Source organism: Amia ocellicauda, assembly GCF_036373705.1.
Source record: "Amia ocellicauda isolate fAmiCal2 chromosome 11 unlocalized genomic scaffold, fAmiCal2.hap1 SUPER_11_unloc_1, whole genome shotgun sequence".
NCBI lineage: Eukaryota > Metazoa > Chordata > Actinopteri > Amiiformes > Amiidae > Amia > Amia ocellicauda.
In genome coordinates, this window is record NW_027102659.1 from 897,150 (window position 1) to 969,238 (window position 72,089).

A 72,089-nucleotide genomic window follows, 5' to 3' on the forward strand; every position below is an offset into this window, starting at 1 on the left:
TATGTTTGACACCCTTTCGCCTTCAGAACTGACTTAATTCTACGTGGCATTGATTCAACAAGGTGCTGAAAGCATTCTTTAGAAATGTTGGCCCAAATTGATAGGATAGCATCTTGCAGTTGATGGAGATTTGTGGGATGCACATCCAGGGCACGAAGCTCCCGTTCCACCACATCCCAAAGATGCTCTATTGGGTTGAGATCTGGTGACTGTGGGGGCCAGTTTAGTACAGTGAACTCATTGTCATGTTCAAGAAACCAATTTGAAATGATTCAACCTTTGTGACATGGTGCATTATCCTGCTGGAAGTAGCCATCAGAGGATGGGTACATGGTGGTCATAAAGGGATGGACATGGTCAGAAACAATGCTCAGGTAGGCCGTGGCATTTAAACGATGCCCAATTGGCACTAAGGAGCCTAAAGTGTGCCAAGAAAACATCCCCCACACCATTACACCACCACCACCAGCCTGCACAGTGGTAACAAGGCATGATGGATCCATGTTCTCATTCTGTTTACGTCAAATTCTGTCTCAACAGAAATCGAGACTCATCAGACCAGGCAACAACTGTCCAATTTTGGTGAGTTTGTGCAAATTGTAGCCTCTTTTTCCTATTTGTAGTGGAGATGAGTGGTACCCGGTGGGGTCTTCTGCTGTTGTAGCCCATCCGCCTCAAGGTTGTACGTGTTGTGGCTTCACAAATGCTTTGCTGCATACCTCGGTTGTAACGAGTGGTTATTTCAGTCAAAGTTGCTCTTCTATCAGCTTGAATCAGTCGGCCCATTCTCCTCTGACCTCTAGCATCAACAAGGCATTTTCGCCCACAGGACTGCCGCATACTGGATGTTTTTCCCTTTTCACACCATTCTTTGTAAACCCTAGAAATGGTTGTGCGTGAAAATCCCAGTAACTGAGCAGATTGTGAAATACTCAGACCAGCCCGTCTGGCACCAACAACCATGCCACGCTCAAAATTGCTTAAATCACCTTTCTTTCCCATTCAGACTTTCAGTTTGGAGTTCAGGAGATTGTCTTGACCAGGACCACACCCCTAAATGCATTGAAGCAACTGCCATATGATTGGTTGGTTATTGAACAGGTGTTCCTAATAATCCTTTAGGTGAGTGTAGAAACCTTTATCTCACAGGCTGGCCCACGGGAAACGCCTGTGCGCGTTTTACCAGCCGGCTTCGATGGGAGCCATTCGAAACACCAGGACAGGTCGGTTTCCGTAGTGTAGTGGCTATCACGTTCGCCTCACACGCGAAAGGTCCCTGGTTCGAAACCGGGCGGAAACAACCCGCGGTGCATGCGTGCTAGTGCACACAGTGCTGACCACAAGTGAAGGTCTGAAGACTTTGTACTTGACGACCGCTGTAAATGGTTTCTTGACAGTTGTTGAGCAGAAAGTTATTGATCTTCCGAGGGAAAGGTCTGAAATCCGGGGGGTTTGCATAGGAATCAAAAAATTCACCACGATGGTCCTCCCTTAGATAAATAGCCAGCCAATGTTCTCCGGGCATATTTTTAGGGTGTGTGTTGATTATGTACATTGCAGGTAAATTCTTGATCTTAAATTTAGGCAGCTGATCGCAGGCGTTGACTCCTTGAAACAGTTTCCGTGAGCCGGCCAGGGCATTCATGATGTGGTTGAGCTCTCTGGTGTTCATTTTAATAATAATCATACGGAACGTTTCTCCTCTGATTCACCTCAATAATGTTGTCAAACACAGCATACACGACCATATTTACAGTGTGTGGTAGAGGCTGCTTGAAACGCATCTCCAAACGCATATTGCCCGTCTTCATCAGTGAAATATGTTGTCCACACTCTTCGTCAGGGGTCAGGTTGAAACCGTACAGGGTGTAACCGCTGCAGTATTCCCGGCGATCGATCAGCAGAGTTTGATCCTTGAGATGGCGACCCGTAGCCAGTACTAGACTGTAATATTCACGAACCGCATTGCCGTTTTCAAAGTCAGGTTGAAAAGGTCTGGATGGAACCTGCACACCATCGACGTACAATGCTATAAATTCCGCGTTATAATGTTTAAAGTTAAAGGTGTTCTTGTTGTAAACCCCGGTAAATGCATCATTATCCACGAGACCTATAATAACCTGTTTTGGGAGCTGTCCTAGAAACAGATTTTCCTGGTTCATCACCCGTGTCCCTGCGGGGATACTGTGGACTTTCATATAGACTCTTTCGATCGGGTACTTGGCGTTTGCCGTCACTAACGCCAGCGCGTGTCCTAGTTTAACCGCCGGGGAGACGGACACTTATTTCACAAACAGCGAGGCCGATAATATGGTCAGTTTATATTTTTCCGTATCAGGGGTCATCAGACAAAAAGCACTTTTACTACGGATCATTTTAATTTTAATGTCTACCCCGTTGAGCATGAGTTTTTCTTGGAAAAATATGTCTGCATGGATATGCCCCATTAGCTCAAAGGTCCTCCCTTCTGTTGAAGAGGCCGATCTTTTTTGCAAACCCTTATTGAGTCCCTCTGGATCCTTGTCGTCCATAGCTTCCGGGATGTCTTTGAAGAGAAGGCCGGGGCTGAACTGTTTGCTTAGGGTCTCCTCACTATAATTAAGGATACACTCCATCATGACTCTATAGGGGTAAGTATTGCTGCTTTGACTAATGAGCCGATCTCCCAGGGTCACATCCACCTGTGAAAACATGGTGGCCACCGGGTAATTGATTAATTGATGACCCCAGCGTTGGCCGTCTTCTCGATTGCATCGCCATCCTAATCAGTCACTTTACAGTTCATTAAAATAAATGTGTTATTCAAATCAATATAATCCTCGCCATTGCCAGCTATAAAAAACTCCAGAGGGGCCGTGTCTGAAATTGCAGAAAGAGGGGGAATCTCTACATATATGATCTTATCTATACTCGTTTGAGTGTATGGAACTGTAAACAGATCCAGTTCTGATTTGACGCATTCTTCCGATAGACTGTTGACAAAAGACATGTTTAAAAGATGTATCCTGAGGCTCTATTTTTCTTTCTTTGAGACTTTCTTTTTGCAGGTTTTTTCTTGTGCTGCTTCCTTCTCCGAGTGTTTCCACGATATGTTGGAGAATGAGAGATTCTTCGTTTTTTGTTAGCCACGGATCTTCGTCGCCCTGGTGGACACATGCTGTTTCTTCTTTTACCCCCCCTCCTCGCCATTACCATGAGACCCGAACCCTCCTGATGCTCATGGCTAGCTGCCCGGTTCATAACATTGGTGAACACGTCACTAACAATATTTTTAGCCGCTGATTTCAAGTGGGGTCTGGCTATAGCAAAGCCTCTCTTAAGCAGGGGTACGGCCATTCTAAAGAGACCATGAAAGAGTCCTCCTAGACCGGCGCCATACATTGTGGGGGCTCCTACAAAACCGGGCAAGCCGTTCCCGGCTTGCATCTTGTAACAATCCACATAGGCGCTAGGATCTACATAACCCCTCGAGGTAGCCATTTTAATAATGTACAAACTGTTTCAGGGGTCGAAAATGTAGTTTGACAATAACTTTACTGAAGCGGAAGGGTACGTTGATATTCTGATCCGATTTTACTTCGATCGTGATGTTGTCAAATTGGGTCTTTGAGACTGGTACGTAGTGTGGCTTGTCATAAGTAATTGTGACCATGTCATTGCTTTTACCTTTAATAAGTACATTTCTCAAAAGGGGGACATAACTATCCCCGACCCTCTGGTGGGTTATGATATCCGTATACACATAAAGAGTGTAAAAGCCGCCCCACCACTTCTGAGAACCTGCTCTCTGTGTCAGAATAGATCCCAAATATACGCCCCAGTTGGCCGCTGGTTTGAATGCTAATACCTGGTTTTGACACCTTGTACACTCTGTTTTTAATAGGGTTGTAATATAGCTTGATGTTGGGGGTGCCTTCTGAGAACTGTTTATGCATCTCATCTAATATTTTATCCACATTGTCATAATAACCTCCTTGTATCGTGAATGTCCATTGACTCTTTTTAACATCATCAAAAATGGCGAAGGTGGCATCCTTATCTTGTAAAACAGCCCAAGTGTAAGGATACTGTATTTCCGCCAACCCCACTTCCCACGACCCCCTTAGATCTATAGATTTTCCAAATTGTACCGTGTAACTGGATATTTCATTTTTAGGGTATATATCGAGAGAGGCGTTACTGGGTAGAGTCACGTAGAAGCCTCCTGATTCCATCTTGAGTATCGAAAGTAATGCCCACAACACACCCGCGGGCAAGTTGTTATAAGGATTGAATATCGGAAACCTGTTGTTCCGGGACCCAACTATTGAACTTTTCAGGCCATCCAAGCCATTTCATCAACACATATTTTTTCCGGTTCTGGGTTTTTTCAGCTAATATCTTTTCAACTCTGTATACACTGTCTTTACCCACAATAATTTTTTGTAACTCGGCTTCGTAAAACGTTCCTTCTATATCCTCCCCGTCATAGTCTTTTAACCGGTACACGGGTGGGTCTCTAGCCAACTGTTCGGTAACTGTAAAATATTCGTCAGAAAATGTTTCTTCATAACCTTTGGCAAAAGTACTCCTTAGCTTTGAAACGCGAACCACATCACCGATGTTGAACTTATAAGTAGTTTTTCCCTTCTTAATAAATGGTCCGTATAATTTTTTATAGACCTTAAAAGAATTACTTTGATCAACATCTTTAGGCTTCATTTTAATACTGGTGTGATACCCTTGGTTGTAAGCATCGATAAAATCCTGAACTTTATCAAAATACTTGAACGTGTTGACCGCTGTAAAATATCTCCACATTTTGGTCTTTATGGTGCGGTTAAACCTCTCCACTACCGATGCCCTAAGCTCATTACCGGTGGTGAAATGATGTATTTTGTGTCTCTTCAGTAGATTCTGAAATTCTCTGTTGAGAAACTCTTTTCCTTTATCAGTCTGCAGTTTTTTAGGACATCGACCCTGGGACAATATATCCTCAAAGGCCCTTGTCACCGCCCGACCTGTTTTATTATGTAGAATGCGAGCCCAGGCATATTTTGATAACACATCGATACACATCAACATCAATTTGTGACCATTGTTATGTTTTGATAAATTTGACATATCGACTAGATCCATTTGCCATTGTGAGTCTATGTCAGTTGCATATACGCGGTTTCTTTTAAAGTTAATCCTGAGAGGTTTATGTAAGGTATAGGCGTCTTGTTCCCGTAACCATTCTGAAACAACCACATCATTAACCTTCACTCCGGCCTCAGCGAGTCCTCTTTGAAAACCCTTCTTACCCGCCAAACCCCCAATCTTGGCTGGGTTGTAGTATAGTTCCTGCATTTGGGGAGCTTGCCGAGTCATTCTGTCAAATAACCACACAGACCCACACTATGCGCAAAGTTTTTATACAAGGTTTTTTATTCAACTTCAGGAGAGCAGATACCCCTTTTTAGACATTTGAGAAAAGTATAACATACACAACAATTTTTTCTACGGTCCAGACAAAAAGAAATCAGATGATTGGTTACTTGATCTATATCAACAAATATACCTGTTTCTTTATCTTGTAGGCACACACCTCAGTTACATATGTAAATAAAACAACAATATGACCTATTTTAAAAGTAAACAGAGGTGTATTAAACATGCTCAGTAAAAGGTCATACAGATGTTGATGAAATGGCCTAATATCATTCTTGGCCCCCTTGAGCGCTTCATCCCAGTGTTCGTATCCCCCGGTCTTTGTTACAGCAGCCATTCACTTTTCCAGGTTTGAAAGTTGATCCTCATCGATGGTTAAATCTGTAGAGAAAAGGCTCGCGTTGGCTACTTTTCTGTCAAGCACATGGTGTAATAGCGCTCTCAGGTTAGCTGCAGAGTGTTGATGACAGAACCAGTTGCAGAAGCAGTCCAGGGTCTGAGGTCTTGGAGAGTAACCGCAGTCAAAGGGTTCCAGAGTGTATACAAAATCTGGGGAATAGAACCAGGGGTGATCCCGGGTTTGAAGAGGCCTGTAGAGCCTGTCGACGTCCGCAGCTTTCAGGTAAGACATTCTCTTTAATTTTAAACCATGATTGAATTGTTGCGCCTTTTATCCTATCTCTTCACTACGTCACGACACACCGCCCTCTTAGAAGAGAGTAGCCCCTGAGCCGTCAGACCCCCCTCCAAAACCCCACACGTCGTCTGTTTTATCATCGTCGTCGTCATTCAAGGGGGATATATAATCCATAATCCAGCATATTCTCCTTCTAACCAAATCCAGTTGCGAACATTTGGTCAAGATGTCAAAACCATCATTTATACAGTTTATGACCTCTTTCAAGAACGGCCAGTCCACGGCGTCAAACATAATTTCAGTAACCTGTTTTTCTGGATCCTCCACACCCCCTTCAATAGGGTTTGTAATCAGAGTACTGCTAAACAAAACCTTACGATCTGTAGTTAGAGATAGACTCTTCACCACTCTACCGTAGTTCTGCAAGCTTTCCCATTCACACCTTTCAAAACCCTGAGTCGGAGACTCCATTTCGCATTCTCTTGGACCCTCTTGCAAGCCTTCTAGAGTCTTATCCACAAGCCCCAGATCTCTCCAGGCCATCACCTTCAACCAGTCCTCATAAGAGTATTCAATTACCGTCTCAAAAGGTTCCAACGTACCCTCCTTCTCTCCCAAAGCAAAAAGCTCCACTCCAACATAGCTGGGATCCCTTTTAAAGCGGTAACCCCGTCGAGCCCCCCAGAACAACACCCAGGAGCGTTCAATCTTCAAATTGGTGAGTACAGGAACCCTTGCCCGGGATTGTTTCTTGCGGGGTTTCATGTTGATGTCGCTGGACATGTTGAAGAAGCGGGATGTTTCTGATGCTGAGAATTAAAGAGGTATTGCCTAAAAGCAGCGCGGGTTCTTAAATAGAGAGGAGAGTTTCGGGGCGTTGCCTTCAGAGGGGTGGGGGTATTTATGGGTGGCCTTGATGTTCAGGGTTTTATGGGTGTACACTTTCTGACGGATATGACGTAGGAATAATTAAGGAAATAACTCTACCTAAAATCACGCCCCCCAATTATGACGTAGGAATATTAATAAGCTTAGGGCATACGTCATAACAAAATAGGCCGCGCCCAAAAAACCCTACTATCTACTCTTATGTAGTTGAAGGCGCAGTATAGCTCTGATAGTCTGGTGGTGACGGAAGACCACCAGCCGTTTGAACAAGCCATTCAGCATCACCTTGTTGGGCTAAGTGCAGGCACTGTCAGAGCGCAGGGCGTCCTGCCTTTGAAAGAGTTTCCGAAGTGTCCTGATGTGCCCTTTAGCAATGCCAAACAGGTCTGTGAAAATGGCATCCTTTCGCGGCACTTCAGACGCCATCTCACAGTCTAGCCGACCTGAAATGCCTGAGCCCGTTTTACCAGCAGGCTTCAACGGTAACCGTTTGAAGCAAGACGTGGCGGTGTCAGTTTCCGTAGTGTAGCGGTTATCACGTTCGCCTAACACGCGAAAGGTCCCCGGTTCGAAACCGGGCGGAAACAGCCTGCTGTGGGCCGGCCCTTTTCGTCCTGTTTGCCCTCGTGGTTCCCCGGAGGCGGTGGGTAGCTTTTCTTCATTGGAGTGCCCGAAATCGGTGCTCTCAGAGCGTCCGTCCGTCGACAGGTTGAAATTGTAAACGCTGGTGTAGCCACTTTTAATTAAAATCTGATGATGATGATGATGATGATGATGATGTTGTTGTTGTTGTTCTTGTTGTCATCGTGGTCGCCGTCATTATTATTGTTAAAGTAAAGCAGTAGTTAGATTTGTTGCTACCGTAAGGTGTAGAAGGCACAATAGCTCTGTGATTGTCTGATGGTGGCACAAGACGAGCAGCAGCTGTTTGAACAAGCCATTGAGCATCACCTTGTTGGGGTAAGTGTAAGTCTTGTCATAGCTCAGGGCATTCTTCCTTTAAAAGAGTTTCCAAAGTGTCCTGATGTGCCCTTGAGCAATGCAATATAGGTCAGTGAAAATAGAAACCTTTATCTCACAGGCAGGCCCACGGGAAACGCCTGTGCGCGTTTTACCAGCCTGCTTCGATGGGAGCCAATCGAAACCCCAGGACAGGTTGGTTTCTGTAGTGTAGTGGCTATCATGTTCGCCTCACACGCGAGAAGTCCCTGGTTCGAAACTGGGCGGAAACAACCCACGGTGCACGCGTGCCAGTGCCGTGTTACCCGTCCTCATCTCTCTGCCCCATGGCCGGCCGTCGTTTTCTCTTCCTCGGAGTGGCAAGAAATCCTGACCTTGAGAACAAATGATCGCAGAAGGGTAGCTTTGCGAGGCGCTGGAACTGACACTTTTAAAATCGATACATGTCGTTGCTGTTGCAATACGACCGTAGCAGGATCGGTGACATTGCTGTTACTCTTATGTAGTTGAAGGCGCAAAATAGCTCTGATAGTCTGGTGGTGACGGAAGACCACCAGCCGTTTGAACAAGCCATTCAGCATCACCTTGTTGGGCTAAGTGCAGGCACTGTCTGATCGCAGGGCGTCCTGCCTTTGAAAGAGTTTCCGAAGTATCCCGAAATCGGTGCACTCAGAGCGTCCGTCCGTCGACAGGTTGAAATTGTAAACGCTGGTGTAGCCACTTTTAATTAAAATCTGATGATGATGTTATTGTTCTTGTTGTTGTTGTTGTTGTTCTTGTTTTTCTTTTTGTCGTCGTGGTCGCCGTCATTATTATTGTTAAAGTAAAGCTACCGTAAGGTGTAGAAGGCACAATAGCTCTGTGATTGTCTGATGGTGGCACAAGACGAGCAGCAGCTGTTTGAACAAGCCATTGAGCATCACCTTGTTGGGGTAAGTGTAAGTCTTGTCATAGCTCAGGGCGTTCTTCCTTTGAAAGAGTTTCCAAAGTGTCCTGATGTGTCCTTGAGCAATGCAAAATAGGTCAGTGAAAATACACTCACCTAAAGGATTATTAGGAACACCATACTAATACTATGTTTGACACCCTTTCGCCTTCAGAACTGACTTAATTCTACGTGGCATTGATTCAACAAGGTGCTGAAAGCATTCTTTAGAAATGTTGGCCCAAATTGATAGGATAGCATCTTGCAGTTGATGGAGATTTGTGGGATGCACATCCAGGGCACGAAGCTCCCGTTCCACCACATCCCAAAGATGCTCTATTGGGTTGAGATCTGGTGACTGTGGGGGCCAGTTTAGTACAGTGAACTCATTGTCATGTTCAAGAAACCAATTTGAAATGATTCAACCTTTGTGACATGGTGCATTATCCTGCTGGAAGTAGCCATCAGAGGATGGGTACATGGTGGTCATAAAGGGATGGACATGGTCAGAAACAATGCTCAGGTAGGCCGTGGCATTTAAACGATGCCCAATTGGCACTAAGGAGCCTAAAGTGTGCCAAGAAAACATCCCCCACACCATTACACCACCACCACCAGCCTGCACAGTGGTAACAAGGCATGATGGATCCATGTTCTCATTCTGTTTACGTCAAATTCTGTCTCAACAGAAATCGAGACTCATCAGACCAGGCAACAACTGTCCAATTTTGGTGAGTTTGTGCAAATTGTAGCCTCTTTTTCCTATTTGTAGTGGAGATGAGTGGTACCCGGTGGGGTCTTCTGCTGTTGTAGCCCATCCGCCTCAAGGTTGTACGTGTTGTGGCTTCACAAATGCTTTGCTGCATACCTCGGTTGTAACGAGTGGTTATTTCAGTCAAAGTTGCTCTTCTATCAGCTTGAATCAGTCGGCCCATTCTCCTCTGACCTCTAGCATCAACAAGGCATTTTCGCCCACAGGACTGCCGCATACTGGATGTTTTTCCCTTTTCACACCATTCTTTGTAAACCCTAGAAATGGTTGTGCGTGAAAATCCCAGTAACTGAGCAGATTGTGAAATACTCAGACCAGCCCGTCTGGCACCAACAACCATGCCACGCTCAAAATTGCTTAAATCACCTTTCTTTCCCATTCAGACTTTCAGTTTGGAGTTCAGGAGATTGTCTTGACCAGGACCACACCCCTAAATGCATTGAAGCAACTGCCATATGATTGGTTGGTTATTGAACAGGTGTTCCTAATAATCCTTTAGGTGAGTGTAGAAACCTTTATCTCACAGGCTGGCCCACGGGAAACGCCTGTGCGCGTTTTACCAGCCGGCTTCGATGGGAGCCATTCGAAACACCAGGACAGGTCGGTTTCCGTAGTGTAGTGGCTATCACGTTCGCCTCACACGCGAAAGGTCCCTGGTTCGAAACCGGGCGGAAACAACCCGCGGTGCATGCGTGCTAGTGCACACAGTGCTGACCACAAGTGAAGGTCTGAAGACTTTGTACTTGACGACCGCTGTAAATGGTTTCTTGACAGTTGTTGAGCAGAAAGTTATTGATCTTCCGAGGGAAAGGTCTGAAATCCGGGGGGTTTGCATAGGAATCAAAAAATTCACCACGGTGGTCCTCCCTTAGATAAATAGCCAGCCAATGTTCTCCGGGCATATTTTTAGGGTGTGTGTTGATTATGTACATTGCAGGTAAATTCTTGATCTTAAATTTAGGCAGCTGATCGCAGGCGTAGACTCCTTGAAACAGTTTCCGTGAGCCGGCCAGGGCATTCATGATGTGGTTGAGCTCTCTGGTGTTCATTTTAATAATAATCATACGGAACGTTTCTCCTCTGATTCACCTCAATAATGTTGTCAAACACAGCATACACGACCATATTTACAGTGTGTGGTAGAGGCTGCTTGAAACGCATCTCCAAACGCATATTGCCCGTCTTCATCAGTGAAATATGTTGTCCACACTCTTCGTCAGGGGTCAGGTTGAAACCATACAGGGTGTAACCGCTGCAGTATTCCCGGCGATCGATCAGCAGAGTTTGATCCTTGAGATGGCGACCCGTAGCCAGTACTAGACTGTAATATTCACGAACCGCATTGCCGTTTTCAAAGTCAGGTTGAAAAGGTCTGGATGGAACCTGCACACCATCGACGTACAATGCTATAAATTCCGCGTTATAATGTTTAAAGTTAAAGGTGTTCTTGTTGTAAACCCCGGTAAATGCATCATTATCCACGAGACCTATAATAACCTGTTTTGGGAGCTGTCCTAGAAACAGATTTTCCTGGTTCATCACCCGTGTCCCTGCGGGGATACTGTGGACTTTCATATAGACTCTTTCGATCGGGTACTTGGCGTTTGCCGTCACTAACGCCAGCGCGTGTCCTAGTTTAACCGCCGGGGAGACGGACACTTATTTCACAAACAGCGAGGCCGATAATATGGTCAGTTTATATTTTTCCGTATCAGGGGTCATCAGACAAAAAGCACTTTTACTACGGATCATTTTAATTTTAATGTCTACCCCGTTGAGCATGAGTTTTTCTTGGAAAAATATGTCTGCATGGATATGCCCCATTAGCTCAAAGGTCCTCCCTTCTGTTGAAGAGGCCGATCTTTTTTGCAAACCCTTATTGAGTCCCTCTGGATCCTTGTCGTCCATAGCTTCCGGGATGTCTTTGAAGAGAAGGCCGGGGCTGAACTGTTTGCTTAGGGTCTCCTCACTATAATTAAGGATACACTCCATCATGACTCTATAGGGGTAAGTATTGCTGCTTTGACTAATGAGCCGATCTCCCAGGGTCACATCCACCTGTGAAAACATGGTGGCCACCGGGTAATTGATTAATTGATGACCCCAGCGTTGGCCGTCTTCTCGATTGCATCGCCATCCTAATCAGTCACTTTACAGTTCATTAAAATAAATGTGTTATTCAAATCAATATAATCCTCGCCATTGCCAGCTATAAAAAACTCCAGAGGGGCCGTGTCTGAAATTGCAGAAAGAGGGGGAATCTCTACATATATGATCTTATCTATACTCGTTTGAGTGTATGGAACTGTAAACAGATCCAGTTCTGATTTGACGCATTCTTCCGATAGACTGTTGACAAAAGACATGTTTAAAAGATGTATCCTGAGGCTCTATTTTTCTTTCTTTGAGACTTTCTTTTTGCAGGTTTTTTCTTGTGCTGCTTCCTTCTCCGAGTGTTTCCACGATATGTTGGAGAATGAGAGATTCTTCGTTTTTTGTTAGCCACGGATCTTCGTCGCCCTGGTGGACACATGCTGTTTCTTCTTTTACCCCCCCTCCTCGCCATTACCATGAGACCCGAACCCTCCTGATGCTCATGGCTAGCTGCCCGGTTCATAACATTGGTGAACACGTCACTAACAATATTTTTAGCCGCTGATTTCAAGTGGGGTCTGGCTATAGCAAAGCCTCTCTTAAGCAGGGGTACGGCCATTCTAAAGAGACCATGAAAGAGTCCTCCTAGACCGGCGCCATACATTGTGGGGGCTCCTACAAAACCGGGCAAGCCGTTCCCGGCTTGCATCTTGTAATAATCCACATAGGCGCTAGGATCTACATAACCCCTCGAGGTAGCCATTTTAATAATGTACAAACTGTTTCAGGGGTCGAAAATGTAGTTTGACAATAACTTTACTGAAGCGGAAGGGTACGTTGATATTCTGATCCGATTTTACTTCGATCGTGATGTTGTCAAATTGGGTCTTTGAGACTGGTACGTAGTGTGGCTTGTCATAAGTAATTGTGACCATGTCATTGCTTTTACCTTTAATAAGTACATTTCTCAAAAGGGGGACATAACTATCCCCGACCCTCTGGTGGGTTATGATATCCGTATACACATAAAGAGTGTAAAAGCCGCCCCACCACTTCTGAGAACCTGCTCTCTGTGTCAGAATAGATCCCAAATATACGCCCCAGTTGGCCGCTGGTTTGAATGCTAATACCTGGTTTTGACACCTTGTACACTCTGTTTTTAATAGGGTTGTAATATAGCTTGATGTTGGGGGTGCCTTCTGAGAACTGTTTATGCATCTCATCTAATATTTTATCCACATTGTCATAATAACCTCCTTGTATCGTGAATGTCCATTGACTCTTTTTAACATCATCAAAAATGGCGAAGGTGGCATCCTTATCTTGTAAAACAGCCCAAGTGTAAGGATACTGTATTTCCGCCAACCCCACTTCCCACGACCCCCTTAGATCTATAGATTTTCCAAATTGTACCGTGTAACTGGATATTTCATTTTTAGGGTATATATCGAGAGAGGCGTTACTGGGTAGAGTCACGTAGAAGCCTCCTGATTCCATCTTGAGTATCGAAAGTAATGCCCACAACACACCCGCGGGCAAGTTGTTATAAGGATTGAATATCACAAACCTGTTGTTCCGGGACCCAACTATTGAACTTTTCAGGCCATCCAAGCCATTTCATCAACACATATTTTTTCCGGTTCTGGGTTTTTTCAGCTAATATCTTTTCAACTCTGTATACACTGTCTTTACCCACAATAATTTTTTGTAACTCGGCTTCGTAAAACGTTCCTTCTATATCCTCCCCGTCATAGTCTTTTAACCGGTACACGGGTGGGTCTCTAGCCAACTGTTCGGTAACTGTAAAATATTCGTCAGAAAATGTTTCTTCATAACCTTTGGCAAAAGTACTCCTTAGCTTTGAAACGCGAACCACATCACCGATGTTGAACTTATAAGTAGTTTTTCCCTTCTTAATAAATGGTCCGTATAATTTTTTATAGACCTTAAAAGAATTACTTTGATCAACATCTTTAGGCTTCATTTTAATACTGGTGTGATACCCTTGGTTGTAAGCATCGATAAAATCCTGAACTTTATCAAAATACTTGAACGTGTTGACCGCTGTAAAATATCTCCACATTTTGGTCTTTATGGTGCGGTTAAACCTCTCCACTACCGATGCCCTAAGCTCATTACCGGTGGTGAAATGATGTATTTTGTGTCTCTTCAGTAGATTCTGAAATTCTCTGTTGAGAAACTCTTTTCCTTTATCAGTCTGCAGTTTTTTAGGACATCGACCCTGGGACAATATATCCTCAAAGGCCCTTGTCACCGCCCGACCTGTTTTATTATGTAGAATGCGAGCCCAGGCATATTTTGATAACACATCGATACACATCAACATCAATTTGTGACCATTGTTATGTTTTGATAAATTTGACATATCGACTAGATCCATTTGCCATTGTGAGTCTATGTCAGTTGCATATACGCGGTTTCTTTTAAAGTTAATCCTGAGAGGTTTATGTAAGGTATAGGCGTCTTGTTCCCGTAACCATTCTGAAACAACCACATCATTAACCTTCACTCCGGCCTCAGCGAGTCCTCTTTGAAAACCCTTCTTACCCGCCAAACCCCCAATCTTGGCTGGGTTGTAGTATAGTTCCTGCATTTGGGGAGCTTGCCGAGTCATTCTGTCAAATAACCACACAGACCCACACTATGCGCAAAGTTTTTATACAAGGTTTTTTATTCAACTTCAGGAGAGCAGATACCCCTTTTTAGACATTTGAGAAAAGTATAACATACACAACAATTTTTTCTACGGTCCAGACAAAAAGAAATCAGATGATTGGTTACTTGATCTATATCAACAAATATACCTGTTTCTTTATCTTGTAGGCACACACCTCAGTTACATATGTAAATAAAACAACAATATGACCTATTTTAAAAGTAAACAGAGGTGTATTAAACATGCTCAGTAAAAGGTCATACAGATGTTGATGAAATGGCCTAATATCATTCTTGGCCCCCTTGAGCGCTTCATCCCAGTGTTCGTACCCCCCGGTCTTTGTTACAGCAGCCATTAACTTTTCCAGGTTTGAAAGTTGATCCTCATCGATGGTTAAATCTGTAGAGAAAAGGCTCGCGTTGGCTACTTTTCTGTCAAGCACATGGTGTAATAGCGCTCTCAGGTTAGCTGCAGAGTGTTGATGACAGAACCAGTTGCAGAAGCAGTCCAGGGTCTGAGGTCTTGGAGAGTAACCGCAGTCAAAGGGTTCCAGAGTGTATACAAAATCTGGGGAATAGAACCAGGGGTGATCCCGGGTTTGAAGAGGCCTGTAGAGCCTGTCGACGTCCGCAGCTTTCAGGTAAGACATTCTCTTTAATTTTAAACCATGATTGAATTGTTGCGCCTTTTATCCTATCTCTTCACTACGTCACGACACACCGCCCTCTTAGAAGAGAGTAGCCCCTGAGCCGTCAGACCCCCCTCCAAAACCCCACACGTCGTCTGTTTTATCATCGTCGTCGTCATTCAAGGGGGATATATAATCCATAATCCAGCATATTCTCCTTCTAACCAAATCCAGTTGCGAACATTTGGTCAAGATGTCAAAACCATCATTTATACAGTTTATGACCTCTTTCAAGAACGGCCAGTCCACGGCGTCAAACATAATTTCAGTAACCTGTTTTTCTGGATCCTCCACACCCCCTTCAATAGGGTTTGTAATCAGGGTACTGCTAAACAAAACCTTACGATCTGTAGTTAGAGATAGACTCTTCACCACTCTACCGTAGTTCTGCAAGCTTTCCCATTCACACCTTTCAAAACCCTGAGTCGGAGACTCCATTTCGCATTCTCTTGGACCCTCTTGCAAGCCTTCTAGAGTCTTATCCACAAGCCCCAGATCTCTCCAGGCCATCACCTTCAACCAGTCCTCATAAGAGTATTCAATTACCGTCTCAAAAGGTTCCAACGTACCCTCCTTCTCTCCCAAAGCAAAAAGCTCCACTCCAACATAGCTGGGATCCCTTTTAAAGCGGTAACCCCGTCGAGCCCCCCAGAACAACACCCAGGAGCGTTCAATCTTCAAATTGGTGAGTACAGGAACCCTTGCCCGGGATTGTTTCTTGCGGGGTTTCATGTTGATGTCGCTGGACATGTTGAAGAAGCGGGATGTTTCTGATGCTGAGAATTAAAGAGGTATTGCCTAAAAGCAGCGCGGGTTCTTAAATAGAGAGGAGAGTTTCGGGGCGTTGCCTTCAGAGGGGTGGGGGTATTTATGGGTGGCCTTGATGTTCAGGGTTTTATGGGTGTACACTTTCTGACGGATATGACGTAGGAATAATTAAGGAAATAACTCTACCTAAAATCACGCCCCCCAATTATGACGTAGGAATATTAATAAGCTTAGGGCATACGTCATAACAAAATAGGCCGCGCCCAAAAAACCCTACTATCTACTCTTATGTAGTTGAAGGCGCAGTATAGCTCTGATAGTCTGGTGGTGACGGAAGACCACCAGCCGTTTGAACAAGCCATTCAGCATCACCTTGTTGGGCTAAGTGCAGGCACTGTCAGAGCGCAGGGCGTCCTGCCTTTGAAAGAGTTTCCGAAGTGTCCTGATGTGCCCTTTAGCAATGCCAAACAGGTCTGTGAAAATGGCATCCTTTCGCGGCACTTCAGACGCCATCTCACAGTCTAGCCGACCTGAAATGCCTGAGCCCGTTTTACCAGCAGGCTTCAACGGTAACCGTTTGAAGCAAGACGTGGCGGTGTCAGTTTCCGTAGTGTAGCGGTTATCACGTTCGCCTAACACGCGAAAGGCACAATAGCTCTGTGATTGTCTGATGGTGGCACAAGACGAGCAGCAGCTGTTTGAACAAGCCATTGAGCATCACCTTGTTGGGGTAAGTGTAAGTCTTGTCATAGCTCAGGGCATTCTTCCTTTAAAAGAGTTTCCAAAGTGTCCTGATGTGCCCTTGAGCAATGCAATATAGGTCAGTGAAAATAGAAACCTTTATCTCACAGGCAGGCCCACGGGAAACGCCTGTGCGCGTTTTACCAGCCTGCTTCGATGGGAGCCAATCGAAACCCCAGGACAGGTTGGTTTCTGTAGTGTAGTGGCTATCATGTTCGCCTCACACGCGAGAAGTCCCTGGTTCGAAACTGGGCGGAAACAACCCGCGGTGCACGCGTGCCAGTGCCGTGTTACCCGTCCTCATCTCTCTGCCCCATGGCCGGCCGTCGTTTTCTCTTCCTCGGAGTGGCAAGAAATCCTGACCTTGAGAACAAATGATCGCAGAAGGGTAGCTTTGCGAGGCGCTGGAACTGACACTTTTAAAATCGATACATGTCGTTGCTGTTGCAATACGACCGTAGCAGGATCGGTGACATTGCTGTTACTCTTATGTAGTTGAAGGCGCAAAATAGCTCTGATAGTCTGGTGGTGACGGAAGACCACCAGCCGTTTGAACAAGCCATTCAGCATCACCTTGTTGGGCTAAGTGCAGGCACTGTCTGATCGCAGGGCGTCCTGCCTTTGAAAGAGTTTCCGAAGTATCCCGAAATCGGTGCACTCAGAGCGTCCGTCCGTCGACAGGTTGAAATTGTAAACGCTGGTGTAGCCACTTTTAATTAAAATCTGATGATGATGATGATGATGTTGTTGTTGTTCTTGTTGATGTTGTTGTTGTTGTTGTTGTTCTTGTTGTCGTCGTAGTCGCCGTCATTATTAATGTTAAAGTAAAGCAGTAGTTAGATTTGTTGCTACCGTAAGGTGCAGAAGGCACAATAGCTCTGTGATTGTCTGATGGTGGCACAAGACGAGCAGCAGCTGTTTGAACAAGCCATTGAGCATCACCTTGTTGGGGTAAGTGTAAGTCTTGTCATTGCTCAGGGCGTTCTTCCTTTGAAAGAGTTTCCAAAGTGTCCTGATGTGCCCTTGAGCAATGCAAAATAGGTCAGTGAAAATAGAAACCTTTATCTCACAGGCTGGCCCACGGGAAACGCCTGTGTGCGTTTTACCAGCCGGCTTCGATAGGAGTTATTCGAAACACCAGGACGGGTTGGTTTCCGTAGTGTAGTGGCTATCACGTTCGCCTAACGCACGAAAGGTCCCCGGTTTGAAACCGGGCGGAAAGAGCCTGCTGTGGGCCGGCCCTTTTCGTCCTGCTTGCCCTCGTGGTTCCCCAGAGGCGGTAGGTGGCTTTTCTTCATTGGAGTTCCCGAAATTGTTGGACTCAGAGCGTCCGTCCGTCGACAGGTTGAAATTGTAAACGCTGGTGTAGCCACTTTTAATTAAAATCTGATGATGATGTTATTGTTCTTGTTGTTGTTGTTGTTGTTCTTGTTTTTCTTTTTGTCGTCGTGGTCGCCGTCATTATTATTGTTAAAGTAAAGCTACCGTAAGGTGTAGAAGGCACAATAGCTCTGTGATTGTCTGATGGTGGCACAAGACGAGCAGCAGCTGTTTGAACAAGCCATTGAGCATCACCTTGTTGGGGTAAGTGTAAGTCTTGTCATAGCTCAGGGCGTTCTTCCTTTGAAATAGTTTCCAAAGTGTCCTGATGTGTCCTTGAGCAATGCAAAATAGGTCAGTGAAAATACACTCACCTAAAGGATTATTAGGAACACCATACTAATACTATGTTTGACACCCTTTCGCCTTCAGAACTGACTTAATTCTACGTGGCATTGATTCAACAAGGTGCTGAAAGCATTCTTTAGAAATGTTGGCCCAAATTGATAGGATAGCATCTTGCAGTTGATGGAGATTTGTGGGATGCACATCCAGGGCACGAAGCTCCCGTTCCACCACATCCCAAAGATGCTCTATTGGGTTGAGATCTGGTGACTGTGGGGGCCAGTTTAGTACAGTGAACTCATTGTCATGTTCAAGAAACCAATTTGAAATGATTCAACCTTTGTGACATGGTGCATTATCCTGCTGGAAGTAGCCATCAGAGGATGGGTACATGGTGGTCATAAAGGGATGGACATGGTCAGAAACAATGCTCAGGTAGGCCGTGGCATTTAAACGATGCCCAATTGGCACTAAGGAGCCTAAAGTGTGCCAAGAAAACATCCCCCACACCATTACACCACCACCACCAGCCTGCACAGTGGTAACAAGGCATGATGGATCCATGTTCTCATTCTGTTTACGTCAAATTCTGACTCTACCATCTGAATGTCTCAACAGAAATCGAGACTCATCAGACCAGGCAACAACTGTCCAATTTTGGTGAGTTTGTGCAAATTGTAGCCTCTTTTTCCTATTTGTAGTGGAGATGAGTGGTACCCGGTGGGGTCTTCTGCTGTTGTAGCCCATCCGCCTCAAGGTTGTACGTGTTGTGGCTTCACAAATGCTTTGCTGCATACCTCGGTTGTAACGAGTGGTTATTTCAGTCAAAGTTGCTCTTCTATCAGCTTGAATCAGTCGGCCCATTCTCCTCTGACCTCTAGCATCAACAAGGCATTTTCGCCCACAGGACTGCCGCATACTGGATGTTTTTCCCTTTTCACACCATTCTTTGTAAACCCTAGAAATGGTTGTGCGTGAAAATCCCAGTAACTGAGCAGATTGTGAAATACTCAGACCAGCCCGTCTGGCACCAACAACCATGCCACGCTCAAAATTGCTTAAATCACCTTTCTTTCCCATTCAGACTTTCAGTTTGGAGTTCAGGAGATTGTCTTGACCAGGACCACACCCCTAAATGCATTGAAGCAACTGCCATATGATTGGTTGGTTATTGAACAGGTGTTCCTAATAATCCTTTAGGTGAGTGTAGAAACCTTTATCTCACAGGCTGGCCCACGGGAAACGCCTGTGCGCGTTTTACCAGCCGGCTTCGATGGGAGCCATTCGAAACACCAGGACAGGTCGGTTTCCGTAGTGTAGTGGCTATCACGTTCGCCTCACACGCGAAAGGTCCCTGGTTCGAAACCGGGCGGAAACAACCCGCGGTGCATGCGTGCTAGTACACACAGTGCTGACCACAAGTGAAGGTCTGAAGACTTTGTACTTGACGACCGCTGTAAATGGTTTCTTGACAGTTGTTGAGCAGAAAGTTATTGATCTTCCGAGGGAAAGGTCTGAAATCCGGGGGGTTTGCATAGGAATCAAAAAATTCACCACGGTGGTCCTCCCTTAGATAAATAGCCAGCCAATGTTCTCCGGGCATATTTTTAGGGTGTGTGTTGATTATGTACATTGCAGGTAAATTCTTGATCTTAAATTTAGGCAGCTGATCGCAGGCGTAGACTCCTTGAAACAGTTTCCGTGAGCCGGCCAGGGCATTCATGATGTGGTTGAGCTCTCTGGTGTTCATTTTAATAATAATCATACGGAACGTTTCTCCTCTGACTCACCTCAATAATGTTGTCAAACACAGCATACACGACCATATTTACAGTGTGTGGTAGAGGCTGCTTGAAACGCATCTCCAAACGCATATTGCCCGTCTTCATCAGTGAAATATGTTGTCCACACTCTTCGTCAGGGGTCAGGTTGAAACCATACAGGGTGTAACCGCTGCAGTATTCCCGGCGATCGATCAGCAGAGTTTGATCCTTGAGATGGCGACCCGTAGCCAGTACTAGACTGTAATATTCACGAACCGCATTGCCGTTTTCAAAGTCAGGTTGAAAAGGTCTGGATGGAACCTGCACACCATCGACGTACAATGCTATAAATTCCGCGTTATAATGTTTAAAGTTAAAGGTGTTCTTGTTGTAAACCCCGGTAAATGCATCATTATCCACGAGACCTATAATAACCTGTTTTGGGAGCTGTCCTAGAAACAGATTTTCCTGGTTCATCACCCGTGTCCCTGCGGGGATACTGTGGACTTTCATATAGACTCTTTCGATCGGGTACTTGGCGTTTGCCGTCACTAACGCCAGCGCGTGTCCTAGTTTAACCGCCGGGGAGACGGACACTTATTTCACAAACAGCGAGGCCGATAATATGGTCAGTTTATATTTTTCCGTATCAGGGGTCATCAGACAAAAAGCACTTTTACTACGGATCATTTTAATTTTAATGTCTACCCCGTTGAGCATGAGTTTTTCTTGGAAAAATATGTCTGCATGGATATGCCCCATTAGCTCAAAGGTCCTCCCTTCTGTTGAAGAGGCCGATCTTTTTTGCAAACCCTTATTGAGTCCCTCTGGATCCTTGTCGTCCATAGCTTCCGGGATGTCTTTGAAGAGAAGGCCGGGGCTGAACTGTTTGCTTAGGGTCTCCTCACTATAATTAAGGATACACTCCATCATGACTCTATAGGGGTAAGTATTGCTGCTTTGACTAATGAGCCGATCTCCCAGGGTCACATCCACCTGTGAAAACATGGTGGCCACCGGGTAATTGATTAATTGATGACCCCAGCGTTGGCCGTCTTCTCGATTGCATCGCCATCCTAATCAGTCACTTTACAGTTCATTAAAATAAATGTGTTATTCAAATCAATATAATCCTCGCCATTGCCAGCTATAAAAAACTCCAGAGGGGCCGTGTCTGAAATTGCAGAAAGAGGGGGAATCTCTACATATATGATCTTATCTATACTCGTTTGAGTGTATGGAACTGTAAACAGATCCAGTTCTGATTTGACGCATTCTTCCGATAGACTGTTGACAAAAGACATGTTTAAAAGATGTATCCTGAGGCTCTATTTTTCTTTCTTTGAGACTTTCTTTTTGCAGGTTTTTTCTTGTGCTGCTTCCTTCTCCGAGTGTTTCCACGATATGTTGGAGAATGAGAGATTCTTCGTTTTTTGTTAGCCACGGATCTTCGTCGCCCTGGTGGACACATGCTGTTTCTTCTTTTACCCCCCCTCCTCGCCATTACCATGAGACCCGAACCCTCCTGATGCTCATGGCTAGCTGCCCGGTTCATAACATTGGTGAACACGTCACTAACAATATTTTTAGCCGCTGATTTCAAGTGGGGTCTGGCTATAGCAAAGCCTCTCTTAAGCAGGGGTACGGCCATTCTAAAGAGACCATGAAAGAGTCCTCCTAGACCGGCGCCATACATTGTGGGGGCTCCTACAAAACCGGGCAAGCCGTTCCCGGCTTGCATCTTGTAATAATCCACATAGGCGCTAGGATCTACATAACCCCTCGAGGTAGCCATTTTAATAATGTACAAACTGTTTCAGGGGTCGAAAATGTAGTTTGACAATAACTTTACTGAAGCGGAAGGGTACGTTGATATTGTGATCCGATTTTACTTCGATCGTGATGTTGTCAAATTGGGTCTTTGAGACTGGTACGTAGTGTGGCTTGTCATAAGTAATTGTGACCATGTCATTGCTTTTACCTTTAATAAGTACATTTCTCAAAAGGGGGACATAACTATCCCCGACCCTCTGGTGGGTTATGATATCCGTATACACATAAAGAGTGTAAAAGCCGCCCCACCACTTCTGAGAACCTGCTCTCTGTGTCAGAATAGATCCCAAATATACGCCCCAGTTGGCCGCTGGTTTGAATGCTAATACCTGGTTTTGACACCTTGTACACTCTGTTTTTAATAGGGTTGTAATATAGCTTGATGTTGGGGGTGCCTTCTGAGAACTGTTTATGCATCTCATCTAATATTTTATCCACATTGTCATAATAACCTCCTTGTATCGTGAATGTCCATTGACTCTTTTTAACATCATCAAAAATGGCGAAGGTGGCATCCTTATCTTGTAAAACAGCCCAAGTGTAAGGATACTGTATTTCCGCCAACCCCACTTCCCACGACCCCCTTAGATCTATAGATTTTCCAAATTGTACCGTGTAACTGGATATTTCATTTTTAGGGTATATATCGAGAGAGGCGTTACTGGGTAGAGTCACGTAGAAGCCTCCTGATTCCATCTTGAGTATCGAAAGTAATGCCCACAACACACCCGCGGGCAAGTTGTTATAAGGATTGAATATCGCAAACCTGTTGTTCCGGGACCCAACTATTGAACTTTTCAGGCCATCCAAGCCATTTCATCAACACATATTTTTTCCGGTTCTGGGTTTTTTCAGCTAATATCTTTTCAACTCTGTATACACTGTCTTTACCCACAATAATTTTTTGTAACTCGGCTTCGTAAAACGTTCCTTCTATATCCTCCCCGTCATAGTCTTTTAACCGGTACACGGGTGGGTCTCTAGCCAACTGTTCGGTAACTGTAAAATATTCGTCAGAAAATGTTTCTTCATAACCTTTGGCAAAAGTACTCCTTAGCTTTGAAACGCGAACCACATCACCGATGTTGAACTTATAAGTAGTTTTTCCCTTCTTAATAAATGGTCCGTATAATTTTTTATAGACCTTAAAATAATTACTTTGATCAACATCTTTAGGCTTCATTTTAATACTGGTGTGATACCCTTGGTTGTAAGCATCGATAAAATCCTGAACTTTATCAAAATACTTGAACGTGTTGACCGCTGTAAAATATCTCCACATTTTGGTCTTTATGGTGCGGTTAAACCTCTCCACTACCGATGCCCTAAGCTCATTACCGGTGGTGAAATGATGTATTTTGTGTCTCTTCAGTAGATTCTGAAATTCTCTGTTGAGAAACTCTTTTCCTTTATCAGTCTGCAGTTTTTTAGGACATCGACCCTGGGACAATATATCCTCAAAGGCCCTTGTCACCGCCCGACCTGTTTTATTATGTAGAATGCGAGCCCAGGCATATTTTGATAACACATCGATACACATCAACATCAATTTGTGACCATTGTTATGTTTTGATAAATTTGACATATCGACTAGATCCATTTGCCATTGTGAGTCTATGTCAGTTGCATATACGCGGTTTCTTTTAAAGTTAATCCTGAGAGGTTTATGTTAGGTATAGGCGTCTTGTTCCCGTAACCATTCTGAAACAACCACATCATTAACCTTCACTCCGGCCTCAGCGAGTCCTCTTTGAAAACCCTCCTTACCCGCCAAACCCCCAATCTTGGCTGGGTTGTAGTATAGTTCCTGCATTTGGGGAGCTTGCCGAGTCATTCTGTCAAATAACCACACAGACCCACACTATGCGCAAAGTTTTTATACAAGGTTTTTTATTCAACTTCAGGAGAGCAGATACCCCTTTTAAGACATTTGAGAAAAGTATAACATACACAACAATTTTTTCTACGGTCCAGACAAAATGAAATCAGATGATTGGTTACTTGATCTATATCAACAAATATACCTGTTTCTTTATCTTGTAGGCACACACCTCAGTTACATATGTAAATAAAACAACATTATGACCTATTTTAAAATTAAACAGAGGTGTATTAAACATGCTCAGTAAAAGGTCATACAGATGTTGATGAAATGGCCTAATATCATTCTTGGCCCCCTTGAGCCCTTCATCCCAGTGTTCGTACCCCCCGGTCTTTGTTACAGCAGCCATTCACTTTTCCAGGTTTGAAAGTTGATCCTCATCGATGGTTAAATCTGTAGAGAAAAGGCTCGCGTTGGCTACTTTTCTGTCAAGCACATGGTGTAATAGCGCTCTCAGGTTAGCTGCAGAGTGTTGATGACAGAACCAGTTGCAGAAGCAGTCCAGAACATTCCCCATGTTCAAAGTCCCTTAGTTCAGGTCAGAGTCTGAATCAGTGGCGTAGATGTCGAATTCTTCGTCGCTGCCCCCAGCTTTAACTTCTTTACGGAAGAAATAAGCTTTTAGCTTGCCAGCGGTTTTTCTACTCGGCTCATCCAGGTCATTGAGCAGCTGCCCAAGTTTCTCTATTATAAACGGCTCCTTTTTCAGCTCCAGCAAAATCTCATCTATGATTTTCTGGACTTGTCCCACAGTGACATGTATGTGGGAGTAAGAGAGCGCCTTGATTAGTGCCGGTTTCAGCCACGGTTTGTTCAGTCTTCTGTAAAACACATTGAAATAGAACAGGAAATAGTAACGGTCTGGTTCAAACAAACAACTGTGTCTCAACTGACTGGGGTGATTCACTTCACACCCCCGACAGACTTCTTTCAGAGCTCGGTCGATGAGAGCACTCAGAATATAAACCAGGGTGCTTTTAACCACTCTGCTTACTTGGTCACATACCCCGGGCATAAATCCTGCGTCTTCATCACGCCCCCGGGACAGTCCGATGCTCATTGGGTCGCCTGGTGGTTTGTGGGGTGTTTCTCCATCCATTGGACTGACCCCCTCCTGAGACGCACAGACGGTAGACAGTTCGGCAAAATCGAGGCCCTCCATGAGCTCCAGAGGCTGGGGATCCCCGAGACTCATTTGGACATCCATCGCACCGCATGTTGTTTCGTCCTGAGGGACCGGGGTCTGAGGTCTTGGAGAGTAACCACAGTCAAAGGGTTCCAGAGTGTATACAAAATATGGGGAATAGAACCAGGGGTGATCCCGGGTTTGAAGAGGCCTGTAGAGCCTGTCGACGTCCGCAGCTTTCGGGTAAGACATTCTCTTTAATTTTAAACCATGAATGAATTGTTGCACCTTTTATCCTATCTCTTCACTACGTCACGACACACCGCCCTCTTAGAAGAGAGTAGCCCCTGAGCCGTCAGACCCCCCTCCAAAACCCCACACGTCGTCTGTCGTAGTTCTGCAAGCTTTCCCATTCACACCTTTCAAAACCCTGAGTCGGAGACTCCATTTCGCATTCTCTTGGACCCTCTTGCAAGCCTTCTAGAGTCTTATCCACAAGCCCCAGATCTCTCCAGGCCATCACCTTCAACCAGTCCTCATAAGAGTATTCAATTACCGTCTCAAAAGGTTCCAACGTACCCTCCTTCTCTCCCAAAGCAAAAAGCTCCACTCCAACATAGCTGGGATCCCTTTTAAAGCGGTAACCCCGTCGAGCCCCCCAGAACAACACCCAGGAGCGTTCAATCTTCAAATTGGTGAGTACAGGAACCCTTGCCCGGGATTGTTTCTTGCGGGGTTTCATGTTGATGTCGCTGGACATGTTGAAGAAGCGGGATGTTTCAGAAGCTGAGAATTAAAGAGGTATTGCCTAAAAGAAGCGCGGGTTCTTAAATAGAGAGGAGAGTTTCGGGGCGTTGCCTTCAGAGGGGTGGGGGTATTTATGGGTGGCCTTGTTGTTCAGGGTTTTATGGGTGCACACTTTCTGACGGATATGACGTAGGAATAATTAAGGAAATAACTCTACCTAAAATCACGCCCCCCAATTATGACGTAGGAATATTAATAAGCTTAGGGCATACGTCATAACAAAATAGGCCGCGCCCAAAAAACCCTACTATCTACTCTTATGTAGTTGAAGGCGCAGTATAGCTCTCATAGTCTGGTGGTGACGGAAGACCACCAGCCGTTTGAACAAGCCATTCAGCATCACCTTGTTGGGTTAAGTGCAGGCACTGTCAGAGCGCAGGGCGTCCTGCCTTTGAAAGAGTTTCCGAAGTGTCCTGATGTGCCCTTTAGCAATGCCAAACAGGTCTGTGAAAATGGCATCCTTTCGCCGCACTTCTCACAGCCTAGCCGACCTGAAACACCTGAGCCCGTTTTACCAGCAGGCTTTAACGGTAACCAATTGAAGCAAGAGGCAGCGGTGTCAGTTTCCGTAGTGTAGTGGTTATCATGTTCGCCTAACGCGCGAAAGGTCCCCGGTTCGAAACCGGGCGGAAACAGCCTACTGTGGGCTGGCCCTTTTCGTCATGCTTGCCCTCGTGGTTCCCCGGAGGCGGTGGGTGTCTTTTCTTCATTGGAGTGCCCGCAATCGATGCACTCAGAGCGTCCGTCCGTCGACAGGTTGAAATTGTAAACGCTGGTGTAGCCACTTTTAATTAAAATCTGATGATGATGATGATGATGATGTTGTTGTTGTTGTTCTTGTTGTTGTTGTTCTTGTTGTCATCGTGGTCGCCGTCATTATTATTGTTAAAGTAAAGCAGTAGTTAGATTTGTTGCTACCGTAAGGTGTAGAAGACAACAGTTGGTATGGCGTGTGATATCAAAACATTCAGAATACTTTTAACCTATATAATTTATAAGCTTTGTAAAATAAACCCAAATATCTCTTTTGCGGGGATAAACGCTGTTCTGAGTAGTTTGTGACTTGTTTAATACCAAACAAAGCATCGCTATAAAAAAAAAAAAAAAATCACTGTAAAAGCGCTAGTTATTTTTGATCTTTATAGTTATTTTCTAGGCTCAGGTTGTTTTTTAGCGCTTATAAAGGCCTGAAATATTCTTAGTGGTTGTTGACTATAGGTCTTGATGTTTAAAAATGTTTTTTTGAGAGACCAAAAGGTTCTAATAAAAGTTTAGAGTAGAGAGGAGAGAGATCGTCTCCATCTTGGTTTCTATTTGAAATTTGATGCAGTGTCATTTTATTGGTTGGTTTTGATATGTTTATTGGTAACAGGGTGGCACAAAGGCCAGACCAGAACAATGCCTTACAAACAGATCCGGCATGTGGCCATCAGTATAAGTATGAAGGTCTGGTCTTCAGCTCGACAGACTCATACTGACCTTTCGATTTAAGACTAAAGATCAACAATGTCCGGAAACAACATCAGCGATTCGATTTAAACGAGTTTTTAGGCAAGTCTTCAGATTATTTTCATTGACTCAGAGCGTGTTGTGTGCATGTATTGTAAATAAGGCTATAACATCTGTTTTAAGTTCTGTAAAATTATTTTTCAACCAGTCAACAGGAGTTAATTCCCAACGCTGAGGAGATCATCTGGAACAACGACGGTAAGATTTTTGTGTTTGCGCTCATGGGTTCTTATGCATGGGTGTGTGTGGTTTTGAAGCGGCTCATTAGAGTTATGAAAACGTTTTAATATATATTAATGCCGGTCTCTTTAATTACACAGAAACTATCGAAAGGCCTGTGATTAATGTCTCCGAGGATCGACCAAGAGAAGTGGTTGTCCCTAGACAGGCTGTCTGCCGACCGGGTAAGAACTAAACCCCTGTTTGTTTGTATAACGTTTCTGTAAGATGTTTGAGTCCAGATTTGTTAATTTTAAAAAATTATCCTGTCTAACAGTATTAAGAAACGTGGTTCGAGACAACGAAAGGCCTTCCACATCGAGGGCTTGTTTCGTTTTACCTTCGAGAACCGTAACCTTTCAAGAATCTGAAAGGCCGTTAGCCCCGGTATCTGATAGCTGTGAGTATATGTCTGCAGCCTGTAAGAGGTTAAAGCTTTTTATAAAGCGGTGTGGTTAAAGGTTAAACATGTCTCTTACCTTCACAGCGGTGCAAAAAGCTAAACCAGCCGAAAAACATAAGAAACGATTATTCTGTGGAGGTAAGTAAGATCTTTCAAACTTTAATGTTTTTAAAAGGGCTTTGTTTGCCCGTTGATGGCTAATATTTAAGCGATGGGTGACCGTTTCCTGTAGGGCGGGGGGTTCTGGGAAAGATCTTTAGAAGTCCGGACAGGTCTATGCTTGTTTCTGGGGAACGTGTTTAGAAATGACCGATTGCCGTACCGTCTGGTTAGGAAGTAAAGACGTCCGAAAGGGTTTAGTAAGTTGTTTGGCTTATCTCCCGCTATTATACTTCTGTTTTAAAGTGGTTGTAGGAAAAGGCTTGAAGGTGTTCATTGTATTTAATATTTAAACAGATCGTGAAAACATTTGTGAAACAGGAAGTCCCGGGATCAGGAAGCGTTTACACTTGGAAGGTTCGTTTAAAAATGAAATGTTGTTGTGTGTGTGTGTGTTTTATTAACAATATTACAGTTTTTAAAGAAACATTTAAGAAACAGTTTATTTACAGCGGCTTCTCTGTTTTACATTTATTATCAAGTCCTAATAAATATATTGTCTGTAAATAATAAGGCGTTGTAGTGAATGTCTAAGGCTATTTTCAAAGGTTTAAAAAAGCTAAAGGTTTTGAATGTCCTGGACATGTTGTTTTAAGTTTGATTTCTGTCACCGTTTAAAGATGTAAATGTAATGTATATTTTTATTCTTCCCAAGACTCTTGGGATAGTCATTCTGTGGATGAGCTATTGAGGACAATTACCCCGTCTAAGTGGGATCAAACATCTTCCCCGGTGAGATCACCGATAGGATCCCCCACGGTGGTCTTGGAGACCCCCCAACATCTACTCAGGCCACAGCCTTCTGGGGGTAATTCAACACCCCAGATTCAGCCCGCCGCATTGTCGGGCGGAACAAATACAGGCATCCAACAACCTCAGGGGTCGCCGTCAGTCAGGGCTGACACACCACCCAACGACGGCCTGGTTTCAACATCGTCCCCCCAGACCCGTTTCTTGGCTACAGAAACGCGGAACAGTACCCCGCGCTTGGCCAGGGTGTCACCGCAAAGGCCTTCTTGGTCTCCGTCCATGAGTATACGCTCGCTCCCTGCCTCCTTCGACCGAGATTTACCGGAGCGACCATCCTTTGAAGCTGAGCCAGGCCACCAGCCCCCGGAGCTACTTCCTGAAGGTCGGCATGAGTTGCTACATACTTTGTTACAAAATCAAAGACTTGTGTTAGTGGGGCAAAACCTGGTGATAGAGAGCCAAAACACCCTTATTAATACCCTTACTAACGAATTGTACCGTATTTAATGTTTTAATAGACACAAAACGCCTTACTATTGTGGGTTGTTGGAAAAATAAAAAATAAATTAAAAAATGTCCTGACTTGGTAAAAGAACTCACAAACTAAAGGATTATGAACAAGCTAGGGCCCCAAAAAGACCTTCCCGAGAGAACATCCCCGGCCCTGTTGTGAACTCCTCTGATGTCCCAATGAACCTGGAACTATTACAAATGATAAATGATTTAAATAACCCCCAATTACCACCGATAGAATGTGAATTAACAGACTTACCGGTGAACCCCGACCTGTTACAGATGGTCAATGATCTAAATAACCACCTCCCACCGGTAGCGCTTATAGAGGTTCACCCCCTAGTTCACCCCGATTTGTTTGAAATGGTGGAGGCTTTGGAGGAGCTACCCCGACCAAATTCTGCCCCTATTATAAATGATTTGAGACAATTAGAACACAGGATGGCGGCAGAAGCAGCCATCACTATAGAGGAGGGTCTTGACATTAACCGGTTGGATATCTTTGAAGGACTTTTACAGGCTTTAAATGAGCCTCCTCAAAAAGGGGGTTTTGTAGATGTCAGCAGTGGGGGTGTTCGGAATGTGGAGGGTTCTGAGACTGATAAGGCTGTGGAGGACATGCTCTGTGAGAATGTAGGGGGTGAAGGCTTTGTTCAAAATGATGATGTGTCCAAGAGTACCAGTGATCCCGTGATTATAGATAGACCGGCCTATAACAATTTTGAAATGATTCAGCGTTTTAATTTTGCAGAACTTTTAAATTGTGACAATTATGCAGAAATATTTGTCAACATACACGAGGCCTTGCAGAAAATGCTTGAACAGGTTGCTGAAAGGGTCAGACCTCGAGATGTTGTACAGTTAGAACTCAGAGGGGATGATTTGTTTAGCAACCTATCTGTAATGCTGAGTGGAGATAATTTAGACGTCTGGCTAAAATCGAAGCGTTATTGCAAAGTAACGCAGCCATCTTAGCTGATGAAAGTCTGTCTCTGGTAATGAATGTGGTTCGTAACCCTGAGGGTGGGGCGCTTAGATGACTGTCGAAATGCTTGAAGAACGACATAATTAGGACCAAGCTCAGGCAATTAGTGGTGAGTTCCAGTGGGGACAATAAGCTCTGTTTTGCTTACAGTTTAATAAAACTACTCACCCCCGACATGCCTGAACCCCAAGCTCTGCAAGAGGCTTTAATGCTTCATCAGAGGGCCGGCTTAAACTCTCAACAGATGGTTGCCTTTTCAGACATCACCAAGTTTGAGGAGTTGTTGTCTTTAAAAATTGTTGTGTGGTACCGTTGTGAGGTAAAGGAAGTATTTGTGAAATTTCAGACACATCCTGAAACCCATACACAGACACTGTTTCTCTTCCTAAGTGATAGTCATTACTTTGGAATAAAGAGTTTGACGGCTTTTTTGGGTTGTTCGTATGTTTGTCATTGGTGTTATAAGGCCTTCAATGATAAGCTTAAGCACCGCTGTGACGGTTACTGTAACGTCTGTTTCAATCCGCAATGTCGTAAGGGTTTGGCCCCTACCATCCGATGTAAAGATTGCTTAAGGATTTGTCTCTCAGCGTTCTGTTTTTCCGAGCATAAGGTACAGAGGGCCGCTGCTGAGAGGGGTTAAAAAATGGAGTTATTGTGATCAAACTAAATGTTGCCCGCAGTGTTGCCTCCAGTACCGTTTTCATGAGGTTAAACCACACAAATGTCTGGAGCCGAGATGCAGGATCTGTAATGCTGATTTAACCCCGGGGTCCGAACACCAGTGCTTTATTCAGCCGGTTAAAAAGGAGCCGCCGCACAACTGGTATGTCTTTTTTGATTTTGAATGCCGGCAAGAAAACGGGGTCCACGTTGCTAATTATATACACTGTATTGACATGTTGGAGCGTGAGTGGTCAGCTAGCGGTGAGAGTTGTGTCAGGGATTTCTTTACGCGGTATCGAGGTCCAAAATACCTCAATTACACATTTATTGCCCACAATGCTAAGGGTTATGATTCTTACATTTTGATGAAGTATCTGGTGGAAAATGGGGTGACCCCAAGAATAATAGCTCAGGGTAGCAAGATCATGTGTTTCACCGACGAAGCTTTCAACTAACGTTACATAGACTTGTTAAATTTCCTCCCCATGAAATTGAGCGCTTTGCCTAAGGCTCTGGGTTTTGAGGCTCAGAAGAAAGGTTGGTTCTGCCATTTTTTTAATACTAAGGACACTCAAAATTATCAAGGGTCCTACCCGCCCGCCTCTTATTATGGGGCTGATACTATGATGTCTCATGAGAGGGAGGAATTCTTTAAATGGTACAATACGGTTAAGTGAGGTGTTTTTGATTTCCGAGAAGAGATGGCCGCTTATTGTAAAAATGATGTGGTGATCCTTAAAGAAGCCTGTGTGCGTTTCTGCGCCGAGGTTATCAACACATCGGGTCTCAACCCTTTGCAAAGTGTGACCATAGCGTCTCTCTGCATGAAAATGTATCGGTCCAATTTCTTGCAGAAAAACACTATAGCGGTCACCACTTCTGACAACTATCGTGCTAGACAAAAGAACTTTTCGACTGTCTCCATACAGTGGGTGGAATACCTGAGTGCCCGGGATAACATCTTCATCAGACATGCTTTAAATCAAGGGGAAGTAAAAATGGGGCCTTACTACTTAGACGGTTTTAGCGACGTGTCCGGGCGGCGTACCGCTTATGAGTTTGCCGGTTGTATTTACCATGGCTGTCCTCAGTGCTTTGACCCAAACACCTTTAACCCCGTAACACTAAAACTCTGCGGTGATATGTACTATGATTTCCAGGAACGAATTGAAACTTTAAAAAACACCTATGGTTTGAAAGTGCTGGTGATTTGGGAACACGAGTGGACGACCCTGAAGCAACAGGATGCGGGGGTACAACGGTTTATGGAAACCTTGGACTTTCCTGAATGTCTAGAGCCCCGGGATGCGTTATTTGGGGGTTGTACCAATGCCCTCTGTTTACATTATGAGGTAAAGGAGGGTGAGAGAGTAGATTACTATGATTTCACCAGTCTGTACCCTTATGTCAACAAGACCAAAATGTACCCGGTGGGGCGTCCAACCATTGTTTATCGTGACTTTCTCGAAATCGGACATTACTTTAGTTTGATCAAAGTCACCATGTACCCTCCTCGCGAGCTGTTCTTACCCGTGTTGCCTTACAGGTGTTCGGGAAAATTGATGTTCCCTCTGTGTAGAACGTGTGTGGAAACTGAAAATCAAACTACCTCTTGTCTGCACAGTGATGAAGAGAGAGCGCTGACGGGTGTCTGGTGTAGCATTGAGCTTGACAAGGCGGTGGAGAAAGGTTACAGAGTCGGTAAGGTGTATGAGGTTTGGCATTTTTCTGAAAAAACTGATACTCTTTTTGCTGATTACATTATGACCCATCTGAAAGGGAAACAGGAGGCATCGGGCTATCCCTCATGGTGTGTTGACTCCGCGGCCAAAGAGCGATACGTTCAGCAATATTTTGAAAAGGAAGGGATCCGTCTAGAGCCGGGGAACATAACTGTAAACCCCGCCAAGAGACAAATGTCCAAACTGATTTTAAACAGTCTGTGGGGTAAGTTTGGGGAAAGAAATTACCGTCTAAACACAACCTTGATTAAAACCCCTGAACTGTTCATAGAATTTATGTTTTCCAAACAACATGCAGTATCACACTTTCAATTCTTAAATGACCACGTGGCACAGGTCCAGTGGAGGGCCCCTAAAGATTTCCCCACCAAACAGGGGAACGTTAATGTTTTCATAGCGGTTTTTACCACGGCTTACGCCCGGCTTGAACTGTACAACTTAATGGATCAGTTGCAGGAACGCACGCTCTATCATGATACTGACTCTGTAATCTTTGTCACCAGGCCAGGGGATTGGGTCCCTCCCCTCGGGGACTACCTTGGGGAGTTAACGAGCGAACTAGATCCTCAGGACCACATAGTGGAGTTTGTTTCAGGGGGTCCTAAGACTTACGCATACAGAACGGCTGCGGGTAAGACCTGTATGAAAGTTAAGGGTTTCACTCTGAACCATTGTAACAACAAGCTCATTAACATCAAGTCTCTGACGACCCTGGTAGAAAGTTTTTTAACCGAGAAAGACGCGCCTCCTCGTGAGATTATTACAGCCGGAAATCAGATCTATCGCAATAAAAAGGGGTACACGTTGGAAAATAGATCACTAAACAAACGATTCAGGGTGGTGTACAATAAAAGAGTGTTGAAGACTGATTATACCACTCTGCCTTATGGATATTAGCGGTGGTTTTGATAACAGACTTCAACACCGTTTCTCCTGTATTATAGCCGGTCCCTCCAATTCGGGGAAGAGCTATCTTATAAAGAACATCATAGAAGATGTGGACGCAACCGTGTCCCAAGCTCTTGACAACATAGTGTGGTGTTACTCTTGCTGGCAACCTCTCTACGATGATTTGGCTTCGGAAAAAAATAATCTGAAATTTGTGCAAGGTCTCCCCGCCTCGTTGTGTGGCGATGACTTGTTCCCGCCCGGTCAAACTAACCTAGTGATCCTTGATGACCAGATGGAGCAGGCCGGTGACAACAGTGAAGTGGAAAAAGCTTTCACAAAGTACACTCATCATAGGAATTAAAGTATTATTTATTTAGTTCAAAATCTATTTTTTCAAGGTAAAAAAAGCCGCACTATTAATTTAAATGCCAATTATATAATTCTTTTTAAAAACCCCAGAGATAAACTACAGGTCACCGTCTTGGCTCGTCAAATGTACCCTAACCAGACCAAGTTCTTTTTGGAGGCATTTGAGGATGCCACCAAAAAACCCTACGGGTACTTGATTGCGGACTTAAAAGCACAAACCCCAGAAGACTTTCGCCTCAGAACAGGTTTGTGCCCGCCCGATTGGCCGGCAGTCTATGTGCTAAAGAAAAGGAAATAAATAAGAATGTCTGTTCGGATTAAAAGAAATCTGCCGCTTTTGCAAATGTTATTTGAGAGGAGCCCGCGCCATAGGAAAGCTGTGCTGGCAGGGGCCCCCTCGGATTTGATCGAGACCCTGTGTGAAATAGCTTTTAACATCTTACGCGGTAATATACCCCTAACCCCTTCTCAACATTCTAAACTCAAAAAACAAAAAGCGGTTATCAAGATCATCGCTAATAAGAAGTATTCTATTAAAAGAAAAAGAAAGAAGATTAATCAAACCGGGGGTTTTATAGGACCGCTGTTGAGCATAGCCGTGCCTTTCCTAACCAGTCTTCTAGCTTCCAGAGTGGGTTAATAATGGAATATGCTCAGAAAATGTTTTTGATCCCTCAGGAGCAGCTTGAGAAACTGAGAAAAAATGTTGTCGGGCCAGAGCCCATTAGACAAACGGCCGAAAACAACCTGGACTCTGAAATGAAAGCTATACAGGCCAGGGCCGATTTAAATCAGTATTCCAAAGCCCAGTTGTATACCAACACGTTACAGCGCTACCTCCGTCTGGTTAGACAGGGTGTTTTAACTTTAACCATGGCCTCTCAAGAAAATGGTTCTGGGGCTGATGCGGGGGGAACGGTTGATAAAGATGTTGCGGTGACCGAACCTGTTGAGAGTTCAGAGGGAGATGTTGTAACGGATGTTTTGAGAAACATGCCGGCCAGAAGCAAAAGACATGCAGAATATATCCTGCACAAAATGGTTCAGAAACCGCGGGTAACGGCTTGGAATGAACAGGGTGAATTTGTTTTTAAAGGACAACTGATCAAAGGTTCACACATGTTTGATTTGTTGAAGAGTGTCACTAGCACTAATAAGGTACCCGATAGTCGCCGACCTGTAGGCTGGAATGCTTTCCTACAGGCGATGGCCTGTCTGAACATGCCCCAATCAACAGTTCCTAACCAGGAAACGCGACAAAAAATCCGTCTGTGTAAAGAGGTGGAGCCTGATCTGACTCCGATATCTCATTACTCTGACCGTGCTGAGCGACCATCCTCAGGATCTATCCATCGTTGGGAAGCTTATTAATCTCATGTTTTTATTTGTCTCCCCTGTAAATAATGACCCGACAAACAATTTTTTATTTTTATTTTTTATTTTTCAAATGTTGTACATTTATTTATACCATAACCCCTGCTTTGTATAAGAATTGTGTTGAATAAAAACAAAACTAATGATTCAAAGGCTGTTTTCATTATTTTTTCACCTTAACACGCATGACATCTTTTAAAATCCTCACAAGAACACCCCATCTGTATACACGGCTGGCTAGGGTCGTAAGTCATTGTGTTATAAGGGGGGGTCCACAGTGTCCTGACAAACTCTGCCACTTTTTTATCATTTTGGCCTAAATCCTCACTGTACAAGGCCATAATATCGGGGTATGACCTTCCTTTAGATCTATGATATAAGAAAAACACACAGTGTTGACCACAAGTGAAGGTCTGAAGACTTTGTACTTGACGACCGCTGTAAATGGTTTCTTGACAGTTGTTGAGCAGAAAGTTATTGATCTTCCGAGGGAAAGGTCTGAAATCCGGGGGGTTTGCATAGGAATCAAAAAATTCACCACGGTGGTCCTCCCTTAGATAAATAGCCAGCCAATGTTCTCCGGGCATATTTTTAGGGTGTGTGTTGATTATGTACATTGCAGGTAAATTCTTGATCTTAAATTTAGGCAGCTGATCGCAGGCGTAGACTCCTTGAAACAGTTTCCGTGAGCCGGCCAGGGCATTCATGATGTGGTTGAGCTCTCTGGTGTTCATTTTAATAATAATCATACATAACGTTTCTCCTCTGATTCACCTCAATAATGTTGTCAAACACTGCATACACGACCATATTTACAGTGCGTGGTAGAGGCTGCTTGAAACGCATCTCCAAACGCATATTGCCCGTCTTCATCAGTGAAAAATGTTGTCCACACTCTTCGTCAGGGGTCAGGTTGAAACCGTACAGGGTGTAACCGCTGCAGTATTCCCGGCGATCGATCAGCAGAGTTTGATCCTTGAGATGGCGACCCGTAGCCAGTACTAGACTGTCATATTCACGAACCGCATTGCCGTTTTCAAAGTCAGGTTGAAAAGGTCTGGATGGAACCTGCACACCATCGACGTACAACGCTATAAATTCCGCGTTATAATGTTTAAAGTTAAAGGGGTTCTTGTTGTAAACCCCGGTAATTGCATCATTATCTTCGAGACCTATAATAACCTGTTTTGGGAGCTGTCCTAGAAACAGATTTTCCTGGTTCATCACCCGTGTCCCTGCGGGGATACTGTGGACTTTCATATAGACTCTTTCGATCGGGTACTTGGCGTTTGCCGTCATTAACGCCTGCGCGTGTCCTAGTTTAACCGCCGGGGAGACGGACACTTTTTTCACAAACAGCGAGGCCGATAATATGGTCAGTTTATATTTTTCAGTATCAGGGGTCATCAGACAAAAAGCACTTTTACTACGGATCATTTTAATTTTAATGTCTACCCCGTTGAGCATGAGTTTTTCTTGGAAAAATATGTCTGCATGGATATGCCCCATTAGCTCAAAGGTCCTCCCTTCTGTTGAAGAGGCCGTTCTTTTTTGCAAACCCTTATTGAGTCCCTCTGGATCCTTGTCGTCCATAGCTTCCGGGATGTCTTTGAAGAAAAGGCCGGGGCTGAACTGTTTGCTTAGGGTCTCCTCACTATAATTAAGTATACACTCCATCATGGCTCTATAGGGGTAAGTATTGCTGCTTTGACTAATGGGCCGATCTCCCAGGGTCACATTCACCTGTGTAAACATGGTGGCCACCGGGTAATTGATGACCCCAGCGTTGGTCGTCTTCTCGATTGCATCGCCATCCTCATCAGTCACTTTACAGTTCATTAAAATAAATGTGTTATTCAAATCAATATAATCCTCGCCATTGCCAGCTATAAAAAACTCCAGAGGGGCCGTGTCTGAAATTGCAGAAAGAGGGGGAATCTCTACATATATGCTCTTATCTATACTCGTTTGAGTGTATGGAACTGTAAACAGATCCAGTTCTGATTTGACGCATTCTTCCGATAGACTGTGGACAAAAGACATGTTTAAAAGATGTATCCTGAGGCTCTATTTTTCTTTCTTTGAGACTTTCTTTTTGCAGGTTTTTTCTTGTGCTGCTTCCTTCTCCGAGTGTTTCCACGATATGTTGGAGAATGAGAGATTCTTCGTTTTTTGTTAGCCACGGATCTTTGTCGCCCCCTGGTGGACACATGCTGTTTCTTCTTTTACCCCCCCTCCTCGCCATTACCATGAGACCCGAACCCTCCTGATGCTCATGGCTAGCTGCCCGGTTCATAACATTGGTGAACACGTCACTAACAATATTTTTAGCCGCTGATTTCAAGTGGGGTCTGGCTATAGCAAAGCCTCTCTTAAGCAGGGGTATGGCCATTCTAAAGAGACCACGAAAGAGTCCTCCTAGACTGGCGCCATACATTGTGGGGGCTCCTACAATACCGGGCAAGCCGTTCCATCTTGCATCTTGTAATAATCCACATAGGCGCTAGGATCTACATAACCCCTCGAGGTAGCCATTTTAATAATGTACACACTGTTTCAGGGGTCGAAAATGTAGTTTGACATTAACTTTACCGATGCGGAAGGGTACGTTGATATTCTGATCCAATTTTACTTCGATCGTGATGTTGTCAAAGTGGGTCTTTGAGACTGGTACGTAGTGTGGTTTGTCATAAGTAATTGTGACCATGTCATTGCTTTTACCTTTAATAAGTACATTTCTCAAAAGGGGGACATAACTATCCCCGACCCTCTGGTGGGTTATGATATCCGTATACACATAAAGAGTGTAAAAGCCGCCCCACCACTTCTGAGAACCTGCTCTCTGTGTCAGAATAGAACCCAAATATACGCCCCAGTTGGCCGCTGGTTTGAATGCTAATACCTGGTTTTGACACCTTGTACACTCTGTTTTTAATAGGGTTGTAATATAGCTAGATGTTGGGGGTGCCTTCTGAGAACTGTTTATGCATCTCATCTAATATTTTATCCACATTGTCATAATAACCTCCTTGTATCGTGAATGTCCATTGACTCTTTTTAACATCATCAAAAATGGCGAAGGTGGCATCCTTATCTTGTAAAACAGCCCAAGTGTAAGGATACTGTATTTCCGCCAACCCCACTTCCCACGACACCCTTAGATCTATAGATTTTCCAAATTGTACCGTGTAACTGGATATTTCATTTTTAGGATATATATCGAGAGAGGCATTACTGGGTAGAGTCACGTAGAAGCCTCCTGATTCCATCTTGAGAATCGAAAGTAATGCCCCCAACACACCCGCGGGCATGTTGTTATAAGGATTGAATATCGCAAACCTGTTGTTCCGGGACCCAACTATTGAACTTTTCAGGCCATCCAAGCCATTTCATCAACACATATTTTTTCCGGTTCTGGGTTTTTTCAGCTAATATCTTTTCAACTCTGTATACACTGTCTTTACCCACAATAATTTTTTGTAACTCGGCTTCGTAAAACGTTCCTTCTATATCCTCCCTGTCATAGTCTTTTAACCGGTACACGGGGGGGTCTCTAGCCAACTGTTCGGTAACTGTAAAATATTCGTCAGAAAATGTTTCTTCATAACCTTTGGCAAAAGTACTCCTTAGCTTTGAAACGCGAACCACATCACCGATGTTGAACTAATAAGTAGTTTTTCCCTTCTTAATAAATGGTCCGTATAATTTTTTATAGACCTTAAAAGAATTACTTTGATCAACATCTATAGGCTTCATTTTAATACTGGTGTGATACCCTTGGTTGTAAGCATCGATAAAATCCTGAACTTTATCAAAATACTTGAACGTGTTGACCGCTGTAAAATATCTCCACATTTTGGTCTTTATGGTGCGGTTAAACCTCTCCACTACCGATGCCCTAAGCTCATTACCGGTGGTGAAATGATGTATTTTGTGTCTCTTCAGTAGATTCTGAAATTCTCTGTTGAGAAACTCTTTTCCTTTATCAGTCTGCAGTTTTTTAGGACATCGACCCTGGGACAATATATCCTCAAAGGCCCTTGTCACCGCCCGACCTGTTTTATTATGTAGAATGTGAGCCCAGGCATATTTTGATAACACATCGATACACATCAACATCAATTTGTGACCATTGTTATGTTTTGATATATTTGACATATCGACTAGATCCATTTGCCATTGTGAATCTATGTCAGTTGCATATACGCGGTTTCTTTTAAAGTTAATCCTGAGAGGTTTATGTAAGGTATAGGCGTCTTGTTCCCGTAACCATTCTGAAACAACCACATCATTAACCTTCACTCCGGCCTCAGCGAGTCCTCTTTGAAAACCCTTCTTACCCGCCAAACCCCCAATCTTGGCTGGGTTGTAGTATAGTTCCTGCATTTGGGGAGCTTGCCGAGTCATTCTCTCAAATAACCACACAGACCCACACTATGCGCAAAGTTTTTATACAAGGTTTTTTATTCAACTTCAGGAGAGCAGATACCCCTTTTTAGACATTTGAGAAAAGTATAACATACACAACAATTTTTTCTACGGTCCAGACAAAAAGAAATCAGATGATTGGTTACTTGATCTATATCAACAAATATACCTGTTTCTTTATCTTGTAGGCACACACCTCAGTTACATATGTAAATAAAACAACAATATGACCTATTTTAAAAGTAAACAGAGGTGTATTAAACATGCTCAGTAAAAGGTCATACAGATGTTGATGAAATGGCCTAATATCATTCTTGGCCCCCTTGAGCCCTTCATCCCAGTGTTCGTACCCCCCGGTCTTTGTTACAGCAGCCATTCACTTTTCCAGGTTTGAAAGTTGATCCTCATCGATGGTTAAATCTGTAGAGAAAAGGCTCGCGTTGGCTACTTTTCTGTCAAGCACATGGTGTAATAGCGCTCTCAGGTTAGCTGCAGAGTGTTGATGACAGAACCAGTTGCAGAAGCAGTCCAGAACATTCCCCATGTTCAAAGTCCCTTAGTTCAGGTCAGAGTCTGAATCAGTGGCGTAGATGTCGAATTCTTCGTCGCTGCCCCCAGCTTTAACTTCTTTACGGAAGAAATAAGCTTTTAGCTTGCCAGCGGTTTTTCTACTCGGCTCATCCAGGTCATTGAGCAGCTGCCCAAGTTTCTCTATTATAAACGGCTCCTTTTTCAGCTCCAGCAAAATCTCATCTATGATTTTCTGGACTTGTCCCACAGTGACATGTATGTGGGAGTAAGAGAGCGCCTTGATTAGTGCCGGTTTCAGCCACGGTTTGTTCAGTCTTCTGTAAAACACATTGAAATAGAACAGGAAATAGTAACGGTCTGGTTCAAACAAACAACTGTGTCTCAACTGACTGGGGTGATTCACTTCACACCCCCGACAGACTTCTTTCAGAGCTCGGTCGATGAGAGCACTCAGAATATACACCAGGGTGCTTTTAACCACTCTGCTTACTTGGTCACATACCCCGGGCATAAATCCTGCGTCTTCATCACGCCCCCGGGACAGTCCGATGCTCATTGGGTCGCCTGGTGGTTTGTGGGGTGTTTCTCCATCCATTGGACTGACCCCCTCCTGAGACGCACAGACGGTAGACAGTTCGGCAAAATCGAGGCCCTCCATGAGCTCCAGAGGCTGGGGATCCCCGAGACTCATTTGGACATCCATCGCACCGCATGTTGTTTCGTCCTGAGGGACCGGGGTCTGAGGTCTTGGAGAGTAACCACAGTCAAAGGGTTCCAGAGTGTAAACAAAATCTGGGGAATAGAACCAGGGGTGATCCCGGGTTTGAAGAGGCCTGTAGAGCCTGTCGAAGTCCGCAGCTTTCGGGTAAGACATTCTCTTTAATTTTAAACCATGAATGAATTGTTGCACCTTTTATCCTATCTCTTCACTACGTCATGACACACCGCCCTCTTAGAAGAGAGTAGCCCCTGAGCCGTCAGACCCCCCTCCAAAACCCCACACGTCGTCTGTCGTAGTTCTGCAAGCTTTCCCATTCACACCTTTCAAAACCCTGAGTCGGAGACTCCATTTCGCATTCTCTTGGACCCTCTTGCAAGCCTTCTAGAGTCTTATCCACAAGCCCCAGATCTCTCCAGGCCATCACCTTCAACCAGTCCTCATAAGAGTATTCAATTACCGTCTCAAAAGGTTCCAACGTACCCTCCTTCTCTCCCAAAGCAAGAAGCTCCACTCCAACATAGCTGGGATCCCTTTTAAAGCGGTAACCCCGTCGAGCCCCCCAGAACAACACCCAGGAGCGTTCAATCTTCAAATTGGTGAGTACAGGAACCCTTGCCCGGGATTGTTTCTTGCGGGGTTTCATGTTGATGTCGCTGGACATGTTGAAGAAGCGGGATGTTTCAGAAGCTGAGAATTAAAGAGGTATTGCCTAAAAGAAGCGCGGGTTCTTAAATAGAGAGGAGAGTTTCGGGGCGTTGCCTTCAGAGGGGTGGGGGTATTTATGGGTGGCCTTGTTGTTCAGGGTTTTATGGGTGTACACTTTCTGACGGATATGACGTAGGAATAATTAAGGAAATAACTCTACCTAAAATCACGCCCCCCAATTATGACGTAGGAATATTAATAAGCTTAGGGCATACGTCATAACAAAATAGGCCGCGCCCAAAAAACCCTACTATCTACTCTTATGTAGTTGAAGGCGCAGTATAGCTCTCATAGTCTGGTGGTGACGGAAGACCACCAGCCGTTTGAACAAGCCATTCAGCATCACCTTGTTGGGTTAAGTGCAGGCACTGTCAGAGCGCAGGGCGTCCTGCCTTTGAAAGAGTTTCCGAAGTGTCCTGATGTGCCCTTTAGCAATGCCAAACAGGTCAGTGAAAATGGCATCCTTTCGCCGCACTTCAGACGCCATCTCACAGCCTAGCCGACCTGAAACACCTGAGCCCGTTTTACCAGCAGGCTTTAACGGTAACCATTTGAAGCAAGAGGCAGCGGTGTCAGTTTCCGTAGTGTAGCGGTTATCACGTTCGCCTACCGCGCGAAAGGTCCCCGGTTCGAAACCGGGTGGAAACAGCCTACTGTGGGCTGGCCCTTTTCGTCATGCTTGCCCTCGTGGTTCCCCGGAGGCGGTGGGTGTCTTTTCTTCATTGGAGTGCCCGCAATCGATGCACTCAGAGCGTCCGTCCGTCGACAGGTTGAAATTGTAAACGCTGGTGTAGCCACTTTTAATTAAAATCTGATGATGATGATGATGATGATGTTGTTGTTGTTGTTCTTGTTGTTGTTGTTCTTGTTGTCATCGTGGTCGCCGTCATTATTATTGTTAAAGTAAAGCAGTAGTTAGATTTGTTGCTACCGTAAGGTGTAGAAGACAACAGTTGGTATGGCGTGTGATATCAAAACATTCAGAATACTTTTAACCTATATAATTTATAAGCTTTGTAAAATAAACCCAAATATCTCTTTTGCGGGGATAAACGCTGTTCTGAGTAGTTTGTGACTTGTTTAATACCAAACAAAGCATCGCTATTAAAAAAAAAAAAAAATCACTGTAAAAGCGCTAGTTATTTTAGATCTTTATAGTTATTTTCTAGGCTCAGGTTGTTTTTTAGTGCTTATAAAGGCCTGAAATATTCTTAGTGGTTGTTGACTATAGGTCTTGATGCTTAAAAATGTTTTTTTGAGAGACCAAAAGGTTCTAATAAAAGTTTAGAGTAGAGAGGAGAGAGATCGTCTCCATCTTGGTTTCTATTTGAAATTTGATGCAGTGTCATTTTATTGGTTGGTTTTGATATGTTAATTGGTAACAGGGCGGCACAAAGGCCAGACCAGAACAATGCCTTACAAGCAGATCCGGCATGTGGCCATCAGTATAAGTATGAAGGTCTGGTCTTCAGCTCGACAGACTCATACTGACCTTTCGATTTAAGACTAAAGATCAACAATGTCCGGAAACAACATCAGCGATTCGATTTAAACGAGTTTTTAGGCAAGTCTTCAGATTATTTTCATTGACTCAGAGCGTGTTGTGTGCATGTATTGTAAATAAGGCTATAACATCTGTTTTAAGTTCTGTAAAATTATTTTTCAGCCAGTCAACAGGAGTTCATTCCAACGCTGAGGAGATCATCTGGAACAACGACGGTAAGAATTTTGTGTTTGCGCTCATGGGTTCTTATGCATGGGTGTGTGTGGTTTTGAAGCGGCTCATTAGAGTTATGAAAACGTTTTAATATATATTAATGCCGGTCTCTTTAATTACACAGAAACTATCGAAAGGCCTGTGATTAATGTCTCCGAGGATCGACCAAGAGAAGTGGTTATCCCTAGACAGGCTGTCTGCCGACCGGGTAAGAACTAAACCCCTGTTTGTTTGTATAACGATTCTGTAAGATGTTTGAGTCCAGTTTTGTTAATTTAAAAAAATTATCCTGTCTAACAGTATTAAGAAATGTGGTTCGAGACAACGAAAGGCCTTCCACATCGAGGGCTTGTTTCGTTTTACCTTCGAGAACCGTAACCTTTCAAGAATCTGAAAGGCCGTCAGCCCCGGTATCTGATAGCTGTGAGTATATATCTGCAGCCTGTAAGAGGTTAAAGCTTTTTATAAAGCGGTGTGGTTAAAGGTTAAACATGTCTCTTACCTTCACAGCGGTGCAAAAAGCTAAACCAGCCGAAAAACATAAGAAACGATTATTCTGTGGAGGTAAGTAAGATCTTTCAAACTTTAATGTTTTTAAAAGGGCTTTGTTTGCCCGTTGAGGGCTAATATTTAAGCGATGGGTGACCGTTTCCTGTAGGGCTGGGGGTTCTGGGAAAGATCTTTAGAAGTCCGGACAGGTCTAGGCTTGTTTCTGGGGAACGTGTTTAGAAATGACCGATTGCCGTACCGTCTGGTTAGGAAGTAAAGCCGTCCGAAAGGGTTTAGTAAGTTGTTTGGCTTATCTCCCGCTATTATACTTCTGTTTTAAAGTGGTTGTAGGAAAAGGCTTGAAGGTGTTCATTGTATTTAATATTTAAACAGATCGTGAAAACGTTTGTGAAACAGGAAGTCCCGGGATCAGGAAGCGTTTACACTTGGAAGGTTCGTTTAAAAATGAAATGTTGTTGTGTGTGTGTGTGTTTTATTAACAATATTACAGTTTTTAAAGAAACATTTAAGAAACAGTTTATTTACAGCGGCTTCTCTGTTTTAAATTTATTATCAAGTCCTAATAAATATATTGTCTGTAAATAATAAGGCGTTGTAGTGAATGTCTAAGGCTATTTTCAAAGGTCTAAAAAAGCTAAAGGTTTTGAATGTCCTGGACATGTTGTTTTAAGTTTGATTTCTGTCGCCGTTTAAAGATGTAAATGTAATGTATATTTTTATTCTTCCCAAGACTCTTGGGATAGTCATTCTGTGAATGAGCTATTGATGACAATTACCCCGTCTAAGTGGGATCAAACATCTTTCCCGGTGAGATCACCGAGAGGATCCCCCACGGTGGTCTTGGAGACCCCCCAACATCTACTCAGGCCACAGCCTTCTGGGGGTAATTCAACACCCCAGATTCAGCCCGCCGCATTGTCGGGCGGAACAAATACAGGCATCCAACAACCTCAGGGGTCGCCGTCAGTCAGGGCTGACACACCACCCAACGACGGCCTGGTTTCAACATCGTCCCCCCAGACCCGTTTCTTGGCTACAGAAACGCGGAACAGTACCCCGCGCTTGGCCAGGGTGTCACCGCAAAGGCCTTCTTGGTCTCCGTCCATGAGTATACGCTCGCTCCCTGCCTCCTTCGACCGAGATTTACCGGAGCGACCATCCTTTGAAGCTGAGCCAGGCCACCAGCCCCCGGAGCTACTTCCTGAAGGTCGGCATGAGTTGCTACATACTTTGTTACAAAATCAAAGACTTGTGTTAGTGGGGCAAAACCTGGTGATAGAGAGCCAAAACACCCTTATTAATACCCTTACTAACGAATTGTACCGTATTTAATGTTTTAATAGACACAAAACGCCTTACTATTGTGGGTTGTTGGAAAAATAAAAAATAAATTAAAAAATGTCCTGACTTGGTAAAAGAACTCACAAACTAAAGGATTATGAACAAGCTAGGGCCCCAAAAAGACCTTCCCGAGAGAACATCCCCGGCCCTGTTGTGAACTCCTCTGATGTCCCAATGAACCTGGAACTATTACAAATGATAAATGATTTAAATAACCCCCAATTACCACCGATAGAATGTGAATTAACAGAATTACCGGTGAACCCCGACCTGTTACAGATGGTCAATGATCTAAATAACCACCTCCCACCGGTAGCGCTTATAGAGGTTCACCCCCTAGTTCACCCCGATTTGTTTGAAATGGTGGAGGCTTTGGAGGAGCTACCCCGACCAAATTCTGCCCCTATTATAAATGATTTGAAACAATTAGAACACAGGATGGCGGCAGAAGCAGCCATCACTATAGAGGAGGGTCTTGACATTAACCGGTTGGATATCTTTGAAGGACTTTTACAGGCTTTAAATGAGCCTCCTCAAAAAGGGGGTTTTGTAGATGTCAGCAGTGGGGGTGTTTGGAATTTGGAGGGTTCTGAGACTGATAAGGCTGTGGAGGACATGCTCTGGGAGAATGTAGGGGGTGAAGGCTTTGTTCAAAATGATGATGTGTCCAAGAGTACCAGTGATCCCGTGATTATAGATAGACCGGCCTATAACAATTTTGAAATGATTCAGCGTTTTAATTTTGCAGAACTTTTAAATTGTGACAATTATGCAGAAATATTTGTCAACATATACGAGGCCTTGCAGAAAATGCTTGAACAGGTTGCTGAAAGGGTCAGACCTCGAGATGTTGTACAGTTAGAACTCAGAGGGGATGATTTGTTTAGCAACCTATCTGTAATGCTGAGTGGAGATAATTTAGACGTCTGGCTAAAATCGAAGCGTTATTGCAAAGTAACGCAGCCATCATAGCTGATGAAAGTCTGTCTCTGGTAATGAATGTGGTTCGTAACCCTGAGGGTGGGGTGCTTAGAAGACTGTCGAAATGCTTGAAGAACGACATAATTAGGACCAAGCTCAGGCAATTAGTGGTGAGTTCCAGTGGGGACAATAAGCTCTGTTTTGCTTACAGTTTAATAAAATTACTCACCCCCGACATGCCTGAACCCCAAGCTCTGCAAGAGGCTTTAATGCTTCATCAGAGGGCCGGCTTAAACTCTCAACAGATGGTTGCCTTTTCAGACATCACCAAGTTTGAGGAGTTGTTGTCTTTAAAAATTGTTGTGTGGTACCGTTGTGAGGTAAAGGAAGTATTTGTGAAATTTCAGACACATCCTGAAACCCATACACAGACACTGTTTCTCTTCCTAAGTGATAGTCATTACTTTGGAATAAAGAGTTTGACGGCTTTTTTGGGTTGTTCGTATGCTTGTCATTGTTGTTATAAGGCCTTCAATGATAAGCTTAAGCACCGCTGTGACGGTTACTGTAACGTCTGATTCAATCCCCAATGTTGTAAGGGTTTGGCCCCTATCATCCGATGAAAAGATTGCTTAAGGATTTGTCTCTCTGCGTTCTGTTTTTCCGAGCATAAGGTACAGAGGGCCGCTGCTGAGGGGGTTAAAAAACTGAGTTATTGTGATCAAACTAAATATTGCCCGCAGTGTTGCCTCCAGTACCGTTTTCATGAGGTTAAACCACACAAATGTCTGGAGCCGAGATGCAGGATCTGTAATGCTGATTTAACCCCGGGGTCCGAACACCAGTGCTTTATTCAGCCGGTTAAAAAGGAGCCGCCGCACAACCGGTATGTCTTTTTTGCTTTTGAATGCCGGCAAGAAAACGGGGTCCACGTTGCTAATTATATACACTGTATTGACATGTTGGATCGTGAGTGGTCAGCTAGCGGTGAGAGTTGTGTCAGGGAAATCATTACGCGGTATCGCGGTCCAAAATACCTCAATTACACATTTATTGCCCACAATGCTAAGGGTTATGATTCTTACATTTTGATGAAGTATCTGGTGGAAAATGGGGTGACCCCAAAAATAATAGCTCAGGGTAGCAAGATCATGTGTTTCACCGACGAAGCTTTCAACTAACATTACATAGACTCGTTAAATTTCCTCCCCATGAAATTGAGCGCTTTGCCTAAGGCTCTGGGTTTTGAGGCTCAGAAGAAAGGTTGGTTCTGCCATTTTTTTAATACTAAGGACACTCAAAATTATCGAGGGTCCTACCCGCCCGCCTCTTATTATGGGGTTGATACTATGATGTCTCATGAGAGGGACGAATTCTTTAAATGGTACAATACCGAGAAGAGATGGCCGCTTATTGTAAAAATGATGTGGTGATCCTTAAAGAAGCCTGTGTGCGTTTCTGCGCCGAGGTTATCAACACATCGGGTCTCGACCCTTTGCAAAGTGTGACCATAGCGTCTCTCTGCATGAAAATGTATCGGTCCAATTTCTTGCAGAAAAACACTATAGCGGTCACCACTTCTGACAACTATCGTGCTAGACAAAAGAACTTTTCGACTGTCTCCATACAGTGGCTGGAATACCTGAGTGCCCGGGATAACATCTTCATCAGACATGCTTTAAATCAAGGGAAAGTCAAAATGGGGCCTTACTACTTAGACGGTTTTAGCGACGTGATATGTACTATGATTTCCAGGAACGAATTGAAACTTTAAAAAACACCTATGGTTTGAACGTGCTGGTGATTTGGGAACACGAGTGGACGACCCTGAAGCAACAGGATGCGGGGGTACAACGGTTTATGGAAACCTTGGACTTTCCTGAACGTCTAGAGCCCCGGGATGCGTTATTTGGGGGTCGTACCAACGCCCTCTGTTTACATTATGAGGTAAAGGAGGGTGAGAGAGTAGATTACTATGATTTCACCAGTCTGTACCCTTATGTCAACAAGACCAAAATGTACCCGGTGGGGCGTCCAACCATTGTTTATCGTGACTTTCTCAAAATCGGACATTACTTTGGTTTGATCAAAGTCACCATGTACCCTCCTCGTGAGCTGTTCTTACCCGTGTTGCCTTACAGGTGTTCGGGAAAATTGATGTTCCCTCTGTGTAGAACGTGTGTGGAAACTGAAAATCAAACTACCTCTTGTCTGCACAGTGATGAAGAGAGAGCGCTGACGGGTGTCTGGTGTAGCATTGAGCTTGACAAGGCGGTGGAGAAAGGTTACAGAGTCGGTAAGGTGTATGAGGTTTGGCATTTTTCTGAAAAACCTGATACTCTTTTTGCTGATTACATTATGACCCATCTGAAAGGGAAACAGGAGGCATCGGGCTATCCCTCATGGTGTGTTGACTCCGCGGCCAAAGAGCGATACGTTCATCAATATTTTGAAAAGGAAGGGATCCGTCTAGAGCCGGGGAACATAACTGTAAACCCCGCCAAGAGACAAATGTCCAAACTGATTTTAAACAGTCTGTGGGGTAAGTTTGGGGAAAGAAATTACCGTCTAAACACAACCATGATTAAAACCCCTGAACAGTTTATAGAATTTATGTTTTCCAAACAACATGCAGTATCACACTTTCAATTCTTAAATGACCACGTGGCACAGGTCCAGTGGAGGGCCCCTAAAGATTTCCCCACCAAACAGGGGAACGTTAATGTTTTCATAGCGGTTTTTACCACGGCTTACGCCCGGCTTGAACTGTACAACTTAATGGATCAGTTGCAGGAACGCACGCTCTATCATGATACTGACTCTGTAATCTTTGTCACCAGGCCAGGGGATTGGGTCCCTCCCCTCGGGGACTACCTTGGGGAGTTAACGAGCGAACTAGATCCTCAGGACCACATAGTGGAGTTTGTTTCAGGGGGTCCTAAGACTTACGCATACAGAACGGCTGCGGGTAAGACCTGTATGAAAGTTAAGGGTTTCACTCTGAAACATTGTAACAACAAGCTCATTAACATCAAGTCTCTGACGACCCTGGTAGAAAGTTTTGTAACCGAGAAAGACGCGCCTCCTCGTGAGATTATTACAGCCGGAAATCAGATCTATTGCAATAAAAAGGGGTACACGTTGGAAAATAGATCACTAAACAAACGGTTCAGGGTGGTGTACAATAAAAGAGTCTTGAAGACTGATTATACCACTCTGCCTTATGGATATTAGCGGTGGTTTTGATAACAGACTTCAACACCCTTTCTCCTGTATTATAGCCGGTCCCTCCAATTCGGGGAAGAGCTATCTTATAAAGAACATCATAGAAGATGTGGACGCAACCGTGTCCCAAGCTCTTGACAACATAGTGTGGTGTTACTCTTGCTGGCAACCTCTCTACGATGATTTGGCTTCGAAAAAAAATAATCTGAAATTTGTGCAAGGTCTCCCCGCCTCGTTGTGTGACGATGACTTGTTCCCGCCCGGTCAAACTAATCTAGTGATCCTTGATGACCTGATGGAGCAGGCCGGTGACAACAGTGAAGTGGAAAAAGCTTTCACAAAGTACACTCATCATAGGAATTTAAGTATTATTTATTTAGTTCAAAATCTATTTTTTCAAGGTAAAAAAAGCCGCACTATTAATTTAAATGCCAATTATATAATTCTTTTTAAAAACCCCAGAGATAAACTACAGGTCACCGTCTTGGCTCGTCAAATGTACCCTAACCAGACCAAGTTCTTTTTGGAGGCATTTGAGGATGCCACCAAAAAACCCTACGGGTACTTGATTGCGGACTTAAAAGCACAAACCCCAGAAGACTTTCGCCTCAGAACAGGTTTGTGCCCGCCCGATTGGCCGGCAGTGTATGTGCTAAAGAAAAGGAAATAAATAAGAATGTCTGTTCGGATTAAAAGAAATCTGCCGCTTTTGCAAATGTTATTTGAGGGGAGCCCGCGCCATAGGAAAGCTGTGCTGGCAGGGGCCCCCTCGGATTTGATCGAGACCCTGTGTGAAATAGCTTTTAACATCTTACGCGGTAATATACCCCTAACCCCTTCTCAACATTCTAAACTCAAAAAACAAAAAGCGGTTATCAAGATCATCGCTAATAAGAAGTATTCTATTAAAAGAAAAAGAAAGAAGATTAATCAAACCGGGGGTTTTATAGGACCGCTGTTGAGCATAGCCGTGCCTTTCCTAACCAGTCTTCTAGCTTCCAGAGTGGGTTAATAATGGAATATGCTCAGAAAATGTTTTTGATCCCTCAGGAGCAGCTTGAGAAACTGAGAAAAAATGTTGTCGGGCCAGAGCCCATTAGACAAACGGCCGAAAACAACCTGGACTCTGAAATGAAAGCTATACAGGCCAGGGCCGATTTAAATCAGTATTCCAAAGCCCAGTTGTATACCAACACGTTACAGCGCTACCTCCGTCTGGTTAGACAGGGTGAAAAAGATCAAAACATTTTAACTTTAACCATGGCCTCTCAAGAAAATGGTTCTGGTGCTGATGCGGGGGGTACGGTTGATAAAGATGTTGCGGTGACCGAACCTGTTGAGAGTTCAGAGGGAGATGTTGTAACGGATGTTTTGAGAAACATGCCGGCCAGAAGCAAAAGACATGCAGAATATATCCTGCACAAAATGGTTCAGAAACCGCGGGTAACGGCTTGGAATGAACAGGGTGAATTTGTTTTTAAAGGACAACTGATCAAAGGTTCACACGTTTGATTTGTTGAAGAGTGTCACTAGCACTAATAAGGTACCCGATAGTCGCCGACCTGTAGGCTGGAATGCTTTCCTACAGGCGATGGCCTGTCTGAACATGCCCCAATCCACAGTTCCTAACCAGGAAACGCGACAAAAAATCCGTCTGTGTAAAGAGGTGGAGCCTGATCTGACTCCGATATCTCATTACTCTGACCGTGCTGAGCGACCATCCTCAGGATCTATCCATCGTTGGGAAGCTTATTAATCTCATGTTTTTATTTGTCTCCCCTGTAAATAATGACCCGACAAACAATTTTTTATTTTATTTTTTTTATTTTCAAATGTTGTACATTTATTTATAACATAACCCCTGCTTTGTATAAGAATTGTGTTGAATAAAAACAAAACTAATGATTAAAAGGCTGTTTTCATTATTTTTTCACCTTAACACGCATGACATCTATTAAAATCCTCACAAGAACACCCCATCTGTATACATGGCTGGCTAGGGTCGTAAGTCATTGTGTTATAAGGGGGGGTCCACAGTGTCCTGACAAACTCTGCCACTTTTTTATCATTTTGGCCTAAATCCTCACTGTACAAGGCCATAATATCGGGGTATGACCTTCCTTTAGATCTATGATATAAGAAAAACACACAGTGTTGACCACAAGTGAAGGTCTGAAGACTTTGTACTTGACGACAGCTGTAAATGCTTTCTTGACAGTTGTTGAGCAGAAAGTTATTGATCTTCCGAGGGAAAGGTCTGAAATCTGGGGGGTTTCCATAGGAATCAAAAAATTCACCACGTTGGTCCTCCCTTAGATAAATAACCAGCCAATGTTCTCCGGGCATATTTTTAGGGTGTGTGTTGATTATGTACATTGCAGGTAAATTCTTGATCTTAAATTTAGGCAGCTGATCGCAGGCGTAGACTCCTTGAAACAGTTTCCGTGAGCCGGCCAGGGCATTCATGATGTGGTTGAGCTCTCTGGTGTTCATTTTAATAATAATCATACAGAACGTTTCTCCTCTGATGCACCTCAATAATGTTGTCAAACACAGCATACACGACCATATTTACAGTGCGTGGTAGAGGCTGCTTGAAACGCATCTCCAAACGCATATTGCCCGTCTTTATCAGTGAAAAATGTTGTCCACACTCTTCGTCAGGGGTCAGGTTGAAACCGTACAGGGTGTAACCGCTGCAGTATTCCCGGCGATCGATCAGCAGAGTTTGATCCTTGAGATGGCGACCCTTAGCCAGTACTAGACTGTAATATTCACGAACCGCATTGCCGTTTTCAAAGTCAGGTTGAAAAGGTCTGGATGGAACCTGCACACCATCGACGTACAATACTATAAATTCCACGTTATAATGTTTAAAGTTAAAGGGGTTCTTGTTGTAAACCCCGGTAAATGCATCATTATCCACGAGACCTATAATAACCTGTTTTGGGAGCTGTCCTAGAAACAGATTTTCCTGGTTCATCACCCGTGTCCCTGCGGGGATACTGTGGACTTTCATATAGACTCTTTCGATCGGGTACTTAACGCCTGCGCGTGTCCTAGTTTAACCGCCGGGGAGACGGACACTTTTTTCACAAACAGCGAGGCCGATAATATGCTCAGTTTATATTTTTCAGTATCAGGGGTCATCAGGCAAAAAGCACTTTTACTACGGATCATTTTAATTTTTATGTCTACCCCGTTGAGCATGAGTTTTTCTTGGAAAAATATGTCTGCATGGATATGCCCCATTAGCTCAAAGGTCCTCCCTTCTGTTGAAGAGGCCGTTCTTTTTTGCAAACCCTTATTGAGTCCCTCTGGATCCTTGTCGTCCATAGCTTCCGGGATGTCTTTGAAGAAAAGGCCGGGGCTGAACTGTTTGCTTAGGGTCTCCTCACTATAATTAAGTTTACACTCCATCATGGCTCTATAGGGGTAAGTATTGCTGCTTTGACTAATGAGCCGATCTCCCAGGGTCACATCCACCTGTGAAAACATGGTGGCAACCGGGTAATTGATGACCCCAGCGTTGGCCGTCTTCTCGATTGCATCGCCATCCTAATCAGTCACTTTACAGTTCATTAAAATAAATGTGTTATTCAAATCAATATAATCCTCGCCATTGCCAGCTTTAAAAAACTCCAGAGAGGCCGTGTCTGAAATTGCAGAAAGAGGGGGAATCTCTACATATATGATCTTATCTATACTCGTTTGAGTGTATGGAACTGTAAACAGATCCAGTTCTGATTTGACGCATTCTTCCGATAGACTGTGGACAAAAGACATGTTTAAAAGATGTATCCTGAGGCTCTATTTTTCTTTCTTTGAGACTTTCTTTTTGCAGGTTTTTTCTTGTGCTGCTTCCTTCTCCGAGTGTTTCCACGATATGTTGAAGAATGAGAGATTCCTCGTTTTTTGTTAGCCACGGATCTTCGTCGCCCTGGTGGACACATGCTGTTTCTTCTTTTACCCCCCCTCCTCGCCATTACCATGAGACCCGAACCCTCCTGATGCTCATGGCTAGCTGCCCGGTTCATAACATTGGTGAACACGTCACTAACAATATTTTTAGCCGCTGATTTCAAGTGGGGTCTGGCTATAGCAAAGCCTCTCTTAAGCAGGGGTACGGCCATTCTAAAGAGACCACGAAAGAGTCCTCCTAGACTGACGCCATACATTGTGGGGGCTCCTACAAAACCGGGCAAGCCGTTCCATCTTGCATCTTGTAATAATCCACATAGGCGCTAGGATCTACATAACCCCTCGAGGTAGCCATTTTAATAATGTACACACTGTTTCAGGGGTCGAAAATGTAGTTTGACATTAACTTTACCGAAGCGGAAGGGTACGTTGATATTCTGATCCGATTTTACTTTGATCGTGATGTTGTCAAAGTGGGTCTTTGAGACTGGTACGTAGTGTGGTTTGTCATAAGTAATTGTGACCATGTCATTGCTTTTACCTTTAATAAGTACATTTCTCAAAAGGGGGACATAACTATCCCCAACCCTCTGGTGGGTTATGATATCCGTATACACATAAAGAGTGTAGAAGCCGCCACACCACTTCTGAGAACCTGCTCTCTGTGTCAGAATAGAACCCTAATATACGCCCCAGTTGGCCCCTGGTTTGAATGCTAATACCTGGTTTTGACACCTTGTACACTCTGTTTTTAATAGGGTTGTAATATAGCTTGATGTTGGGGGTGCCTTCTGAGAACTGTTTATGCATCTCATCTAATATTTTATCCACATTGTCATAATAAACTCCTTGTATCGTGAATGTCCATTGACTCTTTTTAACATCATCAAAAATGGCGAAGGTGGCATCCTTATCTTGTAAAACAGCCCAAGTGTAAGGATACTGTATTTCCGCCAACCCCACTTCCCACGACCCCCTTAGATCTATAGATTTTCCAAATTGTACCGTGTAACTGGATATTTCATTTTTAGGGTATATATCGAGAGAGGCGTTACTGGGTAGAGTCACGTAGAAGCCTCCTGATTCGATCTTTAGTATCGAAAGTAATGCCCCCAACACACCCGCGGGCATGTTGTTATAAGGATTGAATATCGCAAACCTGTTGTTCCGGGACCCAACTATTGAACTTTTCAGGCCATCCAAGCCATTTCACCAACACATATTTTTTCCGGTTCTGGGTTTTTTCAGCAAATATCTTTTCAACTCTGTATACACTGTCTTTACCCACAATAATTTTTTGTAACTCGGCTTCGTAAAACGTTCCTTCTATATCCTCCCCGTCATAGTCTTTTAACCGGTACACGGGGGGGTCTCTAGCCAACTGTTCGGTAACTGTAAAATATTCGTAAGAAAATGTTTGTTCATAACCTTTGGCAAAAGTACTCCTTAGCTTTGAAACGCGAACCACATCACCGATGTTGAACTTATAAGTAGATTTTCCCTTCTTAATAAATGGTCCGTATAATTTTTTATAGACCTTAAAAGAATTACTTTGATCCACATCTATAGGCTTCATTTTAATACTGGTGTGATACCCTTGGTTGTAAGTATCGATAAAATCCTGAACTTTATCAAAATATTTGAACGTGTTGACCGCTGTAAAATATCTCCACATTTTGGTCTTTATGGTGCGGTTAAACCTCTCCACTACCGATGCCTTAAGCTCATTACCGGTGGTGAAATGATGTATTTTGTGTCTCTTCAGTAGATTCTGAAATTCTCTGTTGAGAAACTCTTTTCCTTTATCAGTCTGCAGTTTTTTAGGACATCGACCCTGGGACAATATATCCTCAAAGGCCCTTGTCACCGCCCGACCTGTTTTATTATGTAGAATGCGAGCCCAGGCATATTTTGATAACACATCGATACACATCAACATAAATTTGTGACCATTGTTATGTTTTGATAAATTTGACATATCGACTAGATCCATTTGCCATTGTGAGTCTATGTCAGTTGCATATACGCGGTTTCTTTTAAAGTTAATCCTGAGAGGTTTATGTAAGGTATAGGCGTCTTGTTCCCGTAACCATTCTGAAACAACCACATCATTAACCTTCACTCCGGCCTCAGCGAGTCCTCTTTGAAAACCCTTCTTACCCGCCAAACCCCCAATCTTGGCTGGGTTGTAGTATAGTTCCTGCATTTGGGGAGCTTGCCGAGTCATTCTGTCAAATAACCACACAGACCCACACTATGCGCAAAGTTTTTATACAAGGTTTTTTATTCAACTTCAGGAGAGCAGATACCCCTTTTTAGACATTTGAGAAAAGTATAACATACACAACAATTTTTTCTACGGTCCAGACAAAAAGAAATCAGATGATTGGTTACTTGATCTATATCAACAAATATACCTGTTTCTTTATCTTGTAGGCACACACCTCAGTTACATATGTAAATAAAACAACAATATGACCTATTTTAAAAGTAAACAGAGGTGTATTAAACATGCTCAGTAAAAGGTCATACAGATGTTGATGAAATGGCCTAATATCATTCTTGGCCCCCTTGAGCCCTTCATCCCAGTGTTCGTACCCACCGGTCTTTGTTACAGCAGCCATTCACTTTGCCAGGTTTGAAAGTTGATCCTCATCGATGGTTAAATCTGTAGAGAAAAGGCTCGCGTTGGCTACTTTTCTGTCAAGCACATGGTGTAATAACGCTCTCAGGTTAGCTGCAGAGTGTTGATGACAGAACCAGTTGCAGAAGCAGTCCAGAACATTCCCCATGTTCAAAGTCCCTTAGTTCAGGTCAGAGTCTGAATCAGTGGCGTAGATGTCGAATTCTTCGTCGCTGCCCCCAGCTTTAACTTCTTTACGGAAGAAATAAGCTTTTAGCTTGCCAGCGGTTTTTCTACTCGGCTCATCCAGGTCATTGAGCAGCTGCGCAAGTTTCTCTATTATAAACGGCTCCTTTTTCAGCTCCAGCAAAATCTCATCTATGATTTTCTGGACTTGTCCCGCAGTGACATGTATGTGGGAGTAAGACAGCGCCTTGATTAGTGCCGGTTTCAGCCACGGTTTGTTCAGTCTTCTGTAAAACACGTTGAAATAGAACAGGAAATAGTAACGGTCTGGTTCAAACAAACAACTGTGTCTCAACTGACTGGGGTGATTCACTTCACACCCCCGACAGACTTCTTTCAGAGCTCGGTCGATGAGAGCACTCAGAATATACACCAGGGTGCTTTTAACCACTCTGCTTACTTGGTCACATACCCCGGGCATAAATCCTGCGTCTTCATCACCCCCCGGGACAGTCCGATGCTCATTGGGTCGCCTGGTGGTTTGTGGGGTGTTTCAACATCAATTGGACTGACCCCCTCCTGAGACGCACAGACGGTAGACAGTTCGGCAAAATCGAGGCCCTCCATGAGCTCCAGAGGCTGGGGATCCCCGAGACTCATTTGGACATCCATCGCACCGCATGTTGTTTCGTAATGAGGGACCGGGGTCTGAGGTCTCGGAGAGTAACCGCAGTCAGAGGGTTCCGGAGTGTATACAAAATCTGGGGAATAGAACCAGGGGTGATCCCGGGTTTGAAGAGGCCTGTAGAGCCTGTCGACATCCGCAGCTTTCGGGTAAGACATTCTCTTTAATTTTAAACCATGAATGAATTGTTGCGCCTTTTATCCTATCTCTTCACTACGTCACGACACACCGCCCTCTTAGAATAGAGTAGCCCCTGAGCCGTCAGACCCCCCTCCAAAACCCCACACGTCATCTGTTTTATCATCGTCGTCGTCATTCAAGGGGGATATATAATCCATAATCCAGCATATTCTCCTTCTAACCAAATCCAGTTGCGAACATTTGGTCAAGATGTCAAAACCATCATTTATACAGTTTATGACCTCTTTCAAGAACGGCCAGTCCACGGCGTCAAACATAATTTCAGTAACCTGTTTTTCTGGATCCTCCACACCCCCTTCAATAGGGTTTGTAATCAGGGTACTGCTAAACAAAACCTTACGATCTGTAGTTAGAGATAGACTCTTCACCACTCTACCGTAGTTCTGCAAGCTTTCCCATTCACACCTTTCAAAACCCTGAGTCGGAGACTCCATTTCGCATTCTCTTGGTCCCTCTTGCAAGCCTTCTAGAGTCTTATCCACAAGCCCCAGATCTCTCCAGGCCATCACCTTCAACCAGTCCTCATAAGAGTATTCAATTACCGTCTCAAAAGGTTCCAACGTACCCTCCTTCTCTCCCAAAGCAAAAAGCTCCACTCCAACATAGCTGGGATCCCTTTTAAAGCGGTAACCCCGTCGAGCCCCCCAGAACAACACCCAGGAGCGTTCAATCTTCAAATTGGTGAGTACAGGAACCCTTGCCCGGGATTGTTTCTTGCGGGGTTTCATGTTGATGTCGCTGGACATGTTGAAGAAGCGGGATGTTTCAGATGCTGAGAATTAAAGAGGTATTGCCTAAAAGCAGCGCGGGTTCTTAAATAGAGAGGAGAGTTTCGGGGCGTTGCCTTCAGAGGGGTGGGGGTATTTATGGGTGGCCTTGTTGTTCAGGGTTTTATGGGTGTACACTTTCTGACGGATATGACGTAGGAATAATTAAGGAAATAACTCTACCTAAAATCACGCCCCCCAATTATGACGTAGGAATATTAATAAGCTTAGGGCATACGTCATAACAAAATAGGCCGCGCCCAAAAAACCCTACTATCTACTCTTATGTAGTTGAAGGCGCAGTATAGCTCTGATAGTCTGGTGGTGACGGAAGACCACCAGCCGTTTGAACAAGCCATTCAGCATCACCTTGTTGGGCTAAGTGCAGGCACTGTCAGAGCGCAGGGCGTCCTGCCTTTGAAAGAGTTTCCAAAGTGTCCTGATGTGCCCTTTAGCAATGCCAAACAGGTCAGTGAAAATGGCATCCTTTCGCGGCACTTCAGACGCCATCTCACAGCCTAGCCGACCTGAAACGCCACAGCCCGTTTTACCAGCAGGCTTCAACGGTAACCGTTCGAAGCAAGAAGCGGCAGTGTCGGTTTCCGTAGCATAGCGTTATCACATACGCCTCACATGCGAAAGGTCCCTGGTTCGAAACTGTGCGGAAACAACCCGCGGTGCACGCGTGCCAGTGCCGTGTTACCTGTCGCCATCTCTCTGCCCCAAGGCTGGCCGTCGTTTTCTCTTCATCGGAGTGGCAAGAAATCCTGACCTTGAGAACAAACGATCGCAGAAGGGTAGCTTTGCGAAGCGCTGGAACTGACACTTTTAAAATCGATACATGTTGTTGCTGTTACAATACGACCGTAGCAGGATCGGCGACATTGCTGTTACTCTTATGAGTAGATAGTAGGGTTTTTTGGGCGCGGCCTATTTTGTTATGACGTATGCCCTAAGCTTATTAATATTCCTACGTCATAATTGGGGGGCGTGATTTTAGGTAGAGTTATATCCTTAATTATTCCTACGTCATATCCGTCAGAAAGTGTACACCCATAAAACCCTGAACAACAAGGCCGCCCATAACCTGTTGTTCTTGTTGTTCTTGTTGGTCAACTGTAGAGTGTGAATGGGTCGGCTCTTCCTGTAGTGGTTGGGGGTCTTTTTTAAATATACATTTAATGGTTTAGTAAATCTAAACCGTTATAAGATCAACAAGTTCTGTTGTCTGTAATGGTCCCAGGTCTTAACAATGCCAGTTTTGAATAGTGCGTTTATCATATTCACACTGTCTCTGTCTGTCTCTCTCTCTCTCTCTCTCGCCCTATCATTTTATAAGATCAACAAGTTCTGTTGTCTGTTATGATCCCAGGTCCTAACAATGCCTGTTTTGCATAGGGTTCTTATGTTATCCACACTGTATCTGGCTCTGTCTCTCCCCTCAAATTTAATTAAAAATAAAATTAAAAAAGAGGGTGTGTGTGTGGGTGTTTGTGTGTATAGGTTAATTGTTTTTGTAAAACAAAAACAAAAAAAGCTGTGGTTAAATTTTATCTCTCACATAATGTGTTCAGTCGTTTTACTTAAATACATTCTAGGGTCTTAAAGCTCATAAGAGTTAGACTTAAGATAAGGATATGCTTTTAAGGTATTTTAGCAGTCTCAATCCCTGATGATAAGGAATCGTTTAAAAAATAAAAACAACTGATCACTCAATGCTAAATAGATCACAACACTCAAGGCTAAATCACTCACACCATGGGGGGCGGGGGGGTGGGCTCAGACAACAGTACGTATGGCGTGTGGTATCAAAACATTCAGAATACTTTTAACCTATATAATTTATAAGCTTTGTAAAATAAACCCAAATATCTCTTTTGCGGGGATAAACGCTGTTCTGAGTAGTTTGTGACTTGTTTAATACCAAACAAAGCATCGCTATAAAAAAAAAAAAAAAAATCACTGTAAAAGCGCTAGTTATTTTAGATCTTTATAGTTATTTTCTTGGCTCAGGTTGTTTTTTAGCGCTTATAAAGGCCTGAAATATTCTTAGTGGTTGTTGACTATAGGTCTTGATGCTTAAAAATGTTTTTTGAGAGACCAAAAGGTTCTAATAAAAGTTTAGAGTAGAGAGGAGAGAGATCGTCTCCATCTTGGTTTCTATTTGAAATTTGATGCAGTGTCATTTTATTGGTTGGTTTTGATATGTTAATTGGTAACAGGGCGGCACAAAGGCCAGACCAGACCAGAACAATGCCTTACAAGCAGATCCGGCATGTGGCCATCAGTATAAGTATGAAGGTCTGGTCTTCAGCTCGACAGACTCACACTGACCTTTCGATTTAAGACTAAAGATCAACAATGTCCGGAAACAACATCAGCGACTTCGATTTAAACGAGTTTTTAGGCAAGTCTTCAGATTATTTTCATTGACTCAGAGCGTCATCTGTTTTAAGTTCTGTAAAATTATTTTTCAGCCAGTCAACAGGAGTTAATTCCCAACGCTGAGGAGATCATCTGGAACAACGACGGTAAGATTTTTGTGTTTGCGCTCATGGGTTCTTATGTATGGGTGTGTGTGGTTTTGAAGCGGCTCATTAGAGTTATGAAAACGTTTTAATATATATTAATGCCGGTCTCTTTAATTACACAGAAACTATCGAAAGGCCTGTGATTAATGTCTCCGAGGATCGACCAAGAGAAGTGGTTGTCCCTAGACAGGCTGTCTGCCGACCGGGTAAGAACTAAACCCCTGTTTGTTTGTATAACGTTTCTGTAAGATGTTTGAGTCCAGTTTTGTTAATTTTAAAAAATTATCCTGTCTAGCAGTATTAAGAAACGTGGTTCGAGACAACGAAAGGCCTTCCACATCGAGGGCTTGTTTCGTTTTACCTTCGAGAACCGTAACCTTTCAAGAATCTGAAAGGCCGTCAGCCCCGGTATCTGATAGCTGTGAGTATATATCTGCAGCCTGTAAGAGGTTAAAGCTTTTTATAAAGCGGTGTGGTTAAAGGTTAAACATGTCTCTTACATTCACAGCGGTGCAAAAAGCTAAACCAGCCGAAAAACATAAGAAACGATTATTCTGTGGAGGTAAGTAAGATCTTTCAAACTTTAATGTTTTTAAAAGGGCTTTGTTTTGCCCGTTGGGGGCTAATATTTAAGCGATGGGTGACCGTTTCCTGTAGGGCGGGGGGTTCTGGGAAAGATCTTTAGAAGTCCGGACAGGTCTAGGCTTGTTTCTGGGGAACGTGTTTAGAAATGACCGATTGCCGTACCGTCTGGTTAGGAAGTAAAGCCGTCCGAAAGGGTTTAGTAAGTTGTTTGGCTTATCTCCCGCTATTATACTTCTGTTTTAAAGTGGTTGTAGGAAAAGGCTTGAAGGTGTTCATTGTATTTAATATTTAAACAGATCGTGAAAACGTTTGTGAAACAGGAAGTCCCGGGATCAGGAAGCGTTTACACTTGGAAGGTTCGTTTAAAAATGAAATGTTGTTGTGTGTGTGTGTGTTTTATTAACAATATTACAGTTTTTAAAGAAACATTTAAGAAACAGTTTATTTACAGCGGCTTCTCTGTTTTACATTTATTATCAAGTCCTAATAAATATATTGTCTGTAAATAATAAGGCGTTGTAGTGAATGTCTAAGGCTATTTTCAAAGGTCTAAAAAAGCTAAAGGTTTTGAATGTCCTGGACATGTTGTTTTAAGTTTGATTTCTGTCGCCGTTTAAAGATGTAAATGTAATGTATATTTTTATTCTTCCCAAGACTCTTGGGATAGTCATTCTGTGGATGAGCTATTGAGGACAATTACCCCGTCTAAGTGGGATCAAACATCTTCCCCGGTGAGATCACCGAGAGGATCCCCCACGGTGGTCTTGGAGACACCCCAACATCTACTCAGGCCACAGCCTTCTGGGGGTAATTCAACACCCCAGATTCAGCCCGCCGCATTGTCGGGCTGAACAAATACAGGCATCCAACAACCTCAGGGGTCGCCGTCAGTCAGGGCTGACACACCACCCAACGACGGCCTGGTTTCAACATCGTCCCCCCAGACCCGTTTCTTGGCTACAGAAACGCGGAACAGTACCCCGCGCTTGGCCAGGGTGTAACCGCAAAGGCCTTCTTGGTCTCCGTCCATGAGTATACGCTCGCTCCCTGCCTCCTTCGACCGAGATTTACCGGAGCGACCATCCTTTGAAGCTGAGCCAGGCCACCAGCCCCCGGAGCTACTTCCTGAAGGTCGGCATGAGTTGCTACATACTTTGTTACAAAATCAAAGACTTGTGTTAGTGGGGCAAAACCTGATGATAGAGAGCCAAAACACCCTTATTAATCCCCTTACTAACGAATTGTACCGTATTTAATGTTTTAATAGACACAAAATGCCTTACTATTGTGGGTTGTTGGAAAAATATATATATTTTTTTTAAATGTCCTGACTTGGTAAAAGAACTCACAAACTAAAGGATTATGAACAAGCTAGGGCCCCAAAAAGACCTTCCCGAGAGAACATCCCCGGCCCTGTTGTGAACTCCTCTGATGTCCCAATGAACCTGGAACTATTACAAATGATAAATAATTTAAATAACCCCCAATTACCACCGATAGAATGTGAATTAACAGACTTACCGGTGAACCCCGACCTGTTACAGATGGTCAATGATCTAAATAACCACCTCCCACCGGTAGCGCTTATAGAGGTTCACCCCCTAGTTCACCCCGATTTGTTTGAAATGGTGGAGGCTTTGGAGGAGCTACCCCGACCAAATTCTGCCCCTATTATAAATGATTTGAGACAATTAGAACACAGGATGGCGGCAGAAGCAGCCATCACTATAGAGGAGGGTCTTGACATTAACCGGTTGGATATCTTTGAAGGACTTTTACAGGCTTTAAATGAGCCTCCTCAAAAAGGGGGTTTTGTAGATGTCAGCAGTGGGGGTGTTCGGAATGTGGAGGGTTCTGAGACTGATAAGGCTGTGGAGGACATGCTCTGTGAGAATGTAGGGGGTGAAGGCTTTGTTCAAAATGATGATGTGTCCAAGAGTACCAGTGATCCCGTGATTATAGATAGACCGGCCTATAACAATTTTGAAATGATTCAGCGTTTTAATTTTGCAGAACTTTTAAATTGTGACAATTATGCAGAAATATTTGTCAACATACACGAGGCCTTGCAGAAAATGCTTGAACAGGTTGCTGAAAGGGTCAGACCTCGAGATGTTGTACAGTTAGAACTCAGAGGGGATGATTTGTTTAGCAACCTATCTGTAATGCTGAGTGGAGATAATTTAGATGTCTGGCTAAAATCGAAGCGTTATTGCAAAGTAACGCAGCCATCTTAGCTGATGAAAGTCTGTCTCTGGTAATGAATGTGGTTCGTAACCCTGAGGGTGGGGCGCTTAGAAGACTGTCGAAATGCTTGAAGAACGACATAATTAGGACCAAGCTCAGGCAATTAGTGGTGAGTTCCAGTGGGGACAATAAGCTCTGTTTTGCTTACAGTTTAATAAAACTACTCACCCCCGACATGCCTGAACCCCAAGCTCTGCAAGAGGCTTTAATGCTTCATCAGAGGGCCGGCTTAAACTCTCAACAGATGGTTACCTTTTCAGACATCACCAAGTTTGAGGAGTTGTTGTCTTTAAAAATTGTTGTGTGGTACCGTTGTGAGGTAAAGGAAGTATTTGTGAAATTTCAGATACATCCTGAAACCCATACACAGACACTGTTTCTCTTCCTAAGTGATAGTCATTACTTTGGAATAAAGAGTTTGACGGCTTTTTTGGGTTGTTCGTATGTTTGTCATTGGTGTTATAAGGCCTTCAATGATAAGCTTAAGCACCGCTGTGACGGTTACTGTAACGTCTGTTTCAATCCGCAATGTCATAAGGGTTTGGCCCTACCATCAGATGTAAAGATTGCTTAAGGATTTGTCTCTCAGCGTTCTGTTTTTCCGAGCATAAGGTACAGAGGGCCGCTGCTGAGGGGGTTAAAAAACGGAGTTATTGTGATCAAACTAAATATTGCCCGCAGTGTTGCCTCCAGTACCGTTTTCATGAGGTTAAACCACACAAATGTCTGGAGCCGAGATGCAGGATCTGTAATGCTGATTTAACCCCGGGGTCCGAACACCAGTGCTTTATTCAGCCGGTTAAAAAGGAGCCGCCGCACAACCGGTATGTCTTTTTTGCTTTTGAATGCCGGCAAGAAAACGGGGTCCACGTTGCTAATTATATACACTGTATTGACATGTTGGATCGTGAGTGGTCAGCTAGCGGTGAGAGTTGTGTCAGGGATTTCTTTACGCGGTATCGCGGTCCAAAATACCTCAATTACACATTTATTGCCCACAATGCTAAGGGTTATGATTCTTACATTTTGATGAAGTATCTGGTGGAAAATGGGGTGACCCCAAAAATAATAGCTCAGGGTAGCAAGATCATGTGTTTCACCGACGAAGCTTTCAACTAACGTTACATAGACTCGTTAAATTTCCTCCCCATGAAATTGAGCGCTTTGCCTAAGGCTCTGGGTTTTGAGGCTCAGAAGAAAGGTTGGTTCTGCCATTTTTTTAATACTAAGGACACTCAAAATTATCGAGGGTCCTACCCGCCCGCCTCTTATTATGGGGTTGATACTATGATGTCTCATGAGAGGGAGGAATTCTTTAAATGGTACAATACGGTTAAGGGAGGTGTTTTTGATTTCCGAGAAGAGATGGCCGCTTATTGTAAAAATGATGTGGTGATCCTTAAAGAAGCCTGTGTGCGTTTCCGCGCCGAGGTTATCAACACATCGGGTCTCGACCCTTTGCAAAGTGTGACCATAGCGTCTCTCTGCATGAAAATGTATCGGTCCAATTTCTTGCAGAAAAACACTATAGCGGTCACCACTTCTGACAACTATCGTGCTAGACAAAATAACTTTTCGACTGTCTCCATACAGTGGCTGGAATACCTGAGTGCCCGGGATAACATCTTCATCAGACATGCTTTAAATCAAGGGGAAGTCAAAATGGGGCCTTACTACTTAGACGGTTTTAGCGATGTGTCCGGGCGGCGTACCGCTTATGAGTTTGCAGGTTGTATTTACCATGGCTGTCCTCAGTGCTTCGACCCAAACACCTTTAACCCCGTAACACAAAAACTCTGCGGTGATATGTACTATGATTTCCAGGAACGAATTGAAACTTTAAAAAACACCTATGGTTTGAACGTGCTGGTGATTTGGAAACACGAGTGGACGACCCTGAAGCAACAGGAAGCGGGGGTACAACGGTTTATGGAAACCTTGGACTATCCTGAACGTCTAGAGCCCCGGGATGCGTTATTTGGGGGTCGTACCAACGCCCTCTGTTTACATTATGAGGTAAAGGAGGGTGAGAGAGTAGATTACTATGATTTCACCAGTCTGTACCCTTATGTCAACAAGACCAAAATGTACCCGGTGGGGCGTCCAACCATTGTTTATCGTGACTTTCTCGAAATCGGACATTACTTTGGTTTGATCAAAGTCACCATGTACCCTCCTCGCGAGCTGTTCTTACCCATGTTGCCTTACAGGTGTTCGGGAAAATTGATGTTCCCTCTGTGTAGAACGTGTGTGGAAACTGAAAATCAAACTACCTCTTGTCTGCACAGTGATGAAGAGAGAGCGCTGACGGGTGTCTGGTGTAGCATTGAGCTTGACAAGGCGGTGGAGAAAGGTTACAGAGTCGGTAAGGTGAATGAGGTTTGGCATTTTTCTGAAAAATCTGATACTCTTCTTGCTGATTACATTATGACCCATCTGAAAGGGAAACAGGAGGCATCGGGCTATCCCTCATGGTGTGTTGACTCCGCGGCCAAAGAGCGATACGTTCAGCAATATTTTGAAAAGGAAGGGATCCGTCTAGAGCCAGGGAACATATCTGTAAACCCCGCCAAGAGACAAATGTCCAAACAGATTTTAAACAGTCTGTGGGGTAAGTTTGGGGAAAGAAATTACCGTCTAAACACAACCTTGATTAAAACCCCTGAACAGTTTATAGAATTTATGTTTTCCAAACAACATGCAGTATCACACTTTCAATTCTTAAATGACCACGTGGCACAGGTCCAGTGGAGGGCCCCTAAAGATTTCCCCACCAAACAGGGGAACGTTAATGTTTTCATAGGGGTTTTTACCACGGCTTACGCCCGGCTTGAACTGTACAACTTAATGGATCAGTTGCAGGAACGCACGCTCTATCATGATACTGACTCTGTAATCTTTGTCACCAGGCCAGGGGATTGGGTCCCTCCCCTCGGGGACTACCTTGGGGAGTTAACGAGCGAACTAGATCCTCAGGACCACATAGTGGAGTTTGTTTCAGGGGGTCCTAAGACTTACGCATACAGAACGGCTGCGGGTAAGACCTGTATGAAAGTTAAGGGTTTCACTCTGAACCATTGTAACAACAAGCTCATTAACATCAAGTCTCTGACGACCCTGGTAGAAAGTTTTGTAACCGAGAAAGACGCGCCTCCTCGTGAGATTATTACAGCCGGAAATCAGATCTATCGCAATAAAAAGGGGTAAATGTTGGAAAATAGATCACTAAACAAACGATTCAGGGTGGTGTACAATAAAAGAGTGTTGAAGACTGATTATACCACTCTGCCTTATGGATATTAGCGGTGGTTTTGATAACAGACTTCAACACCCTTTCTCCTGTATTATAGCCGGTCCCTCCAATTCGGGGAAGAGCTATCTTATAAAGAACATCATAGAAGATGTGGACGCAACCGTGTCCCAAGCTCTTGACAACATAGTGTGGTGTTACTCTTGCTGGCAACCTCTCTACGATGATTTGGCTTCGAAAAAAAATAATCTGAAATTTGTGCAAGGTCTCCCCGCCTCGTTGTGTGACGATGACTTGTTCCCGCCCGGTCAAACTAATCTAGTGATCCTTGATGACCTGATGGAGCAGGCCGGTGACAACAGTGAAGTGGAAAAAGCTTTCACAAAGTACACTCATCATAGGAATTTAAGTATTATTTATTTAGTTCAAAATCTATTTTTTCAAGGTAAAAAAAGCCGCACTATTAATTTAAATGCCAATTATATAATTCTTTTTAAAAACCCCAGAGATAAACTACAGGTCACCGTCGTGGCTCGTCAAATGTACCCTAACCAGACCAAGTTCTTTTTGGAGGCATTTGAGGATGCCACCAAAAAACCCTACGGGTACTTGATTGCGGACTTAAAAGCACAAACCCCAGAAGACTTTCGCCTCAGAACAGGTTTGTGCCCGCCCGATTGGCCGGCAGTGTATGTGCTAAAGAAAAGGAAATAAATAAGAATGTCTGTTCGGATTAAAAGAAATCTGCCGCTTTTGCAAATGTTATTTGAGGGGAGCCCGCGCCATAGGAAAGCTGTGCTGGCAGGGGCCCCCTCGGATTTGATCGAGACCCTGTGTGAAATAGCTTTTAACATCTTACGCGGTAATATACCCCTAACCCCTTCTCAACATTCTAAACTCAAAAAACAAAAAGCGGTTATCAAGATCATCGCTAATAAGAAGTATTCTATTAAAAGAAAAAGAAAGAAGATTAATCAAACCGGGGGTTTTATAGTACCGCTGTTGAGCATAGCCGTGCCTTTCCTAACCAGTCTTCTAGCTTCCAGAGTGGGTTAATAATGGAATATCCTCAGAAAATGTTTTTGATCCCTCAGGAGCAGCTTGAGAAACTGAGAAAAAATGTTGTCGGGCCAGAGCCCATTAGACAAACGGCCGAAAACAACCTGGACTCTGAAATGAAAGCTATACAGGCCAGGGCCGATTTAAATCAGTATTCCAAAGCCCAGTTGTATACCAACACTTTACAGCGCTACCTCCGTCTGGTTAGACAGGGTGAAAAAGATCAAAACATTTTAACTTTAACCATGGCCTCTCAAGAAAATGGTTCTGGGGCTGATGCGGGAGGTACGGTTGATAAAGATGTTGCGGTGACCGAACCTGTTGAGAGTTCAGAGGGAGGTGTTGTAACGGATGTTTTGAGAAACATGCCGGCCAGAAGCAAAAGACATGCAGAATATATCCTGCACAAAATGGTTCAGAAACCGCGGGTAACGGCTTGGAATGAACAGGGTGAATTTGTTTTTAAAGGACAACTGATCAAAGGTTCACACGTTTGATTTGTTGAAGAGTGTCACTAGCACTAATAAGGTACCCGATAGTCGCCGACCTGTAGGCTGGAATGCTTTCCTACAGGCGATGGCCTGTCTGAACATGCCCCAATCCACAGTTCCTAACCAGGAAACGCGACAAAAAATCCGTCTGTGTAAAGAGGTGGAGCCTGATCTGACTCCGATATCTCATTACTCTGACCGTGCTGAGCGACCATCCTCAGGATCTATCCATCGTTGGGAAGCTTTTTAATCTCATGTTTTTATTTGTCTCCCCTGTAAATAATGACCCGACAAACAATTTTTTTTTTTATTTTTTTTTTTTTCAAATGTTGTACATTTATTTATAACATAACCCCTGCTTTGTATAAGAATTGTATTGAATAAAAACAAAAACTAATGATTCAAAGGCTGTTTTCATTATTTTTTCACCTTAACACGCATGACATCTTTTAAAATCCTCACAAGAACACCCCATCTGTATACATGGCTGGCTAGGGTCGTAAGTCATTGTGTTATAAAGGGGGGTCCACAGTGTCCTGACAAACTCTGCCACTTTTTTATCATTTTGGCCTAAATCCTCACTGTACAAGGCCATAATATCGGGGTATGACCTTCCTTTAGATCTATGATATAAGAAAAACACACAGTGTTGACCACAAGTGAAGGTCTGAAGACTTTGTACTTGACGACCGCTGTAAATGGTTTCTTGACAGTTGTTGAGCAGAAAGTTATTGATCTTCCGAGGGAAAGGTCGGAAATCCGGGGGGTTTGCATAGGAATCAAAAAATTCACCACGGTGGTCCTCCCTTAGATAAATAGCCAGCCAATGTTCTCCGGGCATGTTTTTAGGGTGTGTGTTGATTATGTACATTGCAGGTAAATTCTTGATCTTAAATTTAGGCAGCTGATCGCAGGCGTAGACTCCTTGAAACAGTTTCCGTGAGCCGGCCAGGGCATTCATGATGTGGTTGAGCTCTCTGGTGTTCATTTTAATAATAATCATACAGAACGTTTCTCCTCTGATTCACCTCAATAATGTTGTCAAACACAGCATACACGACCATATTTACAGTGCGTGGTAGAGGCTGCTTGAAACGCATCTCCAAACGCATATTGCCCGTCTTCATCAGTGAAAAATGTTGTCCACACTCTTCGTCAGGGGTCAGGTTGAAACCGTACAAGGTGTAACCGCTGCAGTATTCCCGGCGATCGATCAGTAGAGTTTGATCCTTGAGATGGCGACCCGTGGCCAGTACTAGACTGTAATATTCACGAACCGCATTGCCGTTTTCAAAGTCAGCTTGAAAAGGTCTGGATGGAACCTGCACACCATCGACGTACAACGCTATAAATTCCGCATTATAATCTTTAAAGTTAAAGGGGTTCTTGTTGTAAACCCCGGTAAATGCATCATTATCCACGAGGCCTATAATAACCTGTTTTGGGAGCTGTCCTAGAAACAGATTCTCCTGGTTCATCACCCGTGTCCCTGCGGGGATACTGTGGACTTTCATATAGACTCTTTCGATCGGGTACTCGGCGTTTGCCGTCATTAACGCCTGCGCGTGTCCTAGTTTAACCGCCGGGGAGACGGACACTTTTTTCACAAACAGCGAGGCCGATAATATGGTCAGTTTATATTTTTCAGTATCAGGGGTCATCAGACAAAAAGCACTTTTACTACGGATCATTTTAATTTTAATGTCTACCCCGTTGAGCATGAGTTTTTCTTGGAAAAATATGTCTGCATGGATATGCCCCATTAGCTCAAAGGTCCTCCCTTCTGTTGAAGAGGCCGTTCTTTTTTGCAAACCCTTATTGAGTCCCTCTGGATCCTTGTCGTCCATAGCTTCCGGGATGTCTTTGAAGAAAAGGCCGGGGCTGAACTGTTTGCTTAGGGTCTCCTCACTATAATTAAGGATACACTCCATCATGGCTCTATAGGGGTAAGTATTGCTGCTTTGACTAATGAGCCGATCTCCCAGGGTCACATCCACCTGTGAAAACATGGTGGCCACCGGGTAATTGAAGACCCCAGCGTTGGCCGTCTTCTCGATTGCATCGCCATCCTCATCAGTCACTTTACAGTTCATTAAAATAAATGTGTTATTCAAATCAATATAATCCTCGCCATTGCCAGCTATAAAAAAACTCTTGAGGGGCCGTGTCTGAAATTGCAGAAAGAGGGGGAATCTCTACATATATGCTCTTATCTATACTCGTTTGAGTGTATGGAACTGTAAACAGATCCAGTTCTGATTTGACGCATTCTTCCGATAGACTGTGGACAAAAGACATGTTTAAAAGATGTATCCTGAGGCTCTATTTTTCTTTCTTTGAGACTTTCTTTTTGCAGGTTTTTTCTTGTGCTGCTTCCTTCTCCGAGTGTTTCCACGATATGTTGGAGAATGAGAGATTCTTCGTTTTTTGTTAGCCACGGATCTTCGTCGCCCCCTAGTGGACACATGCTGTTTCTTCTTTTACCCCCCCCTCCTCGCCATTACCATGAGACCCGAACCCTCCTGATGCTCATGGCTAGCTGCCCGGTTCATAACATTGGTGAACACGTCACTAACAATATTTTTAGCCGCTGATTTCAAGTGGGGTCTGGCTATAGCAAAGCCTCTCTTAAGCAGGGGTACGGCCATTCTAAAGAGACCACGAAAGAGTCCTCCTAGACCGGCGCCATACATTGTGGGGGCTCCTACAATACCGGGCAAGCCGTTCCCGGCTTGCATCTTGTAATAATCCACATAGGCGCTAGGATCTACATAACCCCTCGAGGTAGCCATTTTAATAATGTACACACTGTTTCAGGGGTCGAAAATGTAGTTTGACAATAACTTTACCGAAGCGGAAGGGTACGTTGATATTCTGATCCGATTTGACTTCGATCGTGATGTTGTCAAAGTGGGTCTTTGAGACTGGTACGTAGTGTGGCTTGTCATAAGTAATTGTGACCATGTCATTGCTTTTACCTTTAATAAGTACATTTCTCAAAAGGGGGACATAACTATCCCCGACCCTCTGGTGGGTTATGATATCCGTATACACATAAAGAGTGTAAAAGCCGCCCCACCACTTCTGAGAACCTGCTCTCTGTGTCAGAATAGAACCCTAATATACGCCCCAGTTGGCCGCTGGTTTGAATGCTAATACCTGGTTTTGACACCTTGTACACTCTGTTTTTAATAGGGTTGTAATATAGCTTGATGTTGGGGGTGCCTTCTGAGAACTGTTTATGAATCTCATCTAATATTTTATCCACATTGTCATAATAACCTCCTTGTATCGTGAATATCCATTGATTTTAACATCATCAAAAATGGCGAAGGTGGCATCCTTATCTTGTAAAACAGCCCAAGTGTAAGGATACTGTATTTCCGCCAACCCCACTTCCCACGACCCCCTTAGATCTATAGATTTTCCAAATTGTACCGTGTAACTGGATATTTCATTTTTAGGGTATATATCGAGAGAGGCGTTACTGGGTAGAGTCACGTAGAAGCCTCCTGATTCCATCTTGAGTACCGAAAGTAATGCCCCCATCACACCCGCGGGCATGTTGTTATAAGGATTGAATATCGCAAACCTGTTGTTCCGGGACCCAACTATTGAACTTTTCAGGCCATCCAAGCCATTTCACCAACACATATTTTTTCCGGTTCTGGGTTTTTTCAGCTAATATCTTTTCAACTCTGTATACACTGTCTTTACCCACAATAATTTTTTGTAACTCGGCTTCGTAAAACGTTCCTTCTATATCCTCCCCGTCATAGTCTTTTAACCGGTACACGGGGGGGTCTCTAGCCAACTGTTCGGTAACTGTAAAATATTCGTCAGAAAATGTTTGTTCATAACCTTTGGCAAAAGTACTCCTTAGCTTTGAAACGCGAACCACATCACCGATGTTGAACTTATAAGTAGTTTTTCCCTTCTTAATAAATGGTCCGTATAATTCTTTATAGACCTTAAAAGAATTACTTTGATCAACATCTATCGGCTTCATTTTAATACTGGTGTGATACCCTTGGTTGTAAGCATCGATAAAATCCTGAACTTTATCAAAATACTTGAACGTGTTGACCGCTGTAAAATATCTCCAGATTTTGGTCTTCATGGTGCGGTTAAACCTCTCCACTACCGATGCCTTAAGCTCATTACCTGTGGTGAAATGATGTATTTTGTGTCTCTTCAGTAGATTCTGAAATTCTCTGTTGAGAAAC

The 72,089-nt window shown here is 43.9% G+C and overlaps 6 non-coding genes across 6 annotated transcripts; all 6 read left to right on the top strand.

Annotated features, from left to right (window-relative positions):
- The first annotated feature begins 1,227 nt into the window (after positions 1-1,227).
- On the top strand, positions 1,228-1,300 carry trnav-cac (transfer RNA valine (anticodon CAC)). Its single transcript has one exon. It is a non-coding gene; the product is annotated as a tRNA-Val (tRNA).
- Positions 1,301-7,451: 6,151 nt separating this feature from the next.
- On the top strand, positions 7,452-7,524 carry trnav-aac (transfer RNA valine (anticodon AAC)). The gene has a single exon. It is a non-coding gene; the product is annotated as a tRNA-Val (tRNA).
- Positions 7,525-10,198: 2,674 nt separating this feature from the next.
- Positions 10,199-10,271, top strand: trnav-cac (transfer RNA valine (anticodon CAC)). Its single transcript has one exon. It is a non-coding gene; the product is annotated as a tRNA-Val (tRNA).
- Positions 10,272-19,532: 9,261 nt separating this feature from the next.
- Positions 19,533-19,605, top strand: trnav-cac (transfer RNA valine (anticodon CAC)). Its single transcript has one exon. It is a non-coding gene; the product is annotated as a tRNA-Val (tRNA).
- Positions 19,606-26,200: 6,595 nt separating this feature from the next.
- trnav-aac (transfer RNA valine (anticodon AAC)) lies at positions 26,201-26,273 on the top strand. The gene has a single exon. It is a non-coding gene; the product is annotated as a tRNA-Val (tRNA).
- A 15,905-nt stretch (positions 26,274-42,178) lies between these two features.
- trnag-acc (transfer RNA glycine (anticodon ACC)) lies at positions 42,179-42,251 on the top strand. The gene has a single exon. It is a non-coding gene; the product is annotated as a tRNA-Gly (tRNA).
- Positions 42,252-72,089: the final 29,838 nt, after the last annotated feature.